Source organism: Diadema antillarum, unplaced genomic scaffold, assembly GCF_040938485.1.
Source record: "Diadema antillarum isolate AM-2024a unplaced genomic scaffold, OU_Dant_1.0 seq00001455_RagTag, whole genome shotgun sequence".
In the NCBI taxonomy this organism is placed as follows: domain Eukaryota; kingdom Metazoa; phylum Echinodermata; class Echinoidea; order Diadematoida; family Diadematidae; genus Diadema; species Diadema antillarum.
The window spans coordinates 1,452,576-1,508,410 of record NW_027272201.1 but is presented as its reverse complement, the minus strand read 5'-3'; the positions used below and the strand labels follow the sequence as shown (position 1 = coordinate 1,508,410).

The window sequence follows — 55,835 nt, the reverse complement described above, 5'->3', positions numbered from 1 at the left end:
GCTTAGTTTTCACATAGGATAGCGTTGTGTCTTGGAGTTTGCGTTGAGTTTGCATTAATTAGTATTTTGGCCTTCAATGATCGATCAGTAAAGTCCATGTTTCTGCGCTTCATTCTGTTCTACACTTTCTGAATTTTGAAAGCAAAATAAAATCTAAACGACATCTGTTTGGTCAAAAAATATGAATTTGATGATATTTCAATGAAATGATTTTTCCGAGTTATTGTTGACTGTCGATGTGTGATGTTTGATATACTGAAGTAAACATGACGTTAGTCATTCTTCGATACGATAGATTTACTTGATCGATATCTGTTTCAAGACGACTAAGTGGCCTAGGAAGAGGCAGGTCCAGGTGCTGTAATTCACCCTAATTTTCACCATTACAGTTTGTATTAGTTTGCATTAATTAGTATTTTGCGTTAGTTTGCATTGAGTTTGCATTGAGTTTGCATTAGTTTGCGTCAGTTTGCATTAGTTTGCATCAGTTTGCATTAGTTTGCGTCAATAAGTAGGACCGGCCTCAACATTGTCTCGTTGTGGATTTTCTTCGAACAGGTGTAGAAATACATAGAACTTCCATAACAATCGCACTGAATTAACTTTTCAGTAGTCTTGTAAAAATTAAAGCACTCTATAAAATGTTGATATTGTTACAACGCCTGAACATAAAGACATCCCCAAAAAGAGAATTGAAAAAAAAAAATCAAATAAGTAACATATTCAGAGATTAAAAATAATATCAAAACAAGTAAAAAATGGAGCATAGTAGACACATAGGTCTCACCTGGTCTCACAATGGCCACGCTGTGTCTCGTAGCTCTTTAAACAAGATTTTGCCTTTACATGATTTTAGTTTGATTACATAATATAAATAAAAGATGCATATTTTGCTAATTAATATACACATGATCAAGATTGACATTCCTATCAGCTAAGCAACTCTTGTATCTGTGATTCATTTCCATCTCTGTATCAACAATGGACTACAAACTAAGTCTTTCAAAATTAACCATTAATCTGTCATGTTAGAGTAGGCCTACATAGTAATGTCTATACATTTCCACTTAACTAGGCTCTCACAAAGAGTGAATAATCCTAATCGTTTTCTTGAATGCTAAAAAAGGCAAATGAAAATCTCACATAGATTCACAATACAGCTGCTCTTCATTTTCCAAACACCAACTAAACACTTGTTAAAATCCAAACATGACTTTACCTCGGTCACACAACTTCCCTTGAAGGGACAACATTATGTTTTCACGTCAATATCCCGCCACATAAAAGCCTCAAACATTGAGGCGTTAGAGGCTTTTTATCAGATTTTGTCTTGCCTCGCAGTAACCACATATGCTTGGTCCTCGGTGGATATTTGATAAAAGTCAGAGCACAAAAGGTCAAAGGCTGACCTAACAGTCTCTTGTGAGAATGCAAACAAAGCTAGAGCTCCATGGCATTGAATGGCAGTGCAAATGGTGACAAACTGATCTTTCCATTTACCACACTTTTTGGCAAGGATGTGGATTTGGAACATTGCAACGAGCAACGGAGTTTGTGTATAAAAACCACGAAGAAGGAATACGGGGGAAATTAAGGAGATACAATACTGACGGTCAATTAGCAGGACATGTGGCTGACCACTGAATTTCACTGTGTCATGATTTGGAACTGACCCTTTTGATCTGAAGCACATTTGGGGGCAGAGCAAACATAAAGTACCAAATATCATGCTCTCCCTGGGATACTTCAACTTATCTTTCTCTTGATACACTTTCTTTCACTCCTTGTGTGCCACGAGTGTCGTTTGGCACAGAAAGCCCCTTAGTGTTTTACACACTGTCCAAAGTCCCTGGTACAGACAGGGTTACACAGCTTTACTTCCAAGGTCCAGTCTAGAAGTTTTCATAATATGTGACATTCTGATTCACTCCAAATGAATTTAATGTTGTGTATGGAAGTATCTTCATATATGTGCAATGATAAGGGCAGTATTAAGCAAGAATCAAATAGCTAACAAATCAAAGGATGAAATTTACCTTTGAATCTTTCACAACAGAAAAAGAGTCCAAAAATCTACACCTATCAACAAGAAGCAATACTTCATCACTTTAATCTGTAATCAAATGTGATGTCGACTATTAAACCCACATTCAATTCTCCCTGAAATATCACTTACATGATATCTACATGACTCCCGATTTTCTTATCAGAAATACCGCACTCATTTCTTCGGCATGCAACCAAGATATGAGTCAAATTCAAACACACACAACCACTTTTAGATGACCTCCATAGTGAGAGATAATATTGCATAAACACTTTTGTTACTTGTGCATAGAATATGTACAAATACATCCGACTCTGGGCATGGCTTCTCCCACACTAAATATACAGACAGCAAATCTGGATTTTATTGGCAAAAACAAAAACATCCAGCTAATCAGTTCGAAAACCTTGAATATGTACATAAGCCATGAGCAAAATTACGGAGATAATAAGATGCAAGCTTCGGCTTTATGCTGGTTGGTTGACTACGTGTAGATATTACATAGGTTTGTAGATACAGATGAATATGGCTGTAAATGGCTTTAAAAATATAACAGTTTGTGCAAAACTTCATTTTGTTAGATAACTGTAATACAACTGAATTTTGACAGGTGTTTTTTTTTTTCTATCAAGTTATGTAATATAAGCTGGACAGTCACTGCTATACACAAGTGCACCAATTACAGCATAAGACATTACTAATTACACTGATCATACACCAATAGGAAATTAGTATTTACCCATCTATTTTACATCTAGCATGCATGCAGTCCATCTCATCAAAACTGTTACACATCAATTACTCTTGCCAGTCATACTCTCGTCAACTACATTGTCCGGGAATATTCTGCCATGGCTCCGTTTATGTCTCTCCATGCAAAAGATTGTCCGTCCCTCAGACATTGGGCAAGTCTGTGTTGACGAGCGGCCCCACCGGTACGAGTGGAATGTTCTGGGGCGGGTGCTCGTCCTCATCGGAGTCTGAGGCGGGAGCAGGCGGTTCCATTTGCCACTGGGTAGACTGACTCATCTGAGGGGACTGCATTTCCACGGACGTGTTGGGCAGGGTGACACTCCGATCATGAAGCTGGATGCAAAAGAAGAGAGGAAGCTAAAAATACTGAGGAAGAAATGGCAGAGATGCCATTTTTGACATCGTTTAAAGATTTCTTCAGGGCCATGCAATTAAGCTAATTTCCTCTTTAAGCAGACGAGAAGAAAAATCAGAAACAAAAACATAACAGATTTATCACCTCTGGATATGAGCTTGGTGACCTATCAGTGATTTTGTTGTTCTGATGGACGAATTTCAGTCCAGTTCTGGCCACACAAGATGCCCTAGAGCAAGAATGCCATTCTGCAGTGTTTGCTCCTACAAGATACTGGTAGAAACTTGGGGTTAACTTTTAATGGCGTAGTCTTCCATGAAGACACATCTTGCATTTCGGATTAACTTACAACATAAAAACTGGATAAAAACTTGGACTCAGTTGGCAAGTATGGACTTGTAATGTGTGTCATGACTGGCAAAAGAGCTGTAGCTTTTCTTCCATTCTGGATTAAAATCATGCAGGTTATCTTAACTGTTGATATTTCCATGCCAACATGCCATATACAGTGCACTCCCGTTACGACGAACACGGTTATAACGAAATTTCGTTATAACGAAGTAAAACTTCTGGTCCCAAAATTATCACCATTAAAGTCTATGGTACAAAATTCGCTTATAACGAACACGGTTATAGCAAAATGTTCGTTATAACGAAGTCTTTTTCGAGTGCCACTGACAAAGAAAAACAAAAGAAATGTGCTCCGTTATAACGAAATGCAAATTGCTTTCGAAAATACGTAGCGGAACAAGCATTTATAGCGTTTCTGCATGGAAGAACGCTTCACATCACCGTGTGTTCGCTCCGTGTGTCACAGTTTCTGAGGGGAACTTGCATTTAATATTGTAATACAATAATGCCATCCCATTTCACATATCTTTCCAGTGTATGATGAGTATTCAGCAAACAGGATTGATGATATACACCTGTATATGCGCGGTTTCCTTGTTTTCGTTATATACGTGTATTGTATTTGTTCGGTTATAACGAAATTTCGCTATAACGAAAGAAAACTGCCGGTCCCGAGCATTTCGTTATAACGGGAGTACACTGTATAAGGCAAGATACAGTGATGTTGCTTGTGTGATCTGAATATATTTCCTCCGCTTTTTGGTGCAAGGGTAAAGACATAATTACACAACAGAATGATGACTTATGATGAAATCAGCTCTGTATATGTTTCAAAAATTGCAATGTGATGATGATCCAGAGCATTTGTACAGTGCCATATATCTGATGTAGAATCATTCGAAGGTGCAGACTCCTCCAAGAGTGTTATATCAATTGAATGTCTGGTGAAAAATTTGAATCTTGAGTGAGGTTTTGAAGTGATCCAGTTAGGATGTAGGAAAAAAAGGACAGGATGAACAACTTTCTAAAACTTTTCCCCCATATGTTGCAAATTATTCTTGCAGTCGGCTCACCTGGTGCATGTAGAGAGCACTGAAGTTCATGTCTGCCGTGGTGACGTTGGCAGCGGTGCCCCCCGTGACGATGGGATTGGTAGGGGGTAGAATGGACTGCTGCATGACTCCAGGCCCCTGCATGCTGCTTAGGAAGGCATCTGGACTGTGGAGACTGGGAGGAGGTAACGAGGTGAAAGTAGAAGAAATAAAGACAGATAGATAGATAGATGAATAGAGAGATAAATAGATAGATAGATAGATAGATAGATAGATAGATGAATAGAGAGATAAATAGATAGAAAGATAGAGAGAGATAGATAGATGAATGGATGGACAGATAGATAGATAGATGGATGGATGGAGAGATAGATAGATAGATAGATAGATGGATAGATAGATATATAGATAGACAGAGAGATATACATATAGATATAGAGAGACAGATAGAGCAAGAAATAGATAGATAGATAGATAGATAGATAGAGAGATAGATGGAGAAATAGATACATAGAGCAAGAGATAGATGAATTGAGAGATAGACAGAAAAGTAGATATATGAATGGATTGACAGATAAACAGGCAGATAGGAAGAAAGAGATGGAGAGAAAGAGAGAGACCAGGTGGAGAGGGAGAGAGGGGGAGAGAGACAGGGGAGATATTATGTTGGCTGAAGAGATGAAATATAGTTCCATCCACTAAAACACAACTTCTTGACTCCTTTTGCCCATTTCAAAAGGTGGGCTACGGCTGGTGCAAATAGGACCACATAACTCTTCTCAGTAAGGGCAATTGCACTAGGCTGCAAAGCTCTGCAGATAACAAAACACACTGATGTACATCGAAAAAATACATTCTGCAGGCAAAAAACATATCTTGCTTTGCATATACAAAATTGCACACACTACGTATTCTACAGCAAATTACAGGCAGAAAATAAAAAGTTTCACTTCAAAACAATATTTGTCTCTTTTGGATGGAAGAAAAAAAATAGATATGATGGCAAAAACATAATAGTTGGAAACTCTAAGTGTGTATTGACTAAGATTTTGCTGCTGGTGAAAAGTCGTTCTTACCTGGTGAGGAGGCCCGATCCTTCAGGGGACAGAGGACCCTCGGAGCTGGTGATCCCACCCACCACCTGCTGGCTGGTCCTGGGGCTTGTGGCGCCCTCAGCAATGGGGGATGTCAGGGGGGCGGGGGGCTGGAAGCTTGGTGTGGGCATGGGGTCCAGGGAGGGTGGGTTGCTGTGCTGCACAGCTATGCTACCCAGAATACTGTTTTGCTGTTTTGAGCAATAACAGAAGGTACACTGTATACACTTTTGATAACATTTTTTATCGTGATACTTGGAATACTTGTGCTTATGTGTAACACCTCATATAAGACTACTCATCAAATGGTACATGTAAATGTGAAAATAAAAGTCGTCAGTCGCAAGCAGTGGAACAGAACATGCATTCTGAGCAGTTACTAACAGTATCATTTTGTGTGCATGAATTAATATGCTGTGTCTGTGTTTTAAATACCGAGGCTGGAATTCGCAAAGATAGTTTTAATTCAGTCCATGCATTATGCAAAATTATGACAGTGTAAATGGGCACGATATACACGTATCACATAAGTTAACAGATATACAATAATGAACATGCACTAACACCTGCATGTCTAAAGGTACATCTATCTCATGCTTGTGTTATTGCGTGGACTAAATTTAAACCTTGAGTGTGATTTACACTACCACTGTGAATCCCTGCCACTGACGTAAATTCTCATAGAATGAAACAATTAATATGTTGACTGAAATGCAAATATTTGAATGCTGGAATATGGTGTTAGCCCACAAGAAAAATGTCACTTGAGAAGGATTAAGCAGTTTTGCTAAAAATCAAACAAACTGCAAACCACAGAAATATCATCTTTGATGCCGGTGTTGAACCTTAGTCCCATCTGTGGCATTTTGTGTACGCATTATTCACTGAGTGCATGTGAATCGATAACTCACCCCTTCTATTGATGTGATGGATCTGAGAGAAGTCATCAGTGCATTGTTCTCTGCCTCCAGACGAGTGCATGTTTTAATGTCCCTTTGTGCTGCCATGGCAACAGATAAGGCAGAAGATGTAAAGCAATTAGTGATGAGATGGAGACATAGCCTCTTTAAAAAATCTATTGATTCTACTGAGAATTGATTAGTAGTCAATTGATTCCAAAAAGAAGTACACAAATGTGGAGCATGTAATTCAAAGTTTATTGCCTACAATGATTGTAGGGAAAGAATAGAGTGCAAAAATTGTAAATACCTTTGAATATATCTCAGATACAACAGAAAGAAGTATGTACAGTCAAACCTGCCTTAGCAACCGCCTGTCTATAGCGACCACCTGCCCTATACGGCCACCATTAAAAAACAATTCCCCCAAAAGATAAGCCATGTTAAACAGGGCCGGCGGAGCATTTTCAAAAGTGTGGGGGCCCACTTCCGGGTCCTCAGCTTCAAAACAAAAAGCAAAAAAATACAAAATAATGGTCTTCAGTGAAAAACTTAACCTTACCGCGCTCACACTTCAAGATCTCTATCTATTTCTATTAAGTGCCACTTACGTACTTCCAGGTTAAAAAAAGTGTGGGGGCCCAAAGTGATGACGCCTTATGTATTCCTTTATATGGTGCACAAAAAGTGTGGGGGCCTGAGCCCCCACGGTCCCCACGGTTCCGCCGGCCATGTTAAAGACCCTGTCTATGGCAGCCACCTGTCTATATGGCCACTTTTTTGTCTCCAATGGGTGGCCGCCATAGACAGGTTTGACTGTAGATATGAATTGTGTACAGTTCTAGCCAATAATAGATATTGATGACAATAGAAAAACAAGAAATATCATTGGAATCATGTTCTCTTTAGGGGCATGGGCCTCAAGAAAGAACATCAACACCTAAAGATTTCTCATTACAGCAGGAGGCTCCCATCTATCACTTGAACCAAGAGCTGAAAAGAACTCTGGGGTCACATGTTACAGACATATCAAGAATGATGTCCGCCGACTGTCCACTTACCCTGTGTTTTTAGGGCACTGATGAAAAGTTTGCTGCTTTGGGGCGGGGTCCACTTGGGATTTGTCACCTAAAAAAAAAAAGAAAAAAAAACCACTCACAAGTGATTAAATTCCCCCCAAAACAAAAACAATATTACAAAACAGAGAGGGAAACTGACAATACAGATAAAGGTCATTTTAAAACTGGTATTTGTAAATGCTGCTTGAAATAAATGTCATGGTGAAAGACCTTATTCAAACTTCTCACTGTATGCAGTGTATCCTTCAGTAGGTGGCTTGGATTTAAGTAGAAATTCAAACACAGCCCTTCACAATCACTGACATAGAAACTGCAATTTTTAGTCTTCTTCTGTACCCTGTATATCAATTCAAACATGACACATTTCTTTCAACAAATATTCATGTTACATTTGACTTCATTTGTCTTTCCCTCCATACTTCCTAAAAACCATGCATTTGAGAAGAAACGTGACTATGTATGCCCTCTTTTAATCCTTTAGGTCAAGAAATATTGCACATTCACTGACTTTCACATCGTTGAGAAAAAAACTAACAACTTACCAAGTTGGTTTTTTTTAAATCATGTGAAAAATACGTAGAAAAACAAAGACAAGAATCTGATTCTTTTCCTTTATGCAACTGAAAGTAACCATGTAAAAGATGAAATATACGACTACGCAAAAGTATTGTTAATTTAATGGTCAAATGGATATAAATTGACTGATTAATGAATCTATTTGTTCAAAATTATTGTGTACATTGCCAAAAAAAAAAAAAGAGTGGCCCATGTAAAACACATACTAGTATTACACATAAGAAGCTAAAGAAAAAGAAAAAGAAAAAACACCTACATTTATTTCATTTATTTTGCACTGACTTCATTTCCACTTTAAGGGTAATCCTATATTGCTAGGGTTTGTGATACTTACTGTGAAGTGCATGAGGGAGAGTTCTGTCTTGCCATCCTCAGCCTGGTTGTACTGGTTGGCCTCACTGTTCCCTCCTGTCATCCACTGTGACAACGACAAAGAGTATGCAGCAAAAGGTGACAAGTAGAAAGGGGTTTTATGGGTGGCTGTCGCAATACACGCATGCCACTTTTGTGGCAGAAGGGAATACAACAGTCTCTGCCACCATCTTACCACCTCTGTCCACCACAAATACACTTAAAGGCACTCAATCGTGGCGAGTGGTTTGTGCGGCACGGAGATGAACGCAACACGCTGCCTCCCCTATTCTGTATCAAATGTAGTGACCCCCGAATGAGAATAGCGCTGGCTCCATGGGTCAGCGAACAACATGCTAGGCTACAAGAGCTCTGTGCTACAAATCTCCTAACCCAAAATGACTGTCCGAGCGAGCCACGAGAGCATCCGAATGGACGCACACTCTCAGTGCGCATGCGCATGAAGAGAGGCCAAAAGAGCCACGCTTCTTCTGGCCTCTCTCCTCCAATCACCGCAGCTCGCGGTGACAATGTTTGTGTATGATGTGTACACACACACGCACACACGTGTCTCAGTGGCATTGTCCCACACGTTTATGGATATAGCACCGAGTCTGGCATTGCGCAATTGCATGCACAAACTTCGGTCGTTCGGAGTTTATGTACCATAAGGGATGACGCTCGGCTGCCTTTAAGGAACCACAAAGTGGTGTATGAAGGGCCTGATGTAGTGGCAACTGAGAATGATGGAGTTGTATATGGAAATTTTCAATCCTATCACCTTTTTCATGCTTCCCCCAACAACATGTACATGAATGTCATGAATATCTATCAAGCGAGGTCAGTCATTCACATTCATGTCATCTTCTTGTTTTGTCAGTGTGTCATTCACTGTTGCTTTAGTCATTCTCTTCAATCTCCAGGCACATGGCAGAATGTGAAATAAAAAGGTGACAGCATTTTGACATGAAAACCAATTGCACTTCTATTTCAGTTCATATTCTACCAGTTGCATGGAGCTACATAGAGTTCACTGACTTCATAATTCATTCGCAAGATATTGGGGACATGGAAATGGTTTTATTGTAAAAGAGGAGTTTCATTTTTTGTTCTTTTTTTTTGTGTAGTCAATAGAAAGCAATTACTGAGTGATGGACAGTAACAACATCTCTTCGTCTTTAGTACAGTCCCGCCGGATATTTCCTAGTCGTACGTGTCCAGGAAAAAGTCAACAGATGCTGAAGTTGATTAATTCTATCTCCCCCCCAAAAAAAAATAAAAATAAATAAATAAATAAAAAAATAAATAAAAATCTAGTGTTATGTGGAGTGTGTTGTAGAAAAGACTCACCTTAGGGTTGCCATGGGTGCGAATGTCCATCTGGGCAAAGGAGCACACATCTCCGACCCCGATGACGTCCACGGTGAAGTTGCGGTAGAAGTCGACGATGTCCAAGGCTCGGGGCCTCAGCTTGCAGATGAGAACGAAGGGTGTCAGGAGGGGACTCAGGAGCTCCTCCAAGAAATACACCTGTCAGGGGGGCAGGAACAATACCAGATCGTCTTACAACCATCAAATCCTGGGCAAATTTAGCTGCAGAAATCATCATCCTGTAATCCTCAAATTGGCAACTCTGAATTTCATTTTATGATTTATACTGGAGAAAATTCAGTTGTAACTGCTTAAATTCCTTAATGGGATGGTATAGTTTTGGTTGAGATGGGGCTTCAGGTTCTCAACTGTTTTTTTCTTTCTTTCTTTTGAGATGACATACCTCTTATGAAATATGACAGAGCATACAATTCTAAGGGGAATTCAAAGTTTATGTGATGAAAATTGGTTTTGAAATGGCCAAAATATCCAAAAACAGAGAAGTCCTAATAAAAGGTGGGACCCTCCTTATATTGGGATCACTTTGTCTCAATTTATATTGTAAATCTCAGTCATTTCAAAACTGATTTTCATCAAATAGGCTTAGAATCCTCTTGGAATTGTATGCTCTTTCATATTTCATAAGTGATTTCTAATCATCTTGCAAAAATCTAAAATCTTAAACCCTACCTCAACTAAAACTATACCATCCCTTTAATCTTTTGACTATGTTGCTAATCTAAGAATCAATTATGAATTAAGCAATTTAGATGCTTTTGAAAATTGTACAACCAAATTAAATAATGGTATATGACCAAAGAAAAGTTGACGCAAAAGAGAAGTGTTTATTCTACCTTACGAAGTACTACAAATGAGCGTTCGAAATGATGAGAAATTGATACACGCTCATACCACAGAAATGGGGTTTTTGAGACTTGATAGATTTTAATGAGTGATAGGGAGGATAGTGAAGTCGAAGACAGGAAGAGAAGGGTTTGTACCGGAAGCAAGAGGGAAATAGTGAGACTGAGACAGAGAAAGGATGGCAGCTGATGGCAGGAAATGTTGTTCCTGAGGAAGAGTTAATGACTACTGATGTGACCCTAAAGACAATTGACAGCTACCGCTTATAACAGTTTACTGAGTGATATCACGTTTACTAGCAGTGGCAGGCAAGTCACTGTACATCAACCTCCAAGACACTATGCATGGCATTAATGAGCACTGGTACCAAGTTCTTTGAGTATGTGACTCAAGTTATACTGACTGAGACATCAAATAATGAAAGTCCTATGTGCTTCCCATTTGCAAATGCAACAATGATTTCAAGCTTGAAATATTCATTCATGATACTGCATATCACTATAGTGATGCTAAAATCTTATCCCTGCCAACAAAGAAACAAACATTTTTCATTGCTGTATAATACTCTGATTTCTCCAAAAGGATAATTTAAGAGCCTCTATGAATGTTATGGTTTTCTGAAACCATGGTTTAACAACATTTTTCATTGCTGTATAATACTTTGATTTTCTCCAAAAGGATAACTCAAGAGCCTCTATGAATGTTACGGTTTTCTGAAACTAGGGTTGAACAACATTTTGATATGATGCTCAAATTTCATTCGTCAGAGGAATTTCAGTGCAAGAGCAAAGTTAGTAGTGTCCAGTGAAGAGAGACTTTATAGTGTACGGCAAAGACTCACAGCCTTGTATTGGAAGAGTTGTGAGAACTCGTCCCTGACCCGGTAGGTGTGTGCCTCCCCCTTCCAGGAATCTGGGATGTAGTGGATCTGAGCCAGGATGCTTTGCATCAGAGTCTCCGGACACCAGATCAAATTCTGGAGGAAGACAAAGGAAATACCAGGGTTAGTGGTTGCTATTTAGGCAAGATGCAGTAAAACCAGAAACTTTCTTGAATTGGTGACTGGCATTCAATGCATTGTGTATTGTGTATAGACAAACATTTTTGTGTGTATCTCTTGAAATACTTTTGCGAATCTTGTCTCCTCTTAAAAAGTTTCACGCCTGCAGAAATGTCTGGATTTTCTGGTTTTACATTAGTGTTCAATTGGGATTCTAAAGACATGGATACTCAATAATCCTCATTGAGGCACTCCAATAATATTGATACAATCATCATCTGATGTTTTGAAATATTGGCTTAGTTTTCTGTCAGTTTCATTAAAATTTTTTGCTTTCTCAGTGACGCACTTGGAGAGAGAGAGAGAGAGAGAAAAAAAAAGTCAAGTTATTGATCATGTTTTGTTTTATGTACAAAATTCATTTATATATCATGGAGTGTACTAGTATCAGACTGAACAATTACAGATAAGTAATGTAACCCCCCCCCAAAAAAAAAGAAAAAGAAAAAGAAGGAGCAAACAAAAAATACCTCATCCGGTATGAACGTCCTGCAAATGGTGACAGCAACACCTGGAGAATGAAGCATAATGCGAGATGCTAGTCAGATTCTTAATGTTGAGATGTAGGACATGTGTCTACAGTCAACACAGCCCTGGAAAGGAGCATGTATTGCAGGTTTGTTCAGATAAAGAGTTAACTCCACAACAACAATGACAACAATAGCATTGACAACAACATCAACAACAATAAAACTGTTTATGTTGGGGATTGTTGGGCCGTTACAGTGACAAATTGAAAAGTGGAAGAAAATGAAGAGGGAAAGAGGGAAACAGGAGAGAATTAAAGAAGATAGGAGGTGAAGGACATTATGAAGGAGCACAAAAGAATAAGATGACGGAATGAGATCAGGAAACATCAGAGTCACATATGCTGGACATTGCTACAAACTAGTGACCTGGGTTACCGTACCTAGCAGAGTCATGGTGGTGAGTACGTGTTCCACAGTGAGAACGTCTTCATCGTAGACAGTCAGGATGATGAGTACGGCCAGAATGGACCCCGCAAAGAAGGCAATATTCCTGGATTGGAAGAGGAGGAGGCAAAGGAAGAATTCAAATTCAAATTCAAATTCAAATTAATTTCACATGCTAAAAAGAAAACATCACGTTCACAATAAAACAGAAGAGAAAAATATACAAACAAACATAGCATGTGAGGGATCAGTAAAGGCCGTATGAAGCCTATCGAGGCTGATTCCCTTACAAACAATAAATAGTACACAATTTCCATCAAATATACATCAAGGAACAAAAACAACAAAGAAACATCACAGCAATAAAAAAAAGAAAAGAAAAAAAAAGGTGGCAAAATTATTACAATAATTACTCAATTGCACTTTGTATTAATAACATTTTATATTTACGTTTAAAAGATGACAGTGTTGGACTCTCTTTAATAAAAGTTGGCTACTCATTCCAGCATTTTGCTCCAGTGTATCTAATTGTAGTCTCAGAGAACTTATAGAACTTAAAAAAACAAGGTATTAAAAGAAGGTGAGGAGGAGGACAATGGAAGTTAAACTTGGTACTTGGGTTCACTATTCACTCTATGAGAACAATATTCAATGTCAATGCATTCTCCCTTGAGAACCATATGGTGCCTTTCATGAATATTCCAAGTATTTCTCACATCAAAGGAAACTTAATGGTTCTCCCCCATAAGATTTGGAGAACACATATTTATGTACAGGCTTGTATGAGTTAGATGGCACTGTTTGTCTATCAGTCCAGTTGTACAATAATTCTTTCTCTCTTTTTTAACTGTGCAACTTTTTTGTTTAAGTTGCTCATTAAAACAATGGCTTAAAGGTTTCACTACTTTACCTGAACTTTGGAGACAGTTCAAATTTCCTGTCTTTCATGGTCATGCAAGTTTATTAAATACAAATGCTGTGCACACACGCACTCACACATCTTCCACAAACTATCCACATCCTATATCCCAACACCCATACCCACTGGTATGGGAGAATGGACAGACTCCGTGACATTGCCACTCAAAACAATCAAAAGCTTAAAAACAATGCTGCCCCCATCTACCCCGCCCTTGTGGTCTGACAAAACAAGAGATTCCATGGCAGGTTTGCGACAGGAAGTGATCCTGATGTTTGATAATACCGACAGGAAGTTGCCACCTCAGCTGTCTCATTTAACATTTGCCAGTGTCTAATACCATCTATCTATCAAGGCCACATATGACACTGGTTACCACAGCTTTCATAACATACACACACCCCACTGGATAATGCAATATTGATACCATCAAGGCCACTGCAGCTGTCAACCGGAAGGTATTCTCACCAAATTTCACAGTCCTAAATGCACAGACACATGTGCAGCCACTAAACAAAGTCACATCTGACACTTTGCCGGAAATACACAGCCATAATCAGGTCAGTGACTTGTTAATGAAATTGAATGGAAAGTACTGGAGGAAAAAAATGTACAGTGTAGAGACAACTGTGGACATGTTTTCCCTGGAAATAACTTGTGTTCAGCTCTGACCATAGGATCATTTTAAAATGTCAGTATTGGAAAAATAATGTGCATATATCTATCCCTCTTTAAAATTGTATAATTTGTTTTGTCATGTCTGTATTGCTAAAGAATTTTGTGACATTTAGCAATAACTACAAAGGTTTTGCCATGACAAAAAACACAATCTTTTCTCTTCACTAAATTTCCTTTTTTTAAAAGATGTTTTCTATTTCACCATTGTCATTTCTAAAATTTAAGAATACAAAGCAAGACAAAAGAAAACATGTTACTCACTGGCACAAGATGGCAAGAACGTTGGAGGTGAACGCATCCAGGTACTTCTTGGCTGGCTTGTAGCCACGATTTAACCTGAAATGAGAAAAAGTCTTCAATAATCAGTCACATTTGACTGGGTGATCTGGAAATACAAGCCTATTTATACGGGGAAACAGCTCATATCATCAGTGTGTGCAGAACTTCATCCTGACAATACCGTAAAACCAGAACCATTTGCAGCATAACACTTCTACATATTGAAGTCGCCGCCTGTTTCGTGGCATGAAACTTTCGCGAATTGGCACTGGCATTTAATGCATTGTGTAGACAAACACTTTTGCGTGTATTCTATTTTTGTGAATCTTGGATATGTGTGATGGAAAAGAGTGATCCATTAATGGCAAATACAAACTTCCAAAATTTGCAAGAGTTATGTAAACAAGACTAACATTATTTGCACACATGTATAACTCAATATTACACTAAAAAAGTATACATACAAATGTACATTTACACATGAGCAACAAATATACAGAGCTAAGTCCACAAACAATAACATATATCAATCATGATCAGACACATATCATGAATTGAGGCTAAGATAACCACTCATAGAAGACATCTTACCGTGCTTGGAACTCATGGTCCAGTTCATTGAAGTGTCTTAGATAGAGCCTTCCATACTGAGACCTAACGCAGCACGTGGATTTTTTAAAGACAAAATAGCAAACACGATAAGGGTATAATGACCATTTAGTATGGAATAAATGATTAAACACAATGGAAAGACACTTCTCCTATGCATGCTTACCAGCTTAATCTCTGTCAAACTTCTAACTCATCATTGCAAAATCAATTCATCTGATCAAAATATGTCAACAAACACATCAGAATGGTCATGGATAGCGAGGAATGTAAACATTCACTGCTATTTCACGTAACATTTTGAATGTCAGACCAATAAATTGATATGGTTGGTTACGAGCATTGTCAAAGTTTGTGCTAACTGTAATAAAAGAGGTTGTTGTTGCATCTTTTATATTGTGAACACCTGCAAGCAATAGGAACAATCTTGTTTAAAAAGCTCTATCTAGATCTCAAAAATTGAAATGTGCTCAATATGAACAGGGTTACTGAACATGAAACTCAGGGAAAGAAAAATCCACATCCAAAATATCAAATTATTTATCAGTCACTAGCCTACTTGGGTAAGCATGTAAAGAAAAAAAGGAGGGTGGGGTGGATGGAGAGGGGAGATGAGGGTGAGGGGTAGGGTTGAGAGTACTCTAGTCTCTCCCGGGGCGTACCATTTGCGTGCACCGAGGGTGGACGGGTCCCGCTTGATGAGCTCTGCGTAGCTGAAGAATGAGTAGAGGATTTGCCAGAGGAAGATGAAGGGACTCAGGATGAAGTTGGCACAGCCAATCCACAGGATGTGTTTCGAGAGTCTGGGTGAGAGAGAAAAAGGGACGACAAGAAGCTGTTAAAACATACACAAGTTAGTCAAACACAGGGATTGACATTAGCTGTGACCCAGTGGCCAGGGGCCACTAGAAATTGATGTCGGGCCACCAAACTTCAAAAAGGCTATAATAATCTTGAGGTGGCCCAATTGGGCAACTAAGATTCAAATTGGAGTGTTGTGTTTCCTCTCATTTTGGGCAGCTACAGTTCTTTTTCGGGCCACCAAAATGTCAAATTTAAATATTTTAATGGTCCTTTCAGACCACCAGAGGAAAAAAAGCTAGTGTCGAGCCTTGTCATACAGGTACATGTACATGAATTATCACATGACTACGAATTTTATGAACTAGGAAATAATAGTGACTGAGTGAAGAGAGCAAAAGAGAATGAGAGAGAGAGGGAGAGAGGGAGAGAGGAAGAAAGCGAATGAGAGAGAGGAGTACTGGTCCATAAAATTGGAATGAATTGTACCTGCCAGTAATTGGCAAATCTAAAATTATGAAGTAGTCACAAAAATTTTTTTCACAATGAATGATGTACAATCAACTATGGTGCAACATCAATCTAGGAACATGAGAGTGGCTTGAGTGTTAAATTTGATTCTTCATCTTGGAACCCATATATCCATCTACTATCAGTTGGTTACCACATGTTTTAAAGTATGGCACTCCTCTTTTTCCTCTCATGTGTTGCTTGCAGGTTTGTACTCGCTCTTGAAGATAAATCAACATGCACATTTAGAATGCAATTTTATAATTCTTGGAGCACATCTATTTCACAATGCATCTGTTTGCTGTTTAATATTCTTAGAATCACAGTGTCTGCTGACTGGACTAAAAATTGTCAACATCAACATCTTGAGAATTGCCATGATTTTACTGATACGGCAAGGCAAATTCCACCGGGGAGATGCATGGTACCATACAACAACAATTAACCTGTTGAGGACAGACTGGTTTTGCTGCAACACGCATTCCCCATAGACACCTGTCTGAGTATACTTGGGACTCATCCTCAATGGGTGAAAGAATACACGCAAACTTTGAACTCACTGTTGGGCGAGCTCCTCTCGCTTGGAGGATCTCTTGTACTCCTCCTTGAGGTGCCAATAGTTTCGAAAGGGCGCCCACGGACCCCCTGGAAATCAAATTCAAGTTTGATTCAGTGTTTGATGATGCTTCCCAATAGATAAGTCTGTGCTGAATGGACATATGTGCATGCTAGCACTGTTTGTTTTTGTGCAAATACAGAGTACTATAAAAATGAAAGTTCAAAAATGTATGCTAAATTTCTTTAAAAAGAAGAGAAATCTATAAGACACTAGATTTACTCTACTCTATATTCCCCACAAGCAGTAGTCTTAGAATGAATCATTGGTGGAATAGTTTGCGTGCATAGTGATAATTGCTCACAGATCATTTGAAGGTCACTACATAAAATCTTTGTATTCTGGAGTGGTTGTTGGTTTCTTTTCTCCTGCATTTGAACATCATCATACAGCTTAGTCAGAAAAGTTTTGTCATGTCTGAAATTCAGCCACCCCAACATTTAAAGATAGTATATTTAACATCATTTTGGCTACATCCTCTTTCTTCTTACACATCACGTCTGCAACATCTATGTATCATTTCCTGCATTCCTGACTTGGCATAGCCCCAAATCTTACTCCACTAACCTATAAGGAATGACTTATGAATCATCGATGCTCACTATGATCCTACATCCAAAGATCAAGTGGTAACTAGAAGATGAAATAAGATATTGAATATTTAATGAGACTGAACAATGGGACTAAAGAATTATGTCAAATTAAAACACATACTACTGTATACGCTACCAATATGAAAAAAATTATTATGAATATTTTTCACAAACTTATAAAAAATGTATCACATATAAACATGACTACTCTATAACATCAATGATGTATACACCTTTTCATGATCTTCACCCCACTGTACAGGGCACTTTTCATATGATCACCACATTATGAGACATTGTGATGTCTGTGATGATGATGATAACAACAGCAGTACCACAATCACTTAATGTGCCAAGTATGTACTCACAGAAGAGGATCATCTCCAGGTTGTACTTCAAGCCATTGGTTAGGAATACACTGTACACAGAGAAAACATAACAGGTTGAGGTATGTTTGAAATTTCATATACATTCAACAAATACTGGCATATTTCATATTAGGCAATGCACTTCATTGTATCGTCACATACATGTACCTTCATATCATCTCACACAAAATTGTTGTGACAAATTGATTCACAAATCACAAACGTTTGAGAGTATAATGTTCCGAGCATATCTATTTCATATGAAGCAATGCATTTTATTTAATCGGCACATACTGTACCTACATATTATACTCACGCACATAATCATCACAACAAATAAATTCAATTCACCATAAACATTTGGATGTTCAGTGTAAAATGTTCTGGCACCAATGAGCCTGACTGAATGAATTAAATGAATCCAGAACCACATCCCACATCCATCCTGTTTTGGCTAGGAAGCCCTCTTCAAAAAAATTATGTCCATGTACAAAATCAGCCTTGCTAAAAGTTTCCCTTTGTGGTAAACTGTTTCTTGGTTTCACCCAGTGCACTCTCCTAGCCTGCCAACCACATTATTAAAAGTCTGATCTATAAAGTGATGACTTAAATGTTTCCAGCTGAAATCTCCATGTACAATGTGCATTCTTGTGCTTTCCAGGTATTAAAATGTAACATAAAAAATGGAAAACATCTACTCACATGTCACCATAAAATGGGAGTTGATGGTGTAACGGCAGCAGAGACTTATTAACCATGGCAACCATGTAGTTCTTGAATCTAAGTATCCTATGATAGATATCTGGGAGAGAAAATTTAACATATTACCATAAAATGAACACATTTTATACAGCAGTAAACTGTGATGGCATTCAATGAAGCTGTTACAATTGATGCACTTCAAGCAAATTAAAGTATTTGCTCACATCAGGTTAGACAATGAGCTATCAGAATAACATTAATATACTGCACAAGTTAGCATTCTCCAAAATATGACAAATAAAAACAAACCTTGCTCTCAAACAGTGATGCAGTAAAAAACTTTGATGGCAATAGTACACATTTCATCAAATCGATAAGAAGAATGAGAAAAAAACACATAATTCATGAGTTCCAATGAGCAATCACACAATGTCATACTGCAGTCGTGGCACATTTTGTGATGTTTTGTTCAGATGAATTTCATGTGTTGACAGACATTTGTGAAGTAAACAGATTGTAAAAATATTGCCTCCTGAATCATATTTATATGCTTATCATATTGTCTCTAGGGTGGGAAATCTCAAACTTCTTTATCATGAAGAGTGATAACATTTACATGTAATTTCTCAATCCATCCATGTGGTACTCGATTGATAATTCAACCCCTTGCTGAATTGCCTCACAAGTCCCATATTCACAAAACATTCGCAAAACATATGGTGTATGTGGTATTGGATCACTCATCATTTTCCTCAACACCAGAAAAATGAAATAATACATGTAAATTTGAACCCTTTCTCATACAGAATGGAAAAGAATGGAACTTTAAGAAGAAAATTCACATATGAGGAGATTGATAGAAAAAGAAAGGACAAGAACAGACGTTCAAGAGATCTGAAGAACCTTAAAGAGGGGACGAAAATGAAGGTGTGGTCGACAAAAAAGGTGTGGTCGACAAAAACGGTGAGCCCACCTAGTTCTGTAAGTTCAGCTTTATGTATGCACATTCTCTGCTCTCTCTGCACCTGCTGGACTCTCTTCAGAACATCATGCCAAGTTAGATTCACCAGCTCTTTCTGCAGTGGAACAAGGGTTAATCAAAACATGGAAATTACTAACAGGTGCCATTGCTGTTTTGATTGTTTAAAGATACAGTGTTCTATATACTGGTATAATACAATAACGGAGTATACAGTATCTATACTAAAAAGAACAGAAATGACACACACACACACACACACACACACACACACACACACACACACACACACACACACACACACACAAAAGAAATTTGTGTAACCAACCCAGACTTACTAATGAAATACTTCACAAATGCTATACAAATCTAGTTCATTTTGCTAAATGTCATCGGATCAGTTTTGTCTGTACCCAAATATTTGAGAGAAATTCAGATTAGAGCAATTTTTTGTACATAAAAAATGGAGAGCTGCTCAACACCTATGTCTTGTACATCACACAGAGTTGCAAATTCCTCTTACACTCCAAACTTTACAGTTCATAACTTCTTCTTTTTTTTTTCATGTGTCTGGTTTATTTTTCTGAAAATTGTCACTGCCCTACTTCTCTGATTTTCTTGTTTTCATACAAAGCAACATACATATGTATTAGGATGGAAATTCTGTTTAACTCTTTTAATCCCATCGACAACATGGTCCCATACAATGTCAATAGTATTTGAAATTGGTGGTAATAAGAGGCTTATGTAATATGGAAGGAACAATTACAACAACATCTCACAGGGGAAAAATGTTGAAAAAAAGAAAGAAAATTGGCCTTACTGATGAGATCTTGAGAGCCTTGGTGTAGAATGCACGAATCTCCCAGAAGTGGAAAGCGTTGTAGAGCACCCTCAGGAGACGATGAAGCCAGAACATACCAGCAATGATCAGACAGATCACGATGACACCTGCACCATGTGGACTGTGTGGCGTGGTCACCAAACAGACACAGCAATAACGATAATAGTAATATTTGAAATTATTTCATCTACAGAATAATTTTTCAATGCACAGGGGGTATGGGATGGCTTGCTGCAAATAGAAAAACTTCACAAGAAATGTTGTTTACTTTCAACATGATCTTTTGTATTCATTGTTTTTAACCGACCAAACGATATTTTTTTGAAAAATAATGTCATGTGTGATGTTTGAGATTATCACAAGTAACCATCTCATGTCACAAAAAGTACAGTACATAGCATAATAGGGGGAAACTTAGAACTGAAGTTAAGTATGCTGAGTTGGTGTGAACATTATGTAAGGACACACTATTATCAATGGAACATCACAGAAAATGGACCTGATAGGATAAAACTAAGTTTCATTTTCTCTATACCTTGGATATTAAAAATATGTGTAAAAATAGACAGATAAATTGTTAGTCTACTACAACTAAGTATCAGCACACTTGTCTGTACCTAATGATCATATAAGAATTGTCCACACGTCATTTCTTTTCTAAAATCATATCCCCCTTTGAGAGTACAATCAAAGGTGACTATCCACCATGAACAAGCAAAGTTTGAGTCATAGTCATTCTGTTATTCATATTCTCTTCAAGCAGGCATTTTTGTCTCAGTTTCTGTTTGTTTCAGTTTCTGTTTGTTTGTGTTTATTCGTTTAAAGAACACAGCTTCAAAGTAGAATGAAAAAAAAAGAGAATATTACATAATCCAGAGACTCCAACTCTCCTGTTTTCAACGGGAGATCTCCTGCTGAAAACCCATTTTTGCAAAATCTCCCGTTCTCCCGCTTGAGATTTAATTTCTCCCGCCCTGGCTCTGTGTCTCTTGTTGGAAAGGATTTCTTACTCATTGCTATTGTATGTTGAAAAAAATAAGCCTTAGATAGCACCAGAGAGCATCTAGAACCCTAGGAACTTCGCGCTTTGCACACACCAACTTGGAGTCTCCCATTTGCTAGGGGTTTCAGGCGGGAGAATCTCCAGATCACAAGGTGCTTTGGGTTGGAGTCTCTGCATAATCACTATTTGCCCCCCCCCCCCCACCCCTCATTGACCCCCTTCTTGGGGGGGGGGGGGGGGGGGGGGGGTCGTGTAACAAAAAAAAAATAGTGATTTCCAGGAGCACTTACTCAGAAAGACACTCTGAGCTCCTGATGACCTGAGGAATGGTGACCTTTTGGTCTCCTACGTCGCCATCTTGGAAGAGCACCTCGTAGTTCACACATCTCACGAGGAACAGGGAGAAGAAGATGATGAAGAGAAATTGCCTGTTGAAAAGAGAAAACAAAAGATGGTACATGGTGGAGATGATAATGTTCCTAATGCATACCTGCCAACCCTGAGACTTAATAAATCTGAACAAATAAAGAAAAATCATTGAAAAATCTGAACTTTCATAAATTTCGTAGCACACACTGAAATTAATGTGTTACTTCTTTCAGTGAAAAATCTGAATATTCAGATTAAAACTGAACAGTTGGCAGGTATGCTAATGCAGGGGAGACAAGTGATACTGAGAAATTTACTACGCAGAGACAAACATCAGAACATCTAAAAGTAAAGCGAAAAGGACGTTAGTCAAAAACAAAAAAAAAAATCAAAACACACAGCATATTTGAAAACTTTTGTGGCTTGACCTTCATGTTGATACTATTGACGTTAACCGTGTGATACTTGAAAAGGCAAGTTCAGAAGAAATCAGGAATAATTCCACAGGCAAAAGACATTAAACTACAAGGGGTAACAAAGTTTGAATTACCTTTGTGCACCAGTTGAAAAAAAAAATCTTCAAAAGATAATGTGAAAGTTGGTTGTACTGGTTTCAAAGCAGCTGTGACTGACAGATTTCGAGACAAAAAAGCAAGTGCATCTGCTTTTCATTAATGTACATATGTATGGCTAATGCATGATGTGAAATACTTGTGTATGCTTTATTGAAAAGACATTATAGAAATACAGTTATGTGACACTTACACTAGTTCCAGGACTTGGGCTAACATCATGCACAAGTAGCCATGTTTTTGATGATAATGATAAACCTGGATCACTGTTAAGGACAAGCACTGCAAATTTTACATGGTAATGGTATCTCTTGGACAGTGAACACAATTGCATGATGCATGCAATACATTTTTTTCCCTTCTTTTTTTGATATATATTTCCACTGAGTTCAGAGAAGACACAGTCTTTGAGTGAGAGCATGTCACAGTTTCATTGACATGTGTGAGTGAGATAGCTAGAAATTCACTTCTTTTCTTTCACAGAAATATACCTCATGTTTTTCTATAATAGATAAAATCTGAAGAGTATCATTATAAAAACACAGAAAAGAAACCTAAAGAACTCAATACATATATATAACTTTAGGTTTTTTTTTATACATAAAAACACAGAAACTTTGTATGAAAAAAACAACAACAAAAATAACAAGTCATGCCTTTTGCTTTGAGATAAAACACTAGTAAAATGTTGGAGAATGCAATAGCATGAACAAAAATTGTACATTCTATATTTTACTAAATGTTTATTATTTAAACCTGCTTTTGGAATGTTCCCTCTCAAACTCTAGTTACAACTTCCACTGAAAGTCAGGGCTTGAACAGTAGACATGTTGTTGGCTTCCTCTTGAAGTACACTGTACATCTGGCATTGTGTAGGTCCACAATGTCTGTCATAAAGCTTAGAGCTTAATCACTTTGGATACCAGGCAGAATACCATGTTTAACAATTTCCACTTCTCCAAAACAAACAAACAAACAAACAAACAAAAAATTGTCAATAAGGGTAAAGCTCTTGACTGCAAAGCGATCTTTTTGTTTAAAACCATTGCCAATCATTTCATGGACTCGGTGAGAATTCCACAAAATATGAATTGTCAGAAATGTGATCGCAGCCTAAATTACACAGACGGAAAGGATACTCTTGTGAAGAATTCATCCAGATTTTCTATATGATTCCAGCGAGCTGAAAAAAAGAAAAGAAAGAATAACATATGTTACCAATGTTAAAGAAAAAAATGCTAGGAAAGAACATTTCATTCTAAACACGTAAGCAGACTAAATTTGACACATACATACAGATACACTTACTATGTTCTCACATTACTATACTATAGGTTCTCACATTTTGTGACTGAAAGTTACTCCTACACTTTGGGATGATGGTGCAGAAAGAATGAGTAAATGGTGGATTCATGTGTGACCATATGTTTACATATCATTACAAAGGACAGTTCTGATATTTTGAAAACTAAAAAAAAAAAAATCATTGTATAACATCTGCTCTTAAATCAACATAAGAAAAGCTTTGATTGTGTGAGAAGAAAAACAAAAGATAGATGGAAAGCAGTGTGAAGAAACTATCAGGGATGCATTTCACTTGCAAGAAATGTACATGTATGCTAAGGTGAAAAGATTGATGTGTTCAGATATTTTACATGAAAAAGCATATTCCATGTACAAGGTATACCTCCTTGCATACTATCCTGTCCAAAGATGAATGGCTGCATGCATTTCTCAATTTAAACTGTTCAAAGAGCTTGTTTCATTCATTTGATAATAGCAAGAGCAGGGAGGTACCAGTATGATACTTCTTTGATGTCGCGGCCAAACAATGCCTACAAAGGAAAGTGCAATGACGTCTCGAAATAAGTACTCACTCTGCAAACATTCAAACTTGAGTACACATTCATGAGCGATGTGAACCTTCAGAAAACTAACATCTATATGTCATTACATGATCTTACATGTATGTCTCATGTATATCTCAGTGTAAGAAATAATTGAGACATGTACCATGTTTTCATAGTAAAAGTAAAGCCATGATTAAGGATAAGGGGTTATATTTCTAGGGGTAACACATACCTCTTCCAGATTCATGGACGACATGCAGCATCACATCTCTTTCGTCTACTGGGTCATCATCCACTGTTTCCAACCTCCGATACTCCGTCTCTAGGCGAGCCATCGTCGCCTCACTTTGCAGATCTCTCCCGCCTTGTTGCCCCTCTGGGATGTTTTACTGATCTAAAATACTGTTTAAATAACCAATAAGTTGGTAACTGTGCTTACTAGTTGTAGTAAAGGCAATAGCAGAAGAATCAGTGTAGAAATCTATACCCCGGTACTGAACAATCTCTCACATTAGCAGGTTGGAACTTGATGTAGGTTGTTGTTTATGTTAGGGGGTCAAATGTATGTTCAATATATCATGCCAATGCAATTAATAAGACCATCAGCCCAGCCTTCTGTATCTGTCCAGAGATGAAACGGAATGAAATTATCCTGGAACATTAAAAAACAAAACAAAATGAGCAAACTGACAACATCTTTTAATCGGCCAAACCAGCAAAGGCAATTACTATGTACATTTCATGGGTTTGACAAACTACATGTAGAGTAAAATATCCCGTTTGCGGCAGTTTAAGCATTGTTGAGGGTTTTTCCAACTTGTAAACAAATCAGGCAAATTATTTTCAACCATTTCATATATCATAGACAAGATTATTCATTAACGCAATTGTTTTCATGAAAGAAATTTACCATTGACCAACGCAATTTTCATGATTTACCAGGGCAAAACCCGGCACAATTTTCGCCGATAAGGGCGATATGCGACGTAGTATTTCTGCTTGCGGCACGATGTACAATCCCTATGCAATACGCGCGTGCTCCGCGATCTTTAGCTGAACGCCTTCACATGTCTCGCGAACATTGCGTAAGCGCCAATTCCCATTGCAAAAGCACGTGAAAATGGCGTGCGCACATGCATTGGCCGCAAACAAGATCGCAATTCTGGCGGTGTTGTTGATGTCTTTCTCGTGTTTTTCTCATTTTTTTTCAATGGTAACATCCACTTTCCGAAAAAAATGGCGGCCCACATCGGCTCGCGAAAGTTCTATTTTACGTGAGGATATGTTTTCAAAATCCATGAACATCGAGAAAACGACAAAAAATCCAGTTTCTTGGACCATTGTTTCTTAACTGTTATGTTAAGAAGTACCGAATATTTCATTTTGGATGCGATATGTTGCCATTTAGGTGAGAAAATTTCACTTTCGTCAGAGATCGTGCCCATTTTATCTGTTGGTTTTTGTTGATTGTTAGTGTGTCAGTATATGTGTAGTGTGCATGTGACAGTGCAATGCTGTGTTTAGCTGTATATTACCGTGTATGTTGTACCTGCCGCGAACGGCTGCACGGCCGCATACTGACGCAGTTACTCTAGTACTTTTTAGTTACATATTGAATTCTAGGCCTACCCTGAAACAAACGTAAAGAGAGCTTGTACCACTACCAGTACGTTACGATTTTTATTTAAAAAAAGCTGGCCTATAATGAGGCGCTTAATTAAGGGGGGGGGGGGAGGGATTCATCAATTGTTCCCCTCCATTCATTCAGCCTTGCTGGTTATTGCGCAACTTTCTTCTACTAGAGAGTGAGTCATAACTAACAGAACACAGATAAAATTATCCCGATATTACAATGACAATGCAATGTAAAGATAGATTCTACCTTGTACGTGGTGTGCAATTGTGGGATGGGTTCCCGCTGTGTGTTACATCTAACGTTACATGCATGTGTAGGATGTGTTCTAGAATTTTCTACATCTAAAATTTACATCAGTAATTTACATGTGTAGGATGTAGATCAAACCTCTTTCTAACTCTTAGTCAGATGATCTTCACAGTCATGACATCGTGAGGGCGGTGAGTTGGCTCAGTCGGTAGCGCGTCTGCCTCACGATCACGCGGCCCGGGTTCGAACCCGAGTCTGGACTGAGCAATGTTGTGTGTAAACATACCGTCCCCTCTAGCATAGCAAGAGGCAAAACACTCTGTCCCTCGGATAGGACATAAAATGGAGGTCCCGTGTATGAGAGAGTCACAGCTCATGCACGTAAAAGATCCCGCTTCATTCATTCATCGCAAAGAGCAGGGTGTTTAACCCGGTGAAGTGGTCCCACCCCACATCCAACTGGACCCCATGGAAGACCAGCTTAGTGTAGCTGAATATGGGCTATCCAGCCATCTTCACAGATGGAAAATGAACAACAACAACATCACGTCATCAGTCACACAACACAGTCTCCTGCGTGTAGCATATTACTCACCTCTACCTGTCTACTGCTGTCTCTAGCTCTTCCTCTATAGTCAATTGTGAAACGTTAGCTCTCTAATTTCTAAGCCGCTGCTGCATCAGTGACAGTGCATACCACACAGTGTAGTGCACAGCCACAGTCACGATCTCCTCAGAGCTTGTGATCTCGCATTCCGTTTTACGCCGATTCGCAACGATTACACGACGTAAACGTAGGCCACCTACTGATACTGTGTTATTCGGCCTAACTTCTATGTGACAATCATGATTAAGTATTTCCTCAGAAATCAGACAGACAGTTTGACTGTGCCTTTGGGCAGACTTTCCAGCGTCACTTCCAGTTGTTGTTTACATTTTTCTCTGTCTTCCTTGTCATCGATGCAGCAGTACACAAAGGTCAGCATCTAGAAGTGCGGTGTGCATTGTAATCACCAATACATAAAAGGAGCGAAGGTCTTGTTTATGTTACGTTTTACGCCTGTTTGAGAAACAGAGAAAAAAAAAATACTGATCAACACATTTTCTTTTCTTCATTTCTAAATAAATATATTAAGAATTTGTTTTCATTCATTCAAAACTAAATATTTTATTAAAAGTATTACAATTTATTGATGTTTTGATATTGAAATGAATCTTCTTAAAGAATGCAAATTTCTTTATCGTATTTAAAGAGACAAAAAAACAACTAGCTAATTCGGTCAAAGGTCAGTGCACCACCCTGATACTACTTAGTATTTTATTATCTGTCGGTTCTGCTAGCTGAAATCATCTTTCAACCGAAACGATGCACAGTGCCGGGCTTGGAATGCAACCGGTAAGTGACTTTGTAGAAGACGTACGGAATCTTTCATTCGTAATTCATAAGTTTTAGTCATATTCGTCTCAATTCAGTGGGAGTATTTATGCAGCCTACTGACTGCGCTGTCATGTCATCGGGCTGTCCGTGTAAACGTATGTAGCCGAGAAAACTCCATGGCCCCATTCGTTTGCTTTCATGTGTGGACTAGTACGCTGGTTCTAACGTTACAATGCCGTCACTGAGTACGTACTCAGTCGCCACGTCTGCACTCAAGCATTGCCGCGCCGCCGCGCCTGGCGACACTCACGCCAGTAATCGCTCGCATTTCGGCATTCGCATGGGTCGTTTGACATCGCATTTAAATCCATGATTTTAGATATGATGCCTCGAACCGATTTTGCTCAAATTTCGTGAGTAACTAGGAAACTTGTGAAGCTTTATGGACATAAGCGAATTGCCGCAGTCCTTTCATTTTCGCGTTGCATTGCAAAAAAGCGTGGAGACTCCTTATAAGGGGTGCCCCGGGGGTTACTTATAAGGGGGACGGGTTACTTATAAGGAGGGGCCCCCCTTGTGAGTGAGTGGGTTTCCCGAACTGGTATAGAATCTAACTGTGATGTGCCTGATGTGATGTTCACTTATGTATGACATACACTACATAACTATGGATGCACGATGATGATGGTTTGGTAATTTAATCATGGTATTGGTAACGAAAAGCTGAATGTGTTGAGAAGACAAATGCAAACTTATTAACCTTGCTCAAGTTGCTGTTGTGTTATGTGTGCGATTCTGATGATTCCCTGTCAGTCCGTCCGGGAAACCTGCTCATGAGGACCGCTCCCGCGTACGAGGACTGCCCCGCCTCATGAGGACCGCCCCGCCTCATGAGGACCGCCCCCATGCCTCATGAGGCCCGGGGGGGGGGGGGGGGGGGGGGGGGACGCCTCATGAGGCCCCCTATTCACTTCTTATTCATCTCACATCTGACGTATAAATTGTCGCAACTTTGCACGGTGATTTTTTGTTACACACACGTGTCCACTATCCATGATGAAAAGAAGAAAAAATCCTGTCTGTTTTTTTTTTTTTAAATCGAGTTTTAATCAACCGATGCAGAGCGCCCATCAAAACACGGGCACCAGCGTGTTCGCACAATGCAAGACTGCCGCACCTAGCGGCCTGATCCGACTAGTCGGCAGTCTTGCATTATGCGAACACGCTGGCGCCCGTGTTTTGATGGGCGCTCTGCACCGGTTGATTATCATTTTCATCATGGATAGTGGACATGTGTGTGTAACAAAAAATCACCGTTGTAGCGGTTTCCAATATCTCTGTATTTTTACTGTCTGGCTGCCGTCAATTATGCTGTCTGACAGCAGCATTCTGTCAACATCCACGCGAACCTTCTTTGTGAGCCGGCACACGACAGGTGCGCACTACATTCTTCGCCTTTGTCATCGTGCCGAGGTACGCGTATTCCACATTCCAACAGTAGTCGGATTTTCATAAACACACCCCTTGTTTTGCTGTCACGGAAACAACCTACCAATTAGTGGCAAGCTGTGCATTCTCATCAGCCAATCACCACTCTCAAAGCTCCTGTCCGTGACACGTTTTCTCCGACCACGCTGTTTCATTTTCCACGCTTCCTCACTTCACGATTAGCTTTCATCCTGAGAGCACGTTCTAATCGTTGGAGTCACTCACGTCCGCATATCACGTCCGTATATTACTTCCCACGTCTTTTCTCGCGCACGATACCTCGCGCCGTGGACTGTCATTTCTTACGGATTATTACATTTCATACGGAATATTACACTTCCTCGGATTTCATACCTCGCGACATTCGCTCCTTTTTGTACCGCGACTCGCCCTTTCTTCATGCTCTACACTCCAACCTGGGGATTTTCTACGTAGCTGCATTCAACGCGATTCGCGTCGTTACATCGCTGCATCGGTCCTGCTAGCGTGCTGTCGGTGGTGTGCAGACTCTATCAGGGACCTCGCAGTTCTTCGACCCAGCGCTCCAGCGGTGGATTCTACCCTCGCTTGTGCTAGCCGCGGCACCCGGAGGCTACTCCACGCTGTCGCTGGATCATTTGTACATATTTATATGGGACACTGTCGTCTTCGGACACCCAAGGTGCATTCGGAGTTAGTCCATATTATTTAATATCATTTCGGGAAGTGCAATACCCATTTCAAGGACACTGTTCACCTCTACTGGTGCCCTGGTGCTTTCTACAGTCCATACCCCACTGTCATACGGTCGGCTACCATCCCTGCTGGTGGTGCCTTCAGCTTCAAGTCCCGTTAGCCACTCGGTGAGTAATTGTTAGGTATTACACCATAGGCCCGTACCATAAAACCTACATTGGTGACCCCGACGTGATCGTATAGGGCCAACTTCACGTCCCATTCTACATTCTCACCCTTCACTACGACGGATACAATGGCTACCACCAGCCCCCCGGCGGACGTCATAGCGAACCTCACGGCGCAGGTTCTGCTGCTAACAGAGCAGCTGTTCATACTGGTAGCACGCATGGACGAACGACGGTCTCAGCGAACGTCACGCCGTTCGCAACGGAAATACCGTCCTCGTCCTCGTCAGCGGTCCAGATGCGGCAACCGCGGCCATGGAGGCGGGCCGCGCAGCGCGCCGCGGAAGCGAACCCCTTCCCAAATCCGACACGTTGGCAGTGAGTGCTACTTCCATTGGAAGTTTGGCGACGCCGCCCGGCAGTGCTGCTCACCCTGCTCGCGGCGAAAAAGTCCAATCACTTCCAACACGCCAGGGAAACAGCCCAGCCCCAGTCAGAGATTAGCGGCGACGAGCCCCTCTGGCAGCGACACAACTGGTCGCCTATCTCCCACTTGGGATCGACAACACCGGGCTGTCGAACACGATACACCCTCCTCGACCGTCACCGCAGCCGAAGTCAGCGCCCTCCCTCCTTCACCCCCCAACAAGACGAAGCCCCCGCCTACACTTCATTTACAGGCGGAGATGAAGCCCCCCGCCACCATTCTCGGAGAGCGCTCGTTCACACCCGACTTTGGCCCGCGTCGCAATCTTCGACGCAAACGCAAACGGAACACCACATCCCACGCTCCCGCTCGTCCACACAACTCCACGCGTGATCCCAAGCATCTCACTCTGGAGATCAACGCCAGGAGGGAGACAGCCACGAGCGTTCCGCCCACCACACCGCGGCAGCAGCCTACGCCTGTCCCTGCCAGGAGCCCGGCGAGCACACCGAGCGTCCAGCTCACCACACCGCGGCAGCAGCCTATGCCTGCCCCTGCCAGGACTCCGGCGGATCCACCGAGCGTCCCGCACACCACACCACCGCAGCAGACGACACTGTGGCAGCCTACACCACTCCAGCCGCCAACACGTGCCCAACCGCAGCACGAGCTGCCAACACGAACGGCACGCACTGGCGGTAAGCACGTACACTGGCCAGCCCATTACGTTCAATACAGATACTTCGACACGTGAAATTTTCAACCCCTACTTCACATTTCTTACAATCGATCGCTCATTTCTAGTCTTCGTCTTCAATGACTCCTCCACTATAGCGATCTGGAAGGGGGCTAAATGTAGCGGTTTCCAATATCTCTGTATTTTTACTGTCTGGCTGCCGTCAATTATGCTGTCTGACAGCAGCATTCTGTCAACATCCACGCGAACCTTCTTTGTGAGCCGGCACACGACAGGTGCGCACTACATTCTTCGCCTTTGTCATCGTGCCGAGGTACGCGTATTCCACATTCCAACAGTAGTCGGATTTTCATAAACACACCCCTTGTTTTGCTGTCACGGAAACAACCTACCAATTAGTGGCAAGCTGTGCATTCTCATCAGCCAATCACCACTCTCAAAGCTCCTGTCCGTGACACGTTTTCTCCGACCACGCTGTTTCATTTTCCACGCTTCCTCACTTCACGATTAGCTTTCATCCTGAGAGCACGTTCTAATCGTTGGAGTCACTCACGTCCGCATATCACGTCCGTATATTACTTCCCACGTCTTTTCTCGCGCACGATACCTCGCGCCGTGGACTGTCATTTCTTACGGATTATTACATTTCATACGGAATATTACACTTCCTCGGATTTCATACCTCGCGACATTCGCTCCTTTTTGTACCGCGACTCGCCCTTTCTTCATGCTCTACACTCCAACCTGGGGATTTTCTACGTAGCTGCATTCAACGCGATTCGCGTCGTTACATCGCTGCATCGGTCCTGCTAGCGTGCTGTCGGTGGTGTGCAGACTCTATCAGGGACCTCGCAGTTCTTCGACCCAGCGCTCCAGCGGTGGATTCTACCCTCGCTTGTGCTAGCCGCGGCACCCGGAGGCTACTCCACGCTGTCGCTGGATCATTTGTACATATTTATATGGGACACTGTCGTCTTCGGACACCCAAGGTGCATTCGGAGTTAGTCCATATTATTTAATATCATTTCGGGAAGTGCAATACCCATTTCAAGGACACTGTTCACCTCTACTGGTGCCCTGGTGCTTTCTACAGTCCATACCCCACTGTCATACGGTCGGCTACCATCCCTGCTGGTGGTGCCTTCAGCTTCAAGTCCCGTTAGCCACTCGGTGAGTAATTGTTAGGTATTACACCATAGGCCCGTACCATAATACCTACACCGTGCAAAGTTGCGACAATTTATACGTCAGATGTGAGATGAATAAGAAGTGAATAGGGGGCCTCATGAGGCGTTCCCCCCCCGGGCCTCATGAGGCGTGGGGGCGGTCCTCATGAGGCAGGGCAGTCCTCGTACGCGGGAGCGGTCCTCATGAGCGGGTTTCCCGGACACTCTATACAACAATGCAATGTAACTTTGTTGCACTATTACTTATAGAGGTGTCTAGACTCTGTCTCGAGTGGAGTACATTGACACATGTCACGAGTGATTAAACTCGCTAGACTCAGTACTACATAGTAGAGACTAAAGACAACCAATGACAACAAAATGTCAAATAACTGTCAAGAGAGATATTTGCCAATTATTTACAATTCTTCAGCAAAATGTGCTAGGCCTGGACCAAAATCTATTTAGAAAAATCTATTAAACATGCATGCATAAGAAATCCCAAATTTTGCTGTCAAAAATTCATAATTGGTACCATGTTTCCAAAGCGCGTGAGGCTTAAGTCCAGTGATAGGAATCAGGCGGGGTCGCCAAAAAGCGCTATAGATCGAGAAAGACAGTATGCTGTTCTGTGGCAATTTTTTTTTTTTTTTAACTTATCACTAGCTTCGCGTGTGATGGTATTGGCAAAAATGCAAAAGAAAAACAAAACCAGATCTAGTGTATATCTACAGGGGTTGAATGTACGGAAAATACAGAAAATTGACTGAACTTGTTTTTGTTTTTTTGGTGATTTTCAGCTGCGTTTTCAAGGTCATTGCCAATAAGACAAAATTATTTGTGATGTATCCATTTAGTACTAATTACTGACAATCACCACAGAAGAGACCATTATGTCTTGACTCTTTGTCTCTGAATTATCACAATTTGATATGTGCCCAAAACCCCATGTGCCATTTTACTTTGATTTTGGGTGTTTACGACCATTTTCAAATGCATTTGTAAGCTATAAACCAGCTGGGGTACTGTATTATACATTTCAGTCCCAAAAGTTTTTAGGGAATCCATGAAAATATAGGTAAATGTCTATCAATGCACAGAAATTGGTGTTGCTCCTCGGTGGGACGGGTGGTGATTCGTGACCTTGAGCTTGGCAACTTTTTAAAAATCCACCTTTCAGGGCACCCTACAAGAAAACAATGCATACATTTTAGCCGATTTTTGGTAGGTCTGTAGAGCAAGTGAGTCTTTAAATACATGCATAATATTAGGTCTACTAAAGCTGTTTGAATTTTGAAGTGATCAGAAGACTTCCAAACATGCACTCCAAAACATTAACTTTGACGCTTAACATTATTTTTGATGTTCTCATGCGCAGTGATAATGGATAGTCAGATCCGCCCCACAAAATGAGCAATGTAACTCATCTAACTTAGTTGCAGCAGTCAATCAAAAATAGTAAATTTTATTTAAACTTGGTTACCAGTTTGAGCACACATTGGTTGCTCGAACACGCACTGGTTGCTAAGGGAGGCTGTATCTTAGCAACCGTTTGACCTTGGGGCAAAATATTTCTGAATCTTCAGACACTTGGGGGGAACATTTGGTGCGAGTTTAAAGAAAATTGAAGTGGGTCGGGTTACTAATTGCCTGAAAATTGAAGTCGATTTGACATGGAGTGACTCTTGTAGTAAATATGATTTTGTTTGAGATACTCAGTAGAAAAGATATTGCAGCCAAGCTTAAGCAGTCAGATTCTGGACAGCTTACCGGGTAGATATGACCCAACAATTGCTACTTACAAAGTTACAATGTACAATAATGTAATTATGTTGTTGCAGGTACAATATTTGTGTCTTTTTTTAGTTGCATTTAGATAGATTGTTGATTTCTTAAGCTTCTGTGATTCCAGTTTTAACATGTGATATTTGAAGATGGTTATCTTTGCTTGGTGAGTGCACCGCTCATGAACGATTTACATGTAAATGATTATGGACAAACAAATCCAGTATTGCTCACATGTAAATTTTAGTTGTTTGTAATCATTACAACTTACTGTTTCACTTTGAGCAGCGGTTGGGGTCCGCTGCAATACCAGCCCCAACACCATCCTCGGTCAGCGTGCCTACAATAAATTCAGTGGAGAGAGAAAAGATTTACCAGTGGATCGTTGAATTGGCGAGCCCTGACACCAGGGAAAATGCACTTCATGAACTAAGGTAGGTTTTCTATTAGAGGCAAATTTGAATGAAATTTAAATAAAGCATGTAGCTTACCTGAACTACAAATTGTACTCATTCACCATCTAATACCTGTCACTAGATATTCGTTGTGTGTACACTTATTCATATTTTCATCTTCTCGAAAACTTGTTTTTATATTTTGACTTATCACCAATTGGGGGAGGGGATCATAGTTGGTACAAATGGTTGGGGTATCCCTAGGGAGGCCCCTAAGTAGGGCAGGGCCAAAATATCCCAAATTTTCATTACCCTTGACATTTTTATCTTCTCGAAGACTGGATCTGGTTTTGGGGCTGTATTTTGACCAAAGTTGACAATTTCACATTCTTTTTGTAAACAGATGGCTGGATTCTGACCGCACTTAGCAGGAATCATCAATGGGAAGAGAGAATAATGATTTGTGCGGATGGTGGTTGTGTCCCATGGGTAGCCCCATGGGCTAGGTGGTAATACCCCAAAGCAGATAATTTTCATAAATTTTGACATTTTCTTCTTTTTGAAAACTGCTAAGGCGGGGGCTAGTATCCATAATTAGGTGAATCTTGCCCTTGGGGCCTGTGGCAATGTCCAGATGTATTTTTTTTTTATTATTATTGTCTTTTTTTTAAAGTGGTTTGCCTCAGGTTGTATGCAGTGAATGTAAAGTGCACTGCACAGGTGAGCACTAGACCTATAGTTTGTTTGTTTGTTTGTTTGTTTGTTGTTGTTTTTTTTTTGGGGGGGGGGGAGGTGTATTTTGTAGTACATGTATGTATTGCCTGTTTATGTGCAGGAGAGGACTGTGCTTATGTGTTTCATATACAATTATACACTCATCTGACTGACATTTTTTACCTTTACTTGTATCCCATGGGCAGTTAGATCAGACATCTTGCTTCTGTTGTGTGAAGTCTGATGTGTATAGATATGAAAATGCTTTGTGAAATTATGCAAATTATGTCCTCTGAAACTTTGCTTCCACAGCAAAAAACGAGAGGTTGTGCCCGACCTTGCTCCGATGCTCTGGCACTCATTTGGTACAGTGGCTGCTCTGCTTCAGGAAATTGTCAACATCTATCCCTACATCAATCCACCAGCTCTCACCGTGAGTTGAAATCATCTTAAAGGGATCGTATAGTTTTGGTTGAGACCTAACTTCAGGTTTCTAACATCTTTGGGTGAGATAATGAGAAACCTGTTATGAAATATGAAAGAGCATATAGTTCCAAGAGGAATTCACCATTTATATTTGATGAAAATTGGTTTTGAAACGGCAGAGATACCCAAAACAGAGCAATTCCAATAAAAGGTGGGACCTACCTTTTATTCCGATAACTTTGTTTACTTTGTTTTTGGATTTCTCAGCCATTCTAAAACCGATTTTCATCAAATATACTTTGAATTCCTCTTAGTATGGAATGCTCCGTACTATGTCACAAGTGGTTACTTGATATCTTGCAAAAACTTACAAGCCCAATTCTCATCTCCACCAAACTATACCATCCCATTAACAATCACTGTGCTATTCCTCCTAGAAATGGTCTCCATGATTTTGTAGGGATGCAGTGTTTCAAATTTGATAATCCTAAATGTTCCATGCCTTTGTAGCCATTCTTAATGAATAGTTACTGTAATCACAGGGAGTGATACATGTATGTCACATTTTACTCATTTTACACAGAGTTGTGTTGAGTTTTTGTGAGATCAAGACTTAGCTATACGAAATAGATTCTTAATTGTCCATGTATCATATGTGATAAAAATGTATGATTGGAATTCTGCTCAAGTGGTTAAAGTCAACCTACTAACATCATACTTTTTTTTTCTTCTTTCTTTTTTAAATCCATGCACAGGCACACCAGTCCAACAGAGTTTGTAATGCCCTGGCGTTACTGCAATGTATTGCATCACATCCAGAGACAAGATCAGCATTTTTACAGGGTGCGTCAAGGTTTCAAGTTTGTTGCAGATATTAGTGCAAAAAAGGCAGATTTTACTGGTCTAGTTTGAATATTTGTACATTATGAGTAAGTTGTGGTGTTATTCAACTGTAAGATCAGTGTCCATTCTTGGTATGCAGAACATGTCATTTTATCTTTAGACTTATTTGTGTTCTGGCAAAAGCTTGTACTGCTTCTGCTACATCACAGTCACAGGTGTTTTTGTATTCTATATGTTTCTGGAAATGTGTAGATCTATGTTAAAAGTGCAAATGTATGTGCTGATACATTGTACTTGGGATTGCTGAACTTTCAACCCCATGAAGATTCAAACAACATAAAAGCTCTAACCAGAATTTACAATCTTTAAGCAACACTTTGGACACGTTATAGGTCCTACTGTCAGGATGGCCATATACAGTAATAATGAATATGTTTTGAATTGGTCAAACAAGAACAAGGACAGTTCTCTCCAAGAGTTGTAATGAATGACACCAACAAACCCACTGTAGATGTGTGACAGTGTTATGCTTTCCAATAACAGTACTTGGTGTGTCCATTCATTAGTCAGATATTGCATTAGCATTGATGATTAAGACCATAAATACTGTGTTATTTATGAGATGTACTTCTTGCAACAGTTCACTTGCAAATATTTCTTGGTACAGTGCACTCCAGTTATAACAAACATGGTTGTAACGAAATTCTTTTACAGCAAAGTGAAAATTAAGGTCCCACAATCATCATCTGTATATACCTAAGTTATATATGGTTGTAGTTTACTGTTCAACTATAACACTTCATCAAAACAAAAGAAATTGCCGAATGCAAGAACTTCGTTATAATGAGAGTCAACTATATTTCAACATGATCTGAGGGGAAATTAGAATAATGAATCTCTAGAGAAGATTTATGATCAAGCATGTTCTCTATTGTTTTTTGTTCCAACAGCACACATACCCCTGTTTCTGTACCCATTTCTGCACACGGTCAGCAAGACGAGACCATTTGAATATCTCCGTCTGACCAGTCTTGGTGTGATTGGTGCCCTTGTCAAGGTAAGAGGATTCAGTCACCTTCAACAATACATGTTTTCCCTTTATAGAATTCAGTGTGTTTAAACTCGCCATTCTATTTATCATGGGTGGACCACATTAATTTTGCGCTGGTTGTGAGACCACAGAAATGATTTTTCAGGAATAGTCAGTTAAATGATGCAATGATTACATGCGCCATGGGCAGGTCAAACATTTAATAGGGCTTATCATGTTGGATGATTGGAAATTTATTAAAATTTTACATTATTATCATAGCGATTGGATTGCATGTTGCAATGTGTGCTGTTCTAGATTTTACTCACTCCAAATGCAAAGAGATCCTAATTTGCCAAGGCACTCAAGATAGTTATGCATTTGTCATATCATGTATGTGTGGTGTATTGAATATCAGTGAGATCAGGCATGATGTTGGTACATGGTATATGGAGTGGAGAGAAACTAATGCAAGTAATGAGATGAATACCAGGGTAAATAAAATTAAAAACCCTATTACATGTGTAACGTTGATATGATGTCAAGAGTAGCTATCGAAGTAATGATGTATGCACAGACATTTTGGGTGTGTCTAATAATGGATATGATTCATTTCATTTTCTGATTGTTATCGTCTGTGGTTTGGCTCTTACTCTACCATTTGCAGACTGATGAACAAGAAGTCATCAACTTCTTGTTGACAACGGAAATCATCCCGCTGTGTTTGAGGATCATGGAAAGTGGGAGTGAATTATCAAAAACTGTAAGTGAAATATTGGAAGTTTGGTTCTCTTTTATTTCATATGATTACATTGTGTTGTCCAAATCATGAAGAGAATTTGCTGTACTGTCTCATACCTCACAGAATGAAAAACATGTGTTGTGATATGGGTAGATAACATAAGCTTCTGTACAACGTTGATATGTGTTCACTGATGTACCAATACAGCATGTAATAAACCATGCACATGAAATTAATGAATCAGTGGAAATTACAGCAATCATTTGCCGAATACTGGAAGACTTGGGAATAAAAGGAATTAAATCCACTCTCAGAATAAAATCCACAGTCATTTATAACGTACGTATATAACTTTTTCTGCAGACATATTGTCCATTAGGACCGTCTCACAGACGCATGTATGAGTGTTCATTTCATCAGAGAGCTGTACATTTGAGTAGATCTGCTTTCCATAGTGTCTCCAATTGCGTTTAGACTACAAGAGCCTATTCATATAATGCAAAAGCTGCACCCTAGTTATTGCAGTACTGTTTGACAGTCTTTCAGAAAGGTTGCAATCATTTTGACATAACAGATATGGGTTCCGTAGTGAGAATTTGTATCTAATTTCCGAAATTATCTATACAGATTTTGGCATTGCTTTGTATTGCTTGGACCCTTCTTTTAGAGTACATACTGTAAAAGTGGAAATGTTCGCGGTGTTGAAATTTTCGCGCATTTCGCGCAACCAGAAACTAGCGCGAAAATAAAAGCACGCGAATATTTTTGCTTGTCGTAAGTTCCTATGCGTGATGTCTTGATTCCGCGGAATTAAAGACACGTGAAACTCTTCTTACCCGGCCAAGCGCGAAAAATTAATCGCGCAAAAATATTCACTTTTACAGTATTGTGTTAGTAGAGCAATACAACTTCATAGGATTACTGATAACCTTGTGTTGTATGCCTCGTGTGTCCATATGCAGGTTGCCACCTTCATTCTACAGAAGATCCTACTGGATGAGACTGGGCTGTCCTACATCTGCCAGACCTATGAGCGGTTCTCACATGTTGCAATGATCCTGGTTAGTATTCAGACACAGTGTGTTGTGTTCTCACTCCACTCACACTTGAAAATAAATTTTAGATCCTTGTCAGAACATGCTCAAGATGTCGATTGTTACACAAGTACAAGCACAAATTTTCCCTCCCTTTTCTCTGGAAAGATTTTGTACCAAAGGCCTTTACTGAGAAATGATGATAGCAGTAATCAGCCTCAGCATGTTGTGTGTACCCATTTAATTTACAGGATGAAAGAAAGAAAAGATCTTTTCTTATTGCTATTTCTGCTAAAAGTCAATCACCTACTGTCCCTTAACTCTAATCTGCTCACAGAGGGAGGGTAATATTTACACATCTTTGGCTGATATGTAAACGCGTAATCGCTCGGTTTACATGTGCTTCACATGGTGCTATGAAGGCAGTGTATGTGTCATATATTTAGCGAGTCTAATTTTTTTTTGCGAATCGGAACTTCCTGATAATTTTGCAAGTGGTTAATTTCGTGATTGTGGAGTACAGTACTAAATGGAGAAATGTATGTGTGCACATCACATTCATGTTATGATAAGACTTTTCAAAGAATTAATATTTTCACGTGTTTTAAAATTCCCAAATAGCACCCATCTCATGAAATTAGCAAAAATAAAACCTCACTGAATATTCGGTGTATACATTACTTTGTGCTGCTCCACAGATTTCTATATCAACAGGTGCAGTGCTTATATAGATTATGCCATATTTTTCTTCTGGAGAATAGTATTCTGACTTCTAGAAAGTAATGTATAATCTGCACATGTTCCATTTTATGTGGCAAAGAGATCTCTTCCGTTGACCAGGTTCATGAAATGTTTTTTTCTGCAGAATGGCAAGCAGTTACAGAATGATGCAAGTACTGTTGTAATTTTTCCATGTTGGTTCTGAATGACGGCAAAAGTAATGTGCACCGTTGATTCAAGTAAAACTGCAGTGAAAATATTGGATGTTAAACCCGTCAGCTTTTAGAACTGATATGATTATGTAGTATCAACATAATTTCATTTAGGAGGCAATCAAAATCATGCGAGCTTCCCTGTGCTGGCATCGTAAATTTGACATACATAGCCACAACCTCTTGTTGTTAAAGGATAGTGATTGTAATTGAGTACCTAAAACCAATACCTTCTTTGTCTTTCAGGGTAAGATGGTGATAGCATTGGCCAAGGAGCCATCAGCCAGACTCCTGAAGCATGTTGTAAGGTGCTACCTTCGACTCTCCGACAACCAGAGGTGAGCGTGCCTTCATGTGGTCAAATTTGTCCGTAGGGACGACACTGTGACAGGCATGGACATCTCCAGTGTAAAGGCAATTATATTTTTAAGTTATGCATTCGTTAGCTCTTGCAATTATCCAAATCACAGGCCTTTGCAGATGCCAACTGAAAACAAGAATTACAGTGTACTATGTTTAGTTCATAATTGCAAGTGACTGATCAGAATGCACAGTTTGTATGAGTCCCTATGTCTGTAAGAGTGGAAAAAGATATGAGGAAGATCGCTGCAACTGTATTACATTCATCCCCTTCTGCTCATACACTGTAGTATAATGTTACACAAATGATGCGGATAGATAATCGTTTCAGACAGAATCTGCTTCAGTCCTGCTATTATTCTTGATACTTTTTTCTTTTTGTACCACTGTTAAATCAAAAGTTTGACTCACAAATTACTAAAAGCAAGAAGTGTTCATGTCATGAAATTTTCACAAATTGGAGCCGACGGCCTTTTTTGCGCCATGGAATTTTCTTGAATTGCCACTGGCATTCAATGCATATAGTGTAGACAAGAACTTTGACATGCATTTTGATTTCACAAATATTGGCTCTCACAAAATTCACCAAACTAAAATGCATGCGAACATTTCTGGTCTTACAGTACATGTTATTCATCCCCAAGAAATATGTAAAAAGATTCCCCCATACATTAGTGAAATGATGACAGTTGTGTTCATTTCTCGTCTTTCTGATGCAGGGCGAGGGGGGCGCTGCGGCAGTGCCTGCCGGACCAGCTGAAGGACAGCACCTTCATGGCGGTGCTGAAGGAGGACAACTCCACCAAGCGCTGGCTGGCCCAGCTGATCAAGAACCTGACGGAGACCAGTGTCATGGACCCGCGCGGGGGAATCCCCATGCCGCCGCAATGACAGTCTGCCGACCAGCAAGCCTAGCTTGTTTGGTCACATAACAGGGGCGGAACGAGAAAGAGTCAGCAGGAAAGAGAGCGAGAGAGATAGAGAGAGAGCGGGAGAGAGAGGGAGAGTGAGGAAGAGAGAGAATCAGAGAGAGTGGTTGTATGTATGATAGAGAGAGGGGAGTGAGTTGAACTCGAGAGGTGGGCTAGGATTTAGAGGCAGGTTCTTGAAATCTGTAAAACAAACTGTTGGTTTGCAAAGGTAGATCTGAACAATCTGCACTGTTTTTGCCTGCTACAGAAAGTGGCTGACATTTTGCCTGCTCCTATGCACAACCCTACGGTAAGAAATATTTTCCTTTTGTCCCAAATTACTACACTGTAACAGCAAAAACTGAGCTGTCCCTCATTTCTTTTTCTTTTTGTTCAGGGATCTAACTCAATGAATGTTAATGTTGGTATAGACTACAACTGAACAGTTGGTCACAGATGTCTGAGTGAAAGGACTCTTTGAGTGTCCAAGAACCAAATTTTCTTAATTTTTTTTTTCATATTGCTTGTAATCAATAATCATTAATGGGGTGACAAAACCTTGAATCTATAATATGTCCAGTGTTCAGAAGAGCAAAAACACATGACAACCAAAGCACTATAACAAATGGGATCACCTTTCCTTTGATGTGCCGTGGTAGCTTCATTTTCATTGGGGTAAGACAGCCAGGATTTGAAGAGGACATCACTTCACTTGTTATGTGTCATTTGAAGGCATAATTTACCATTTGCAGATGAAACAAAAACCCAGCATTAGTGCCTTTTAGTTCTAAAATGTGAGTTAGGGATAGAAACAACTAATGTAAAAATTTGAACCGGTATAATCGATGATAAGTATTGTTGAATATACAAAATGTGAACAATAGTTGAAATAAAAATGTTTCCAGACTAAACCGTCTACAGTTTTGGTTTAATGAAAAAAATAGTGATACAATGTATCTCCTTATATTTTAGGCTTTATTGCAAAAACCTTAATATGGTAGGATGTTTTGTGATATAACTGACCTACACATATGCATCAAGTGATATCTTGAACATTTTTTAAATCACTGCTCCCAAAGGTAAGTAGGACGTTCAATCAAAAGAAGTGATTTGCACCAAAATCTGAGATACAAGGTCTTGTCACCCCAGCAATGAATTGCAACTTTTTCACATTTTCTCCCTGTAGGACTTCCATACGTATATACACTGCAAAGAATCTTTTTCTGTTGAAACAAGGTACCTTTGAGTAATGTTTGATACCATTGTCAGAAGCTTGCATGACCACTAGCTGTGATTTTTCTGCTGATCGTGTGGAATAAACATGCATTTTGTCATAAGTTAAAAGATGATATGAATAATGTGCATGCCCCATGTCATCTAGGGTTTACTTTTATATGAAGGGCAGCGATTTGACCTGTTATGTCGCCTTAAATTGATTTTCGTTGAGCAGAAATCTTGCTGTAAAATTGTACAAGTACATTTAATTCCCCTCCTGTGGAGTGAGGTTGGGGTTGAACTAACTTGTGGTAGAAACATGCAGGTAAAAGAAAGCAAGCGTGACTCATGCACAGATATGTTGTGTTAAAACTGGTGAAATATGCACCTGATGCAATCTGTTGAGATGATTGTAGACCGGGGGCCCAGAAGATTTATTCAGCTGAAAAGGGTCACACTTTTTAATGGTCTCATCATATAGGGATGTGTCCAAGGGTCAATAAAATGCATTGCTGGCAAGTCACATCCTGTACCGTAAGCCTAGGGACCACAAAAAGGGACCTCGAAAAATGGATTTATTCAGCCGAAGGGGGTCACGGACAAAAGTTGGTGGATATTGTTCCTTTGGGTGTACTTATCATGAAAACAGCAATGCCAGCTATTTTATCCTGTACGGGGCCCCAGACAGTAGCCCCAAAGGGCCCCAGAAATATGGTGTTATTCAGCTGAAAAGGGTCACGGCTAATTTCTTTTGCAATGGAAGTAGTTCCCATCAGAGATATCCAAAACACCAATGCCAGCTATTTTATCCTGTACGGGGCCCTAGACAGTAGCCCCAAAGGGCCCCACCCCCCATAGGCCTGCGTACAAACACACACAAACATTGATTTATTCAGTTGAAAAGAGTCACGGCTAATTTCTTTTGCAATTGAAGTAGTTCCCATCAGAGATATTTAAAACACCAAAGCCAGCTATTTTATCCTGTACGGGGCCCCAGACAGTAGCCCCAAAGTGCCCCACCCCCATAGGCCATACGTACAAACACACACAAACATTGATTTCATTCGTGCAGCTGAGAAGAGTCACGGCTAATTTCATTTGCAATGGAAGGAGTACCCATCAGAGATATCAAAAACACCAAAGTCAGCTATGTTATCCAGTACGGGGCCCCGGACAGTAGCCCCAAAGGAGCTCCCCCCCCCCCAAACACACACACCCACACTAGTTTCATTCAGCTGAAAAGAGTCACGGCTAATTTCTTTTGCAATGGAAGTAGTACCCATCAGAGATATCCAAAATACCAAAGCCAGCTATTTTATCCTGCACGGGGCCCCAGCCAGTAGCCCCAAATTGCTCCCTCCCCCCCCCCACACACACACACACATGATTTTGTTCAGCTGAAAAGGGTCATGGCTACTTTCTTTATTTTTTGCAATTGGTAGTAGGCATACTCATCAGAGATATCCAAAACACTAAAGCCAGTTATTTTATCCTGCACGGGGTCCCAGACAGTAGCCCCGAAGTGCACCCCCCCCCCAACACACACACACACACACACTAGTTTCATTCAGCTGAAAAGGGTCACGGCTAATTTCTTTTGCAATGGAAGTATACCCATCAGAGATATCCAAAGCACCAAAGCCAGTTATTTTATCCTGAACGGGGCCCCAGACAGTAGCCCCAAAGTGCCCCCCCCCTCTCCACATATACACACACACACACACACGCACACACACACACACACACACACACACACACACACACATTAGTTTCATTCAGCCAAAATGGGTCACGGCTAATTTCTTTTGCAATGGAAGTATACCCATCAGAGATATCCAAAGCACCAAAGCCAGTTATTTTATCCTGAACGGGGCCCCAGACAGTAGCCCCGAAGTGCCCCCCCCCCTCTCCACATACACACACAAACACACACACACACACACACACACACACACACACACACACACACTAGTTTCATTCAGCTGAAAAGGGTCACGGCTAATTAGGTGATACGCTTTTAGCGTATCACCTATTGTGTTTGTCAAAATCTTCCTTTCTTTCTTTTTATTCTTCTTTCTTTCTGCCACATTTTGTGTCGTCAATATCTCAACATTGACATGACGGAATAACATGACATTTTCAGTCAACATGTCTCATGACAATATCTAGCCACAATAAGGTTTTCATGACAGTAACATATCTATGACGTCATCTAGGCGCCATTTTGTGATTTTCGGACCATGTTACATGATCGATCATAACTTCATAACTAAAGGTCATTTCTGTATCATTTTCGTTGGACATAAAGTTCAGGTCACGCTCTATCTTACTTTTTAATGCTAATTACCCAGGACATCATTACGCGCGCATTAGCGCGCGTCAAATTTTTTAAATGCTTAAAACGACTTCCCAATGGGAAATCTCGAAGTTTCAGACAATTTTAAGCGTTCCGCGCGTTCGCGTCCGTCCGCGCATTTCCGCGCGCAGTGCGCGTAAGCAACATGAAAATGCACATTTTTTGACAGATTTGGATTCCTGATACATTAAGTAACAATATCCATTGATTTCCGATCAATTTCGACCTATAACAAAGGAATGCGCTGGCGTCAAAGTTGAAATTTCGTGTTCGCGTCTATGTGGAAATATAGCGAAAAACATGTCTTTGTTTATTTCGCCATAGCTCTTTAAAACGTCAGGTGACCCTATGTTTTTATTGCATATTACAAAAGCATATGAATTGAAAATAACGTTTCAAGTATCAATATTTCCCTAAATACATTATGACGTCATCATATCATCATCTGAAATCAAAAAAGTGGAATTAATTTTTTTGAGGTACTGTTTCTGACATTCATTTGCTCGTATCTCTGTTGTTTAAGCTCAATATTATCCCAAATTCAGATATGTTGTACTTTGAACATTTGCCTTTTAAGTCCAAGTCATGGTTTTGAAATTTGATGACGTCATCATACCTTAAATTGTGATTAAAGGTAAAGATGCAAAATCGGACAAGTTTACGTGTTATGTCTATGGGAGGTGATTTTTTTAGAAACCATGCATTGACTTGACAACGTTTAAGCACCTTTATCTCAGCTGATTTTGCTTCATTTCCTCTGAAACTTAAGTATGTTGTAGCTGAGACAATAAGCTTCAGTAATCATGCATTTTATTTTTTGAAATCTCATCATCAGGTTGAAAATTTTGCAGTTTAAAACTGAAAATGAGAATGGAATGTGGACAAAACGATTCCCGATTCAGCTTTCACATACATAAGTTTACGTTCCTCATATTTTCTCGCCGAGACGTATGGCCGAGTGGTTAAAGGCGACGTCTCAGAGACGTGAGGTTGCGGGTTCGAACCCCACAAGATCACGAAACAAAATACTTAGCTATTTTACTTTTTTTCTTCAATTTTGTATTACATATTCGTCCATGTAGAAATCACGTTCGTATATAAACGCACCTATACACACACACAGACACACAGACACACGCCATATCCCTCTTTTTTGTGTGTTGGAGACCACATTGCTTCAACTGCAGCAACATTTTGCAGGTTGACTTTGTCAAACCGATCATAGTATGTAATGACGACGACTGAGGTGTTGTACTTTGAACATTTGTCTTTCAAGACCATGTCATTGTTTTGTACTTTGATGACGTCATCACACTGAAAATTGTGATTAAAGGCAAGGTATCAAAACCAGCCGATTATAGGCTTTATGTCTACGGCGCGTATTTTTCCCAAGTTGCCAGAAATGGCATAGCGACATCAGTCGTTACAAGGCCGCATTTCCGTCTAGCAATGCAATACATGTTCACGCGGCCACGATTGTTGAGTGGGCATTGACTTTTTCCCCCTGTAATATCCATACATTTCTTTTTTGCCTTACCATTTCCGGGGATGTCCCGTGGCCGATTGGTTAGAGAAACGGTTTTGCATGCACGCTCAATATAACTTCAAGGTGCCTATATCACATTCTTTTCTTTGTCGATCACAGATGACCGACACCTGCTGACCCCAAGCGTATCACCTAACTCGTCAGCGTGACGAGTTTCATATCTCGTTATTCTTCTTTCTTTCTGGACAATTTTGTGTCATCAATATCTCAAGAATGACATTACGGAATAACATGACATTTTCAGGGAACATGTCTCATGACAATATCTAGCCACAATAAGGTTTTCATGACAGTAACATATCTATGACGTCATCTAGGCGCCATTTTGTGATTTTCGGACCATGTTACATGATCGATCATAACTTCATAACTAAAGGTCATTTCTGTATCATTTTCGGTGGACATAAAGTTCAGGTCACGTTCTATCTTTCTTTCTCTGATCCTAATTACCTAGGACGTCATCTAGGACGCGTAAGCGCGCGTCAAACTTTTAAAAGGCTCAAAACAACTTTCCAATGGGAAATCTCGAAGTTTCAGACAAATTTAAGCGTTTCAAACGATTTTGCGCGTGCGCGTCCGTCCGCGCGTTTTCGCGTGCACAGCGCGTCAGTAACATGAAAATGCACTTTTTTTGACTGATTTGGATTCCTGATACTTTGAGTAACAATATCCATTGATTTCTGATCGTTTCTGACAAATAACAAAGCATTGCACTTGCGTCAAAGTTCAAATTTCGCCTGCGCGTCTATGTGCAAATATAGTGAAAAAACATGTCTTTGTTTATTTCGCCATAGCTCTTTAAAACGTCTGGTTACCCTATGTTTTTATTGCATATTACAAAAGCATATAAATTGGACATAACGTTTCAAGTATCATTATTTCCATAAAACATTATGACGTCATCACATCGTCATCTGAAATCAAAAAAGTGGAATTAATTTTTTTAAGGTACTGTTTCTGAGATTCATTTGCTCGTATCTCTGTTGTTTAAGCTAAATATTATCCCAAATTCAGATATGTTGTACTTTGAACATTTGCCTTTCAAGTCCATGTCATAGTTTTGAAATTTGATGACGTCATCATGCTTTAAATTGTGTTTAAAGGTAAAGATGCAAAATCGTACAAGTTTACGTGTTATGTCTATGGGAGGTGATTTTTTTAGAAACCATGCATTGACTTGACAACGTTTAAGCACCTTTATCTCAGCTGATTTTGCTTCATTTCCTTTGAAACTTAAGTATGTTGTAGATGTGACAATAAGCTGCAGTAATCATGCATTTTATTCTTTGAAATCTCCTCATGAGGTTGACAATTTTGCAATTTAAAACTGAAAATGAGAATGGAATGCGGACCAAACGATTCCTGATTCATCTTTCACGTACATAAGTTTACGTTCCTCTAATTTTCTCGTCGAGACGTATGGCCGAGTGGTTAGAGGCGTCGTCTTAGAAACGTGAGGTTGCACACGTACGGGTTCGATCCTCACAAGAGCACGAAAGAATATAATTTTTATTTTTACTTTTTTTCTTCAATGGAGTACCACACCTTCGTCCATGTAGAAATCACGTTTGCATGTAAACACACCTATACGCACACACTCACACAGTATACCTTTGTTTTGCGTTGGAGACTGCATTACTTCGACTGCTGCAAAACTTTGCAGGCTGGGCTTTCAAACTGATATAGTATATTATAATAAAATGAAATTTGTTCATATCAATTCAGTAACACAATGTAGTCGTGGTTACTTTGTGCTGATTTATACATGTAACAAGCTATACATTGTAAAAAAGGTATTCAGTCTTCTGTATTGATGATTATTTGTCAATTAGTGGTTTTTGTGGAGTTTCAGATAGTGATAAAAAGTATGGATGATAAGTGCAGCGATACTTCCTACAGTTAGTTCAAAGTTGTGTTACAGATGTTTGATACATACATTTAGCATTGTGTGTGTGTATATACGTGTGTATACACGTTGGCCATATGACACATTCTAGACAATTAATCTTAATTGATTAGCAAACGTTATCAGCTATGGAATTGAATATGGTACTAATGTATGATGTTAATGATTCTAATTAAACTGTGACGAGTTTAAAGGGATAGCATAACTGTGTGTAAAAATAAGGCAACTATAAGGAAATTTTAGGGCAATTTGATAACCATGCCTATAATAATTTCATACAGGTACTAATGCCTGCCTCATATTCGCGTGATAGATTGTCATGTCAATAGCAAACTGACAACGTACGATGAATGTGTTATACATTGAACAACTGTCTTTCAAGTCCATAACGTTCCTCATATTTTCCCGTCGAGACGTGTGGCCGAGTAGTTAAAGGCGACGTCTCAGAGACGTGAGGTTGCGGGTTCGAACCCCACAAGATCACGAAACAAAATACTTAGCTACTTTACTGTTTTTTTCTTCAATTTTGTATTACATATTCGTCCATGTAGAAATCACGTTCGTATATAAACGCACCTATACACACACACAGACACACACACACGCCATATCCCTCTTTTTTTGTGTGTTGGAGACCACATTGCTTCGACTGCAGCAAATTTTGCAGGTTGACTTTGTCAAACCGATCATAGTATGTAATGACGACGACTGAGGTGTTGTACTTTGAACAATTGTCTTTCAAGACGATGTCATTGTTTTGTAATTTGATGACGTCATTACACTGAAAATTGTGATTAAAGGCAAGGTATCAAAACCAGCCGATTATAGGTTTTATGTCTGCGGGACGTATTTTTCCCAAGTTGCCAGAAATGGCATAGCGACCTCAGTCGTTACAAGGCCGCTTTTCCGTCTAGCAATGCAATACATGTTCACGCGGCCACGATTGTTGAGTGGGCATTGACTTTTTCCCCCTGTAATATCTATACATTTCTTTTTTGCCTTACCATTTCCGGGGATGTCCCGTGGCCGAGTGGTTAGAGAAACGGTTTTGCATGCACGCTCAATATAACTTCAAGGTGCCTATATCACATTCTTTTCTTTGTCGATCACAGATGACCGACACCTGATGACCCCAAGCGTATCACCTAACTCGTCAGCGTGACGAGTTTCATATCTCGTTTCTTTTGCAATGGAAGTAGTACCCATCAGAGATATCCAAAATACCAAAGCCAGTTATCTTATCCTGTATGGGGCCCCGCACAGTATAGCCCCAAACACGGGTAATTTCTTTTGCACTGGAAGAAGTACCTATCAGAGATATTCAACACACCAAGGCTAGTTATTTCATCCTGCACAGAGCCCTAGACAGTAGCTCCACAGTGTCCCATCCATTATACATGTACTGTGAATCAGCTGAAAATGGTCTTACAAATTCTTTTGTAACGTTAATATCAGGGCCTACTGAACAGAAATATCACAAACACTAAAGCAAGTCATCTTATCCTGTATACGGGGTCCCATAGGTTACAGTAGCAAAACACTCAAGAAATTTGCAAAGGAAGCATACTTCTGTATAGTGCACAACCAAGATGACCATATTACGAAAACCAGTCATTTCATCTTGTACTGGGCCCAGATTACAGTAGCCATAAAGTGCCCCTCCCCCACATAATTATTATGACATCATTTAGCTGAAAAGAGTCATAGTTGTTTTTCTTTTACAATCGAAGTAGGCCTTAGTTTACATCATAGATACCCAAAACATCAAAGCCAGTTAGGTTTTCCCAGCCAATTTCGCACTTTTGTTGGTTCATTAATCTTGATAGAAGGTTCGAATTCGTAAAATGGGTATTCAAATTGGCTGGTACCCTATACGTTCATTCAAATTCGCCTTGACTTGCCGAAAAGTGTATTTCAGTCATTAAATTTCGCGAAAGACAGTCAAATTCCAAACGTGTTCATTCAAATTCAAATCATGCTATTTCTTTGTTTCAGATCTTTTTAACATGTCTTTCTATGTGTGTTTTCGTTTCATCTATAAATTACTGTTATAAAGCAGTAAAAGTGTCATATTTCTTATCTAGTATAACTGGATTTGGTTGTTCTGTAACCAGACTGGTAACGCTCCTTCTCTTTCATATACATGTACATGTCATTATAGGCATATACGTGTACCAGTAATGCAGCTTAACTTCATTTTTTATAGTCATGACAGCACACAGACGTATATCTCTGGAAGACATAGAAAGAATTATAAAAAAAAAAAACATTTGAGGATCATAACCTTGACTTCTTGTAACTGGCCGACCGCTCGGAATAAAGCGCTCGTAACGGCCAGATAATTTGTGGCTTCTTACTTCTTTGGATTAAAAAAGCACGTTAAAAAATGGTGTCAAAGTCTCTTAAACGAATACGAAAACATGAAATGCTATGATGCTTACAAAACAATAACTACGACGAAAGAAAATAAGGAAAGAGGCCAAGCATGAACATATCTGTTTAATTGACTGCAGAACATGTTAAATTAGATGGCCAGAAATCAATTTGAAAGAACGAGCGCAGCATGTAATCACGTGACTATATCATTATGAATTTATGAATGAACGGATAGTGGAATGGTACTTGTCTTATATCGTATGGATTTCAGTTGAAAAAGTGTTATTTAGAATAAGGTTAGAGGTAATGTGAATGTTTCAAAATAAATTTGAATGAAGAGATTAATATGACATTGAACTACCATGTCATCTAGGCGAAGTTTTTGCTAAATTTAATTCAACATTAAAGAATTCGATTAAAAGAGGTGCGATATTGGCCCGGATGCAGGGCCCTTGACAGGTATAGCCCCAAGGTATTCCCACCCCATATGAATTAATTGTTTTTAGGTGAAAACAGTCATGTATGCATATTTTCCTTGGCAGTGGAATTAACAGCTGAGATACGTAAAACACAAACCCATCCAGTTAAGGGGCCCCCAGCCAGTAGCTGAAAAGTGCTCCCGTATTATTATATTCTAAGTGAAAAGAATCATTGCTATAATTTCTTTTGCAATGGAAGTAGTACTCAAGGAGGTGTCAAAAACACCGAAACCAGTTATATAGCTGTACGGGGCCCCACGGAGTGTTCCTAAAGTGTCCCCACATGTACTGTAAACGTCAATATTTTCGCGCGATTAATTTTTCGCGCTGAGCGGCTCAAAAACATATTCGCGGGTTCTTAAATTCGCGCTCCGCAGCGGGTTAATACACAGTCGCTGTTTTCATCCAGCGATGCCAGCGTACGATAAGCGGCGTAGCGACCGGCACGAGTGCGAGTACAAACGCTCAACTACGTAGTACATAACTTGATACATGTACTGTAGTACTAGTACTGTAGTCGCGGGTCGCGGGGATTGTACTGTAGCACACCAATCGGCCGTGGGCTCGGTGCGTGCGGTGCGTGCGATGATACTGCTATATGTGTAAACATGTCTGTACGTAGCAGTATCATCGACGAAGCGCACACAATTCAGGCCATTCAAAATGTGCATAGAAAATTGCGAAGATATATTCGCGTGTTTTTTAATTCGCGCTAGCCGAACGTAGCGCGAAATCCGCGAAAATTAATGTACCGCGAAAATTTCCACGTTTACAGTAATTCCACTATCAAGATCTGCATCCCGATCTATTCAATCTGTCAGATCGGGAGAGAGCGGCAAAAGTGTACGGGGACCGGGAGCATCGTAGCAGCAGCGTTTGGGTGATGGGGTTGGATCTGGCAATTTTACAGATCGGGAAGAAATTTTGAACTGGTTCAAAATTTCTTCCTCATCTCCCCATCAAGATTGACCTATTTTGAATCGTAGCTCAAACGGGGAGAGAGCAGTGACAGTGTAAATACCGCGGGATGAGCGTAACAATTCCAGGTTTTTCTGACCGTAGTAACAGCGGCACAAGAACGGGAAATATAGTCTAAACTAGACACCGACGACATGGTCCCGCTGCTACGCCGCTTGATCAAAGCGCGACCTTCCCGCTATAACGACGCTCTCACTAAGTTCTCTACTCTCGTATAAAATCAAGGCCTGTTCCTACGACGCTTCATTCCTGCTTCGATAACGCTGTTGGCCGCTTTAGCTACGCTGTTCCTACGCTTTCCCAGACTCAAAATAGAATATGCACGTCTTCCGCTCTCGCCGCTCTAAAATCGAACGTAGCCGATACGCTGGAAAATGTTTGCCAGAACAGCAAAACTGATGATGATGAGGAGGGCGCGTTGTCGTTGTCGCGTAAATGAAGACGAAGGAGCGCATATTTAAGAACAAGAGATGCACACAATAAAGAGAATAAAGCAAAACACTTTGGAGCTACTGTACGGGACCCCGTGCAGGATAAGATATCTGACTTTGGTATTTTGATATCCGATGGATACTACTTCCATTGCAAAAGAAATTAGCCGTGACCCTTTTCGGCTGAATGAAACCAATATATGTGTGTGTGTGTGTGTAGGGGGCACTTTGGGGCTACTGTCTGGGGCCCCGTACAGGATGAAATAACTGGCTTTAGTGCTTTGGATATCTCTGATGAGTACTACTTCCGATTGCAAAAGCAAGTAGCCGTGACCCTTTTCAGCTGAATAAAATCAATGTGTGTGTGTGTGGGGGGGGGGGGGGGGGAGGGGGAAGGGGAGGGGGTAAGGGGGCAATTTGGGGCTACTGTCTGGGGCTACTGTCTGGGGCCCCATGCAGGATAAAATAACTGGCTTTGGTATTTTGGATTTCTCTGATGGGTACTAATGCCATTGCAAAGAAATTAGCCGTGACCCTTTTTCAGCTGAATGAAACTATTGTGTGAGTATGTGTGTTGGGGGGGGGGGGCACTTTGGGGCTACTGTCTAGGCCCGTACAGGACAAAATAACTGGCTTTGGTGTTTTGTATGTCTCTGATGGGTACTACTTCCATTGCAAATGAAATTAGCCGTTACTCTTATCAGCTGAATAAAGTCAATGTCAGTCCGGGAAACCCGCTCATGAGGACCGCCCCCGCGTACGAGGATGGTCCCTCCTCATGAGGACCTCCCCCCTCCTCATGAGGCCCCCCGGGGAACGCCTCATGAGGCCCCCCCCCCCTTCACTTCTTATTCATCTCACATCTGACGTATAAATTGTCGCACCTTGGCACGGTGATTTTTTGTTACACACACATGTCCACTATCCATGATGAAAAGAAGAAAAAAATCCTGTCTGTTTTTTTTTTTTTTTAATCGAGTTTTAATCACCCGATGCAGAGCGCCCATCAAAACACGGGCGCCAACGCGTTCGCACAATGCAAGACTGCCGCACCTAGCGGCCTGATCCGACTAAATATTTTCGATGCTTTTTTCTGCGGCTCTCACCTCTCCGCGCACGAATCAGCCTCGTGAAGCTGAAGTCTGACATCTTTTTACACAAATTCGTAACGAGAAAAATTAAATCAGTACTAACCTGATCTTGTCCATATATTCCAAATTACTATTCCACACTGATAGAGTAGGTGGGTAGATGACATACTCCAGTTTGTTAGCAAAATAATCACTTTGTAGGTATGACGAGTTCACTTTCTTCGTCAATTCCGCCCACGATTCCGCCGTTTGGGCGCTTTTTCTGGAATCATCCCGCGACGCGACGTACGTCGCATACATCACGCATCCAGCACATACTAAGTACCAGACTGGTATGTGCTGGATGCGTGATGTGATGCGACGTACGTCGCGTCGCGGGATGATTCCAGAGAAAGCGCCCAAACGGTAAGCGGGCGGCGGAATCGTGGGCGGAATTGACGAAGAAAGTGAACTCGTCATACCTACAAAGTGATTATTTTGCTAACAAACTGGAGTATGTCATCTACCCACCTACTCTATCAGTGTGGAATAGTAATTTGGAATATATGGACAAGATCAGGTTAGTACTGATTTAATTTTTCTCGTTACGAATTTGTGTAAAAAGATGTCAGACTTCAGCTTCACGAGGCTAATTCGTGCGCGGAGAGGTGAGAGCCGCAGAAAAAAGCATCGAAAATATTTAGTCGGATCAGGCCGCTAGGTGCGGCAGTCTTGCATTGTGCGAACGCGTTGGCGCCCGTGTTTTGATGGGCGCTCTGCATCGGGTGATTAAAACTCGATTAAAAAAAAAAAAAACAGACAGGATTTTTTCTTCTTTTCATCATGGATAGTGGACATGTGTGTGTAACAAAAAATCACCGTGCAAAGTTGCGACAATTTATACGTCAGATGTGAGATGAATAAGAAGTGAAGGGGGGGCCTCATGAGGCGTTCCCCGGGGGGCCTCATGAGGAGGGGGGAGGTCCTCATGAGGAGGGACCATCCTCGTACGCGGGGGCGGTCCTCATGAGCGGGTTTCCCGGACTGATGTGTGTGTGTGTGTGTGTTTGTACGTAGGGCTTATAGGGGGTGGGGCACTTTGGGGCTACTGTCTGGGGCCCCGTACAGGATAAAATAGCTGGCTTTGGTGTTTTGGATATCTCTGATTGGTACTCCTTCCATTGCAAAAGAAATTAGCCCTGAATCTTTTTAATTGAATAAAATCAATGTTTGTGTGTGTTTATACGCGTAGGCCTATGGGGGGTGGGGCCCTTTGGGGCTACTGTCTAGGGCCCCGTACAGGATAAAATAGCTGGCATTGGTGTTTTGGATATCTCTGATGGGAACTACTTCCATTGCAAAAGAAATTAGCCGTGACCCTTTTCAGCTGAATAACACCATATTTCTGGGGCCCTTTGGGGCTACTGTCTGGGGCCCCGTACAGGATAAAATAGCTGGCATTGCTGTTTTCATGATAAGTACACCCAAAGGAACAATATCCACCAACTTTTGTCCGTGACCCCCTTCGGCTGAATAAATCCATTTTTCGGGGTCCCTTTTTGTGGTCCCTAGGCTTACGGTACAGGATGTGACTTGCCAGCAATGCATTTTATTGACCCTTGGCCACATCCTTACATGATGAGACCATCAAAAAGTGTGACCCTTTTCAGCTGAATAAATGCTCTGGGCCCCCGGTCTATTGGCAAGTTAGGCAACAATTGATTGAACACTTGCATCCGATGTAGGTTGTAATTAGAAGTGTACATAAATGTAGCTCAAATGATGGACAATTCTATGTGAAGACATGTGGCATACAAAGAAAGAAGCAACCGGTACAGTTGACTGTTGTAATGCTCCAAGATCTGGTAGCATGCAGACAGATTTAATAGACTTATTATCCTCTCTACACCTTCTCTGACAGGGGAAAAAATATACATTGCATGCATAAAGAGAAAGTTACATTTT

At 40.2% G+C, this 55,835-nt stretch overlaps 2 protein-coding genes across 2 annotated transcripts; one reads left to right on the top strand and one right to left on the bottom strand.

Moving 5' to 3' along the window:
- Window positions 1-2,941: 2,941 nt before the first annotated feature.
- On the bottom strand, window positions 2,942-27,252 carry LOC139709651 (autophagy-related protein 9A-like). The gene is made up of 23 exons (XM_071621613.1): window positions 26,939-27,252; window positions 24,691-24,860; window positions 23,748-23,791; window positions 22,802-22,866; window positions 21,958-22,095; window positions 20,644-20,785; window positions 19,815-19,917; window positions 18,842-18,941; window positions 18,140-18,189; window positions 17,123-17,207; window positions 15,914-16,054; window positions 15,234-15,296; window positions 14,625-14,699; window positions 12,763-12,872; window positions 12,323-12,363; window positions 11,634-11,768; window positions 9,908-10,087; window positions 8,541-8,624; window positions 7,613-7,679; window positions 6,564-6,652; window positions 5,635-5,843; window positions 4,580-4,733; window positions 2,942-3,133 (listed from the first exon to the last, which is right to left on the bottom strand). The coding sequence occupies exons 2-23, from the start codon at window positions 24,791-24,793 to the stop codon at window positions 2,942-2,944; spliced, it is 2,370 nt and encodes a 789-aa protein (XP_071477714.1). The 5' UTR covers window positions 24,794-24,860; window positions 26,939-27,252.
- A 409-nt stretch (window positions 27,253-27,661) lies between these two features.
- On the top strand, window positions 27,662-42,285 carry LOC139709650 (CCR4-NOT transcription complex subunit 9). The gene is made up of 9 exons (XM_071621611.1): window positions 27,662-27,739; window positions 34,415-34,560; window positions 35,548-35,668; window positions 36,417-36,504; window positions 37,455-37,561; window positions 38,202-38,297; window positions 39,239-39,337; window positions 40,489-40,580; window positions 41,322-42,285. The coding sequence occupies exons 1-9, from the start codon at window positions 27,710-27,712 to the stop codon at window positions 41,491-41,493; spliced, it is 951 nt and encodes a 316-aa protein (XP_071477712.1). The 5' UTR covers window positions 27,662-27,709; the 3' UTR covers window positions 41,494-42,285.
- The last annotated feature ends 13,550 nt before the right edge of the window (window positions 42,286-55,835 follow it).

What these genes read in the sequence shown, in the direction of transcription:
- LOC139709651 (XM_071621613.1), bottom strand. Translation starts at nt 24,793, where the DNA reads ATGGCTCGCCTAGAGACGGAGTATCGGAGGTTGGAAACAGTGGATGAT. An exon ending in TGGATGAATTCTTCACAAGA is followed by an intron (nt 22,867 to 23,747) that starts GTATCCTTTCCG and finishes ACAGTGATCCAG; the next exon opens with GTTTATCATTATCATCAAAA. An exon ending in GACCATGAGTTCCAAGCACG is followed by an intron (nt 14,700 to 15,233) that starts GTAAGATGTCTT and finishes TTCTCATTTCAG; the next exon opens with GTTAAATCGTGGCTACAAGC.
- LOC139709650 (XM_071621611.1), top strand. Translation starts at nt 27,710, where the DNA reads ATGCACAGTGCCGGGCTTGGAATGCAACCG. An exon ending in GGAGTGAATTATCAAAAACT is followed by an intron (nt 38,298 to 39,238) that starts GTAAGTGAAATA and finishes GTCCATATGCAG; the next exon opens with GTTGCCACCTTCATTCTACA. An exon ending in CACATGTTGCAATGATCCTG is followed by an intron (nt 39,338 to 40,488) that starts GTTAGTATTCAG and finishes TTTGTCTTTCAG; the next exon opens with GGTAAGATGGTGATAGCATT.